The sequence below is a fragment of the Rhinopithecus bieti genome, unplaced genomic scaffold, assembly GCF_001698545.2.
Source record: "Rhinopithecus bieti isolate Rb0 unplaced genomic scaffold, ASM169854v2 scaffold_9981, whole genome shotgun sequence".
NCBI classification, from domain to species: domain Eukaryota; kingdom Metazoa; phylum Chordata; class Mammalia; order Primates; family Cercopithecidae; genus Rhinopithecus; species Rhinopithecus bieti.
The window spans coordinates 2,559,259-2,621,979 of NW_016806838.1; the positions used below are offsets into that span (position 1 = coordinate 2,559,259).

At 43.1% G+C, this 62,721-nt stretch overlaps 2 protein-coding genes across 4 annotated transcripts in view; both read right to left on the reverse strand.

The window, feature by feature from the left end:
* CDC5L (cell division cycle 5 like) overlaps nucleotides 1–8,948 on the reverse strand; it is a 60,529-nt gene extending 51,581 nt beyond the window's left edge. Inside the window, 5 exon segments of the mRNA XM_017878288.1 lie at nucleotides 271–370; nucleotides 3,162–3,289; nucleotides 3,906–4,067; nucleotides 6,113–6,216; nucleotides 8,600–8,948. Of these exon segments, the coding sequence (XP_017733777.1) occupies nucleotides 271–370; nucleotides 3,162–3,289; nucleotides 3,906–4,067; nucleotides 6,113–6,216; nucleotides 8,600–8,644 (539 nt within the window). The 5' untranslated portion in view covers nucleotides 8,645–8,948.
* A 10,556-nt stretch (nucleotides 8,949–19,504) lies between these two features.
* On the reverse strand, nucleotides 19,505–51,966 carry SPATS1 (spermatogenesis associated serine rich 1). Of its 3 annotated transcripts, none has more exons than XM_017878101.1 (9): nucleotides 51,865–51,966; nucleotides 51,398–51,536; nucleotides 41,809–41,956; nucleotides 36,234–36,358; nucleotides 34,802–34,963; nucleotides 28,506–28,626; nucleotides 26,918–26,980; nucleotides 20,199–20,314; nucleotides 19,505–19,633 (listed from the first exon to the last, which is right to left on the reverse strand). In XM_017878101.1, exons 2-9 carry the CDS (start codon nucleotides 51,534–51,536, stop codon nucleotides 19,605–19,607), a joined length of 903 nt encoding a protein of 300 aa, XP_017733590.1. In that variant the 5' UTR covers nucleotides 51,865–51,966; the 3' UTR covers nucleotides 19,505–19,604. The 3 variants fall into 3 exon arrangements, with proteins under 3 accessions (XP_017733590.1, XP_017733589.1, XP_017733591.1); XM_017878100.1 differs by having other exon boundaries at nucleotides 51,857–51,966; XM_017878102.1 differs by lacking the exon at nucleotides 34,802–34,963 and having other exon boundaries at nucleotides 51,857–51,966.
* Nucleotides 51,967–62,721: the final 10,755 nt, after the last annotated feature.

Genomic DNA, 62,721 nt, shown 5'->3' on the forward strand with positions numbered 1-62,721 from the left:
AAAAAAAAAAAAAAAAAAAAAAAAAAAAAAAAAAAAACTGGGGTTCAGTCTTGTGGGACTAAGTCCTCAACCTGTAAGATATGGAGCTATCTCCAGGAAGACAGTATTAGAATTAACTGAATTAGAGGACACTCAGCTATCCACTACAGAATTGATTGCCTGCTTGCTGGTGGGGCGAGAAAAAAAACACACATATTTGGTCACAGAAGTATTCTGTGTTGATCGTTACGTGAGAAAACACTTTGCTTTTATTCCTATATACACACATACCTTGCTTCTTCCAACTGTTTCTCTCTTGCTTTCCTCTTGGCCTTCTTTCCCTGAGTATTAGCCAAGCGGGCTCTGGCTTCAGAAAGCATCTCAAGTTCATCTGCCAAAATTAAAAGAAGAAAAACTAAGTATTTTCTTAGTTCTTACATACTTTAGAAGCAAGGTATGTAAGAGACACTCTATTGCTCAAAATGAGAAAAAAAAAAAAAAAAAACACTGATTTTATGGTGTAGCATAATGGAAACAGCTTGAGTTTTAAAGTCAAAGAACCTAGGTTAAAAATCAGGCCCACCACTTGGTAGCTATGTGACCTTAGTCACTTACCCTCCCTAAGCATGTTTCCCTATAAAATTGGAATAACAATTCCTATTTCACAAGGATTTTCAGAAGAGCTAAGTAAAATGAAATATGTAAAGCATCCAGCAAGTATTCATTAAACAGCAGCTACAATTATTGTATCCTTCATTATCATCAACTAACTGGCACAGCACAAATTGTGAAATAGGGTAAAAACTATTTAATTATGAGAGAATTGCTATCATTAGATACTTTTTTTTCCCCTCAGAACAATTTCTCTCCTCCAATACATTTTTCATGGCTCTACAGAACAGAATAATACATGCCACTATTGATGCCTTAGAACAATTCCTATGCAAGGCTGTCCAATTAAATCACATGGGAACTTGTAAAATACTCAGATTCCAAGATAACTGCTCTTCCCTTGCCTCCCACACCACCCCAGATGTACTGTCTCAGTATATACAGGAGAAGCCCTGATATTTCTATTTTTAAATGCTCTCCCTGTGACAATGATGCAGCCAGCCTAGCCACAGTCTGCCTTTGGTAACCACTACGTTCAAAGTTTACATTTCAGAAACTCAACAAATATTTACTGAGTGCTTCACAACAACCCTGCTAAGGTAAAGCAGGTATTAGGATTCCCCATCTAGCAAGAAAGGGAATTAAAGCTCAGAGAGATTTTATGACTTGTCTAAGGTCAAACAGCTAATAGGTGGCACACATGGGTTGAAAATCCAATTCCTGATTCTGTTAACTGATACATCATACTTTACACATTTATAGGGTACATGTGAGAGTTTGTTACATGCATAGAATGTGTAATGATCAAGTCAGGGTATCTGGGGTATCTATCACCTTGAGTATTTCAGACCTCTCTTCCAGCTACTATGAAATATGTAATACACCATGGCTAACTACAGTCACCCAATTATTCTGCTATCAAACATTAGAACTTGTTTCTTTCCATCTATGTTTGTACCTATTAACCAACCTCTCTTCTTCCCGCTCTCCCACCCACACACCATATCCAGTCTCTGGCATCTATCACTCTATTCTCTACCTCCATGAGATCAACGCTTTTAGCTCCCACATATGAGGGAAAACATGCAGTATTTGTCTCTCTATGCCTGGCTTATTTCACTTAACATAATGACTTCTAGTCCATCCATGTTACTGCAAATGACATGATTTCATTGCTTTTTACGACCAAATAATATTCGTGTGTGTGTGTGTGTGTGTATACCACCCTTTTTTTTTTTTTTTTTTTTTTTTTTTTTTTTTGAGACAGGGTCCTGCTCTGTTGCCCAGGCTGGAGTGCAGTAGCTTGATCTCGGCTCATAGCAAACTCAGCCTCCTGGGCTCAAGTGATTCTCCCACCTCAGCCTCCCCAGTAGCTGGATCTACAGGCATGAGCTACCACACCTGGCTAATTTTTGTATTTTTTATAGAGGCAGGGTTTCACCATGTTGGTCAGGCTGGTCTTGAACTCCTGGGCTCAAGTGATCTGCCCACCTCGGCCTCCCAAAGTGCTGGGATTGCAGGCGTGAGCCACTGTGCCCAGCCCACATTTTCTTTACCCATTCACCCATTAATGGACACTTAGGTTGATTCCATATACTTTCTATTGTGGAATCCCTGATTCAATGCCTCACAGAATCACTGTTAAGTCTCCATCACAGTCTCACAGTGTTGCCTTCTCACACAGAATAAATAACTTGCCTATAGTCAAATAAGTAATTAATAGGAGGACTGAGACTTGTTGTTTCTCTCTGTGGAATAGGAATGAGAAACAGAATCCTCAAGGGCTCACCTCTAGCCTCTGAAAAATCTACCCAATAGAATCACGCTATCAATTTTAAAGACAGGGTCTCATTATGTTTCCCAGGCTGGCCTCCAACTTCTATCTAGGCTCAAGAGGTTATGTTGCCCAGACTGGCCTTCAACTCCTGGGCTAAAGAGATCGACCCATCTCAACTTCCTTAGCAGTTAGCACTACAGGCACACACCACCACACCCAGTAACACTGCTTAATTAACTGAACTTAAACAGAAGATGAAGGGGCCCTGTTCAGAAAAAGCAACTACTCTATAACAGACAACACTGGACATATTTGGAAAGATGCTTAGAATAAGAACACTGCTGACAGAATTGGGGGCCAGGTATAGTGGCTCACACCTATAATCTCAACACTTTGGGAGGCAGAAAAGGGAGGATAGCTTAAGCCCAGGAGTTTGAGACCAGCCTCGGTAACACAGGGAGACCCCATCTCTACAGAAAAATTTAAAAATGAGCCAGGTATGGCGGCATAAATCTGTAGTCCCAACTACTCAGGAGGCTGCAGTGGGAGGACTGCTTAAGCCCAGGAAGTCAAAACTGCAGTGAACCATGACTGTGCCACTTTATTCTAGCCTGGGTAACAGAGCAAGACCTTGTCTCAGAAAAAAAAAAAAAAAAAAAGGAATTCTAAAGTAGAGGAGTTCAGAAAGGAACTAAAAGAGTTACAAAGAAAAAAAAAAAAGAGAGAGAGTTACAAAGAGGCCAGAGGAGTTTACAGTTACCAAAGAAATAAATTCCTCAAAGCATACACTTACCCTCATCCATATCAATTGGATCAGGCCGCGCTGGTTTTGTTTCTGGATTTGGATCTATTTCTCCAGGTTTAAGTTTTCGTGGATCATCTGTTGTTTCCTCTTCATTGTCTCTTTGGGCAGCTTTATCCCTAGAAAAAAGCCCACAGGAGTTACTCACACTATAATACCATTTAGTGTTAAAATTACCAGATTTCCAAGTTCTGACACTCTTTATCCCCCCCCAAAAAAAAACAATGGATGGGCTTTAACAACATAAAGCCTTTTTACTATCACTTCATCTGAAAGAAATGATATTAAAATTTGTTAATTTCAGTGACTGGTTTCAACCACTCTGAAATAGGACCCAAACAGATCCTAGTCACAAATGCAGTACAGCCATACAAATTAAAAAAAAAAAAAAAAAAAAAACTAGTAGTAAAGAACCAAAATGTTCCAGTAGTTATTTCTTAGCAGTGTGATTATGGGTGACTTTTATTTGCTCTTTTACTATTTTTTCCCCAGATTTTCTATGATGAACATGCATGACTTGTATAAATCTTTTAAATTATTATTTTAGGAAGTATATAATAGAAGGCATAATTTTGATCAACCATCTGAGATTTGGAAAATATTATCCAATGGCTTTAGCTTTGGCTTTACTCACATCCATAATTAAAAGTTTAAAGAGAAAAAATACTCAAAGTTTATTCAGCCTCTTTCAGAACATAAACATATATTCTATGCTCTTTCTGAAGATTCACTTACAGAAGAAATTCATAGTGTTCTAAGCACTGGGCTGCTGTTCTTCCGATGATTGGAGCAATGGTCCTCCACTGAGTTGGCATCAACTTGGCCAAGTGCAAGAGTTTTTCCTCTTCTTCTCTGGACCATTCTGTCTTCTTAATGCTTGGATCCAGCCATTCATACCTATTAAAAATAGATCATTTTATATATTCGTCAGTTACCTGGCATAAACATCAAATTTGCACAATGGATACATTGACTTCTAGTGTCTGTTTCAACAAATGCTCTCATCCTTCAATTACTAAAACTGTTCTTTTTGACAACAGAGTATTTGCTGTGTGGTCACACTTACCCCAGCCAATAGTCCCCATCTCATCACATTCTATTTTGTTTTAATTATGCAAGATTAGTAATGGTTAAAAAAGGTTACTTCACTGTATCATGATCATATGCTTTCTTTCTCAACTATCATTTGTTTTTATTTATTTTACACTTTACTAGAAATTTTGAAATATTTGGAAGACAACACAACCTTACTTTTTTTACGGTGTTTCCAGTTTTCATACTATTTTCTCATGCTTTAGTTCTCACACCAAGGCTTATTTCTTTAAGCATCTGACTTACACTCACTAAATTCACTGTATCCTTTCATTTGATATGTTTTAAAATTTAAGTAAAACTACTAAGACATCCCCTCCGTCTTTCCTAATTCCCCACTCAGCACACCTTTTCCATCCAGTCTACTTAGCTGGATGACAGGCAGGCAAACAGGACTTACGTCCTACCAAATATGAGAGCAGGAACTGGTACCGCTAAGACACACAGAAATCAGAACCATTTCTTCAGCCTAAAAATCATCTTCCTCTTTAACAGCCAATTTCTACATTCTTTTTTTTTCTGAGATGGAAAAAAGCCTCGTTCTGTCACCAAGGCTAGAGTGCAGTGGCACCATCTCAGCTCACTGCAACCTCCACCTCCTGGGTTCAACCGATCCTCCCACTTCAGCCTCCCAAGTAGCCACCACGCCTGGCTAATTTTTTGTATTTTTAGTAGAGATGGGGTTTTAACCATGTTGTCCAGGCTGGTCTCAAACTCCTGACCTCAGGTGATCCCAGCCTTGGCCTCCCAAAGTGCTAGGCTTACAGATGTGAGTCACCACACCTGGCCAATCTCTACATTCTGATCCTTTCCCCTACACAGGTGCCGAGGAAATTAGGTCATTCTTGTACAATCCAAAGTATTTTCCTAACGCCACATGAGTTGGGGGATGGTGCTAAATAACTCATGCTAAGAACACACTAAATAGCTTCACATGTCCACTATCCTATGATTTAAGAGGTGACACTAGCCGGGCGCAGAGGCTCACACTTGTAATCCCAGCACTTCGGGAGGCCGAGGCGGGTGAATCACGAGGTCAGGAGATTGAGACCATCCTGGCTAACACGGTGAAACTCCGTCTCTACTAAAAATACAAAAAATTAGCCAGGAATGGTGGCAGGAGCCTGTAGTCCCAGCTAATGGGGAGGCTGAGGCAGGAGAACGACGTGAACCCAGGAAGCGAAGCTTGCAGTGAGCCGAGATCATAGCACTGCACTCCAGACTGGGCAACAGAGTGAGACTCCGTCTCAAAAAATAAAAATAAAAAACAGGTGACACCACAGGCTCAGGGCTGGCTTATATTATGTTTTAACATATATAACATATTAAATATGCTTAATATTTAACATATTAACTATAAAATATATAATATTTCAACTGCATTATGGGGAAACTCAACTACCGTAGGCTCATTTGGAAAATCAGCCATTATCACTTATTTCTTTGAGAAAGTAAGTTCTACAACAGCTAACTTATGCACTTTTAGAACACAATTAATTTATAAGCTGGGGCTCATCTGCCCCTGAAAGTAGACTTTGTATGCTTCACAAAGCACTCTCAAATACATTAACCCATTTAGATGACACCTCACATCTCTATCAGTTAGGACCAAGTATTATTATCCTTAATTGGGAGAAAACAAGGGCAGGGGAGAGGGATAGAAAAATGGCTTGCCTAAGATTACACAGGAAGAAAGTGACAGCTAAGTCAAAAGTCGAAATTCCATCTCCCACTCCATGCCTTGTTATATCATGATGTCTGCTTTCTTTGGTAAGGCTCACAGAGCTGACATTTTCCATCATCACAATTAAGCTTCTTTTCTGTTTTCCACTTATTAAACTGGTACATACCATCTGGCTTTGCACTGCTTTGCTGATTTTCTATGCAGCAATGAGGCAATCCTAGACCACTGGTTTTTCCCATATTTCATTACCGCTGCTTTCAGAATTTCATCCTAAAAAAATTTGCCAAAGAGTACATTCAGTCACAAAACTCCAAGTGAGAAAAGACAAAATTTAAATTAACTCTGATAGGGCTTTTGGAGAGACAGACACATAACATGCACATTCACACCCCCTAGGTTAAAAGACTAAGAATGAAAACCACATTAACTATAATAATAAACAGCAACCAAGAATTAAGAAATTTTAAAAAATCCCTTAGAAAGATATCTACCCACCCTTACACCACACTCTTCAATAAATTGGGAGTGGGAACAGCCCAATCTGAGAAACCCTACTTTACAACAAAGATTAAGAAAAGTATTCTTCAATGTGTGGCTGTCCTTCTCTTCAAAAAGGATAACTAAAAAACACAACAACAACAAAAAGGTATAACTCATTCATTTATACAGTCACTCAAAAAACACTTCCTCAACATCTACCTTGAAACAGGTCTTCGGGAAAGGTCTTATCAAACAGGACGTATCCAGGCCTCAAGAAGCAAGTTGGGACTCTGGTGAATGTATTCTCCAATCCAAGCCTCCTGTTTCAAGTTTACACATGGCATTTCCCCGCCAGCCCCTTAACCCCACTTATGACCCAAGAATCCACATCTCAGGTCTAACCTAAGAATTAAATATTTCTACCCCAACCCCACCAGTCAGCTCTCCTTCCAGAGACCCCCCCGTCTCTGGATACCATTTCACCAGGGCACCCATCACAACGTGGAATGCACCAATCTCAAGGCAGCCTGGCAAGCTAAGTCACAGACAAGAAGGTTAATGGAGTCATAGATGCACGCACTTTGGCGATTTTACTTCTAGGCTTTTTTTCCCACATTGGATTTGAGGTACATGCCTCTTGAGATACCCCACTCCATCCTCTGCATCTCCCATAATCAAATATACTGTTTTAAAAAGACTGCAGAGCTTTGACCACTGCATAGGAATCTTACTGTTACTTGATTTTATATCTGTCTCTCCCTCAGAAATCATCTCTTCTCCAATTTAAACAGACTGGTTCCCTTGGAGCAAGCTGAGGCAGTTTTCATTGTCTTTATTTGTAACTCGGTTGCAGTACTACTACACTTAAACACATTTTCAACCAAACAGATACAGCAGATACCTACTCTACTTGATTCATTCTGCAAACACCTGTCAAGCAACCTACTTCATGTTGGTTACTGTCCTAGGTTCTAGGGATACCAAGACCTGGTCCTCTCGCAATGCCATCTGGTGAGGTGAAAGAGCAACCAGCACTTACTCAGAGGCTACTATGTGCCCTACTCTGTTCTAAATATTCCAAACGTATTAACTCATGTAATCCTCAAGTGAGGTATTATTATCCCAATTTAGAGAAATTAGAAAACTGAGGCTCTCAGAAGTTAAGAAACTCAACCAGTACCACACAGAGGATGTGATGCTTACAAAAAGACAAAGCAAGCTTTAACAAACGGAAGAAAAAGGTACCATGAGAATACCGGGGGTGCAACTAATTCTTACAAAGATTCCAAGAAGTGTTTCTGAACTAGGTTTGAAGGATGATCAGAAAGATGTCAAGTGCTAGGAAGGCAAAAGACGTAAAAAAAGAAGGCATAATACTTAACGAAAAAAAGGCACGGAGCATGAAAAGATATGATGTGCTCCAGAAACTGATAAATTCGGTACACTCTGAACACAAAATGCACTAAAATCTAATCTCTATTTCACTCCCACTCTACTGCCCTTTGGCTCACCAATGGCACTATCCACTACGTTTCTGGAAGCAGAGACTATCCTAAGCAGTTTTTCCTTTCTGGCTTCCATCTAGGCAAAGGCAGTGACAGAAACCAGACCTTGGGATCTGTAGGGATGGCAGACAGGTTATGCCGTGGTAACAGGTAACCAGAGAGATGCGGGTATAAACGGGCTGTCTGAACCCGGTACTCAAATTGCTTCCCCTCTGCAAGGATGTCAATGAAGAAACAAAGTTGTGGCCACGGCAACTTCTTTATTTCTGGGTATCGGACAGAGTCGTGGTGCCCGGACTAAGAGTGGATGGTGCCCCAGGGGACCAATTCTCGCTGAGTTGGAACTCTTGAGTTCCTCCAGGGGCGCGGGGGTGGGAGGGGGCGTATTAAAGTCAACAAAAGTTCACTAAGGGCCTAACAAGTGAGCTTGGAGCTGAGTAGCCAGGTGGTTACATCACGGTCCCTGTCCCACTGGCGCTCGCACAACACGGGGCCGGACACACGGAAAGGGCCCCGACACACGGAAAGAGCCCCGCGGATCCGCCCCCAGGCTGCCCTCCACGCAGATCCCACAGGGTCTCCTCCTCGCCTACCCAAGCTCCGCGCGCGTGCGCACAAGCTGCTAGAGGGGAGCGGAGGGCAGCGGACGGCGGGAAAAGGAGACTTACCTCGGTGTTCCTCCACACGCCCCCCTTGATCATAATTCGAGGCATCTTGGCGGCAGGGTGTCTCGGCAAGCAGCCGACAGGAGCTTCAGAGAAGTAGTAACGGTGCTTGGGCCACGGGACTCAAAGCCGCCACTTCCTCCAAGCGCGACCTTCTGCTTTGAAGACCTGCGCAGGCGCAAGGTGGGAGGGGGAGCAGAAAGCAAGTCTCGCGAGATCTGGGGTGGCTGAAAGGGAAAAAGTGTCTTGTGGAAACCCCGCTGTAGGAAGACTGACAAAAAACCATCAAACCACTCTGGCCAAAGCGCCTTACGCCCCGCGCATGTCCAAAACAGAATGGAAGAAACTACGGCTCTCGCGAGATAGCGGCGGTGGAGCTTGGCTGGGAACAAAGTGGTGGGATTGATCGTAACGTCACCGAGTGGCAGAGGGTGGGAACGCCACGCGTGTGGAATTTCAGCACAGTTGCTACGAAGAGGGCTTTGTTAATTTATTAATCTAGCTCTTTTAAGTATTTCAGTAATAGGAATTTATTCACAGAATACTCAGGAAAAGCCAGTAATTTATTTAAGGCTCAGTTTCCTAACGTGTAAAATAGAGAGCATAGTAATGCCAACCTCACAGGATTGTCGTAAGGACTAAATGAGATCATAGACCCAGCACAGTATCTGATCCATAATAACTGCTCCAAAACAATGGCATCTATTATTGCAAGGAGGGCAACGCCAACTTCACCCCGTCCCAGGTGATCCATGCTTGTTCCAGAAACCCGCAGAAACGTCACGTCAGAGTTTTTAATTCATCGCTCAGTCTGGATTAATAATACCATTGATACGCACTGGTATTAGAAAACTCGAGTTGGGTTGAAATCTTGTGAAATCTTGACTTTCTCGTAAGTTTGGGTAATAACCTTACTGAATCTCAGTATCCTCATCTGAAAAGTGGAACTAACAATACCTGCCTCATAAATGAGGAGGCAGATTAACTGAAACATAACTAAAACCCAGTGAAGTAGGGATTGGCAAACTCTCTGCTATCCCACCCCAATTATTCATGCAGTCTCCTTCTTCACCATTCCAGAACATCTCTGGCTCCATCCCTCGAAAAGATCAAAATATTTAGTGGGTTGGGAAATGCCCTATTTATAGTATTTAGTATTTTTATAGTGCCTATCTCTTTATATTTCTTCATTTCTCCGTTTGCCTCTTCTGGAAGAGCTAAAGAATTTTCTTTCTTTTTCTTTTTAGCTTTTATTTACACACATTCTGTACAATTATGGTCGGCAAGAGGGCATTTTCCATGGCCACCCTAGTAGTATTTGCCACTCAAAGGTTTATGCTGGCGGGCAGCCCGCCCTTGAGCTATTTAGCTGTGTAGTGGATAGGAAACCATCGGACCTGTGGCCAGTAAAACTCAAACAAAGTGTTTTCGTTTGGACCTCTCCTGTAACGGGGCAGCTTTTTTAAATTTTTTATATTTAATTTTTGTGGGTACATAGTACATGTATTTATGGGGTACATGAGATATTTTAATACTGGCATACAATACATAATAATCACATCAGGGTAAATGGGGTATCCATCTCAACCATTTATCATTTGTTTTACAAACAATCCAATTATAATATTTTGGTTAATTTAAATGTACAATTAAATTATTTTTTACTATAGTCATCCTGTTGTGCTATCAAATACTAGGTCTTTGAGATTTTAACACTGGAGCATAGAGGAGGTCAGTCTCTGCTGACTGCTGAACATCCAACATGTGACACCCAGGAATTGTGTACCACCATGTTTTGGATTAAGGGAAAAAAGCAGGTAAAGAGAGAAATGTAAGTCCTGACCATGTCAGAGGACCTGGATCCAGCATGCTCCTGAGTCCCAGCTGCATTCCTGTTCTTGCATTCTGATTATTAGTTTCCTGTTGGTGTTAGCCAGTTGGAATTGGGTTTCTATTATTTGTAAGCAAGAGTCCTAACAATTCCAGAGATGGATCAATACTCTCTCAGAGGCCTTTCAGATCTCACATTCCAAGAATTGATGATGGCTTCTCCTTCCATTCAGGGCCACCTCTATACCATATATCACCTTTGTGAGAACTAGAAAAAGGTGCCCCTTCCTCAAGACACTTTATGCCACCTGCTGGAAAATTGTCACAAAATACTGGCGTTCTGAGAACAGGACACTCTATTACAAGAAAATTGGATCTACCATCTCCACTATGTGAATTCCACCTCTAGAGACATGCATTGTACAGCCTACTCATCCAAATAAAACAGTCCTGTCAGCTGTCCCTCATTTCACCTTTGAATCAGATTGTATATCCCCTTTCAGAATTCAGAAAATGCAACATCATGGAAGTCCCAGGATGTCTGAAACCAGAGCACTATAGCCACAAACATCAGAACACAAACACACTGTCCTCTGGGATGCCCTGCTTGGCCAGTCTCCCCCGTCATACTACTGCAGTCTCACCAGCCAGGTATGGGAACCCTTACAAAGAGGCCCCAGGGACTGCCAATTATCTCTTGAGGGACAGCCATAAGAAGCATCTACCATCAGGGAACCAGACTATATGGTCGGTCACTGCAAATCTTTGGTAAAGTGAGTGGCCACTGCCAAATAGTCTCCTCACTCACCCAAGGCATTTTTCCCCAAACATGTTCCTTAGAACACCAGTTATATAAAATATCTCTTTAAAAAAAAAAAATGGTTTTTATGTCCTCCCCTCTTGCAGAGTCACTGAAATTAAAACCTGTAAGAAGCTGTCAGATGAAAAAAAATCTGTTTCTGCCTGTTGAGAGTTGAATTGTATTCCCCCAAAATAGATATGTTCAAGTCCTAACCCCTGCTATACCTATAAATGTGACCTTATTTGGAAATAGAGTCTTTGCAGATGTAATCAAGTTAAAATGAGGTCATGCTGGAGTAGGTTGTCCCTAAATCCAATGACTAGTGTCCTTATAAGTGGAGAAGAAAAAAGATACAGACCCACAGGGGGAATATCATGGGAAGAAGGAGGCAGAGACTGTAGTGATGCAGCTCCAAGTCAAGGAATGCCAAGGATTCTGGCAGCCACCGACAGGAGAAGGCATGGAACACATTCTCCCTCTGAGCTCCAAGAAGGAGCCAGCCCTGCTGACACTTTGATTTTGGACTCCCAGCCTCCAGAACTGTAAGAGAATACATTTATCTTGTTTTAAGCCTCTTAGTTTATTGTACTTCGTTGTGGCAGCCCTAGGAAGCTAATACACTCCTTTGCTAATACAGCAAATCCTTGAATAACATCATTTTGTGCAAGATCGTTTCATGATAACATTGATGAGGCCAGGCATGGTGGCTCATGCCTGTAATTCCAACACTCTGGGAGGCCAAGGCAGGAGGATTGCTTGAGCCCAGGAGTTTGAGACCAGCCTGAGCAATATGGTGAGACTCTGTCCCTACAAAAATATTAAAAATTAGCTGGGTGTGGTGGTGCACACTTGTGATCCCAGCTACCCATGAGGCTGAGATGGGAGGATCACTTGAGCCTGGGTGGTCAAGGCTGCAGTGAGCCATGATCACACCACTGCACTCCACCCGGGGTGAGACCTCATCTCAAAAAAAAAAAAATCCACTTGAAGCCAGGGCCACTGTCTGTGTAGGTTTCTTCCAGATACCCTGGTTTCCTTCCACATCCCAAAGCTGTGCAGGTGAGGTTCATTTGCAAGCCTGCAGTCTGAGTGAATGTGGGTGTGTGTGAGTGTGCCCCGCAATGGGATGGTGTCCTGTGTCCTGTGCAGAGCTGATGCTGCTTTGTGCTGGGATAGGCTCTGGCCACCTATAACCCTGAACTGGAATAAGCGGGAATACTTACCTTGTTCTTATTAATCTTTCTTTTCTTTGAGACAGGGTCCTACTCTGTGCCCCAGGCTGGAGTGCAGTGCCACGATCTCGGGTCACTGCAGCCTTTACCCCCACCCCACAGGCTCAAGCAATCTTCCAACCTCAGTCTCCCGAGTAGCTGGGACTACAGGCATGCACCACCATGCCTGGCTAAGTTTTGTATTTTTTTTGTAGAGATGGGGTTTCACCATGTTGCCCAGGCTGGTCTCAAACTCCTGAGCTCAAGTGATCTGCCCTCCTTGACCTCCCAAGGTGCTGGAATTACAGGTGTGAGCCACCGTGCCCCAGCCTAATCTTTCTTAAATGTATGCATAGCTTACACTTATTTCACTGTTTAATATTAGAAGTGTTTTTGTCTTTATTTAGAAGTTTGGTGATGTTTTGTGACCAGAAATATGCCATAGAAACTTAACTCTTGTTTGTATCAATTAGCCTATGGTAAAATTGATGACATTATACATCCTTTTGCTTAAAGTTGCAGTTTCCAAAATCTTATCAATGATAAAAGTGAGGACTTACTATATAGCATTTCCCAACTAATTTGACCCTAAAAACCTTTTTTCTTATATATCTATTGACACTCAGGAAACACAATTTGAGAAACTCTGGCTCAGGAAAAAGAGGTTAGAAGTCCATCTGACTTACAAAGGGCAACCAGAGATGTTAGCAGGAGGATTTTTAGGTTGCATTGTCCCCATTTCCCTATCCCTCACCCCTCTCTGGGGAGCTGGTTCTGAATGGATTGACACTTACTTAGCAGAGAAAGCAATCAAAATTCTAGTTTCCCTTTCATCCAGTTTTTTCACCACCAAGAAACTATGCAGGAAAGGGCTAAAATTAGGGGTAAAAGCCTATGGCAACAGCAAGGCATAGTTTAGAGGGAGGGTTAATGACTCTCACAATCTTCACCATCTCCCCAAATAAACATGCATAATAATTTACATAAAAATATTATACTGCTTTGCAAATGCAGTCATGTGTCACTTAATGACAGGGATACATTCTGAGAAATGCATCGTTAGGCGATTTCACTGTTGTGAGGACGTCGTAGAATGTACTCACGCCAAACCTAGATGCAGTAGTCTATTACACACCTAGGCCACATGGTATATATAACCCCTTGCTCCTAGGCTACAAACCTATACAGCATGTTACTGTACTGAATACCATAGGCAGCTGTAACACAATGGCATTTGTGTATCTAAATATAGAAAAGGTACAGTAAAAACATTTATCAGTAAAATGTCTCCTAATAATTGTTTAAAAAAGATATCTGCAAAACAATAAATAAAGAAAAGATACAGTAAAAATATGGTATTATAATCTTATGGGACCACCATCATATATGCAGTTTAGAGTTTATCAGAATGTCATTATGCATTGCATGATGATACCATTTCAAGACAGGTCCTCTAGCCCCACCCCATCTACCAGATTGTCATCCATAAGCCCCTCCTTCCCATTTAGAAATTCCTCAACCAGCACTGGGAAAAGCTAATGGAGTTTCATCCGTTGACAATTCCTTTGGTGGATCCCATTGTGGTTTTATAGTTCTTTCTCAGGGGTTCACCTTTGTTGGTGTTCTCTAGGGAGTCCCCTGTGCCCTGAAGTGAAGTGATCCCAAGGAGAATTTGCTTTTGCTCAGGCCCTGAGGTTTAAAGGTCTTTTTGAGCTTATTGCTCAGTTTGGAATGGATATTCCAATTGTGTAATTTACATCTAGCCCCTACATCTACATGTCACAGGCTTAGAATACACATTTCTCACAGGAGCTTTATTTTTCACATGCATATATCCAGACCCCAGATTTATATGCCCAGCTACACCCTAGACAGTTCTGCCAGTGTCACAGGTTCCTCAATGTCAAATTGCCGAAAATTGACCTCCTCCCAAAAAATCTGTACTTCCCCAGCATGCCTCATTTCAGTGAATAGCACAAGACTGCTGCGTACAGTCGTGTAAGAAGTTCACTGCACAAGGACATGGGGGTTTAAATCCAGCTTGCACACAGCTCACCAAGCTGTTCTTCCACAGGGTTGTGTCCACCAAGAGGGCATCATTCTCTAGTTGTACAAAGATGATACATGAGGTCCAGATGGCCCTGGCAACAACACCATCATCCATCCACTTGCCATTTCTCCTTCTCCTATATTTTTACCCCACCCATTCCAAAGTTATCCCAGAGTCTCACCACCTTGACCTCCTACTTAGACCTCAAATCTATCTCCTTTGTGCCACGTACACTGTAAGTTGCCAGTTCTGACAAATAAAAATGCAGAGCTCAACCGGGTGCGGTGGCTCATGCCTGTAATCCCAGCACTTTGGGAGGCTGAGGCAGGTGGATCACAAGGTCAGGAGATCGAGACCATCCTGGCTAACATGGTGAAACCCCGTCTCTACTAAAAAAAAATACAAAAAATTAGCCAGGCATGGTGGCGGGTGCCTGTAGTCCCAGCTACTCAGGAGGCTGAGGCAGGAGAATGGCGTGAACTCAGGCTCTGGGAGGCGGAGCTTGCAGTAAGCCGAGATGGCACCACTGCACTCCAGCCTGGATGACAGGGTGAGACTTCTTCTCAAAAAAAAAAAAAAGCAGAGGTCCCAGTTAAATGAATTTTAAATAAAGAACAAACAATATTTAGTATAACTATGCTCCTAACTCCATTCTGTCTAACAGAAACCCAACTTTTACTCCAGCCCCAACTGTGCCCAGACAAAAGAACACATTTCTAGCCAGATGAGCATACACTTGCTCACTGCTTCACCACTGGAAGCTGGATCTGTCTGCTGCCCCCACACCACATTTGGGGGAGGCAGACACATTTCCTCAGAAAATAAGACATTGGGATATTTTGGCTGCTTATGTGATACAAGGCTAGGACCCTTCATACACACCACGAAATGTTTACTTTTCATGTAAGTGTTATAGCCTGGATTTAGGAGGCTCAGTGTTGGGTCCCAGGTCAGCCAGTAGTGGCCTCCCTATTCCTGAGGGTGGGATCAGGCCACAGTCCCTCTTGGGGCCCCCCAGCATGGGAAGGACACCGGTCATCTCAAATGTGCTCCCACATCCTCTCCCAGAGTGTGCCGGAAACTTGGCCCGTAGACCCCATAAAAAGGTGTACCATCCCACATCAGGCATGTGGCTCAGTTCTGGGTAGAGGTAATTATATACCCGAGTACTCTCTCCTGATTTCCCAGCCGGGAAAGAAAAGCCTCTTTAGGACAGGGACATGATCTTGAAGGGCTCCAACTCTAAAATCCTTCACCAAGTCAAGTCCTGTAAACAATGTGCTTACCTGCCTAGATTTTGAGACCCAAATGCCTAAGAACAAAACAAAACTAACCTGTGAGTGTCTCGTATTAGAAATGTGGACAATTAGTGGACTCCTACAGTATATTCCTAAATTCCTTGTGGAAGTTTAGAAGTTCGATATCCTACTATCTTAACATTTTGGTAACTTGGAGTTCAGAGATCACTGATTTGAACGTTGGTGCCACTAGTTGAATAATACAATGTTTCCTCATGTCCACAGAGGCCATTTTTCGTTTATCCCAGGATCCAAAATTAGAATACCTCTGTGCAATGTAAAATTGCACACCAAGAAATTTACTTGTAAAGTGTCACATATGGTTTATTTCTATTGAACTTCAGTTATTGAAAGTAAGAAATGAACACACACGCACCTCTGCACACACACGTGTTTTTATTTACCAAAGACCCTACAGTGAGGTGAAGGGGATCTTTACATCTAACAGGTTCAACCTCTTTGTAGCAGAAAGAAGCTAAAGCTGAAACAGCTGGAAAGAAGCAAAAGAAAAGCTGGAACAGCTGGAAAGAAGCAAAAGCTGGAACAGCTGTGATATGCACATGTTTTTCCCAAGTGGCCTTTTCTATGCCTTTGTCTCCCAAACACACACAGACATACTGATGCTGTCCGAAGTTGGCAGTGGAACTCTCCCTGCCAGCTGTTGAGGTGCCGTGGAATAAGGCCTGGCCATCGAGATGTACCCACAGAGAACACCAGATCCAGTGAAAACTTCCCTGATTTTCAGGGGATGAAATGTAGTCCTGTAACTCCAGAAGTTCAATCATCTAACAGTTGTGTGGGGTTTTTTTGTTTTTGTTTTTTTTTTACTCATGGTTTCTGCGTCCTAGATTAAAAGAAAAAGGAATCAAATCATATCTACTTAGAGCAGCATCTAGGAATGATATAGACCTCTTTGAAACCTAGAGACTACTCCAAACCTTCTAAAGCTATATTTTGGTTGTTCTTTTTTTTTTTTTTTGAGACGGAGTCTCACTCTGTCACCCAGGCTGGAGTGCAGCGGCACAATCTCGGCTCACTGCAAGCTCCTCCTCCCGGGTTCACACCATTCTCCTGCCTCAGCCTCCCGAGTAGCTGGGACCAAAGGCATCTGCCACCATGCCTGGCTAATTTTTTGTATGTTTTTAGTAGAGACGGAGTTTCACCGTGTTAGCCAGGATGGTCTCGATCTCCTGACCTCGTGATCTGCCTGCCTCGGCCTCCCAAAGTGCTGGGATTACAGGCATGAGCCACCTTGTCCAGCCAGTTGTTTTTCTTAATATATTTATGGTGTAGGACACCCGCCTTCCAAAACACCAGGGAACATTCTGAGAGCAGTTTCCTGTGCCACCTAGATAATCCCATCAGGAAATCTCTGCAGAATCTTTTCTTTGTTCTATATTGTGTCCTCCATTACTAACCCACATGGTGGTTGCAGTTGACTTTTTTTTTTAGGGGTGGGGCGTTGTTGTTGACTGGAGGGAAGGAAGACTTTTTTTTTTTTTTTTTTTTTTTTTGACGGAGTCTTGCTCTGTCGCCCCAGCTGGAGTGCAGTGGCCGGATCTCAGCTCACTGCAAGCTCCACCTCCCGGGTTTACGCCATTCTCCTGCCTCAGCCTCCCGAGTAGCTGGGACTACAGGCGCCCGCCACCTCGCCCGGCTAGCTTTTTGTATTTTTTTTAGTAGAGTCGGGGTTTCACCGTGGTAGCCAGGATGGTCTCGATCTCCTGACCTCGTTATCCGCCCGTCTCGGCCTCCCAAAGTGCTGGGATTACAGGCTTGAGCCACCGTGCCCGGCCGACTTTTTTATATTTAAGTAATAGAGGCACAAAAAATTATTATTTTTTCAGAAGTTAATGTGTTCTGGAAAATCTCTTGGCAGCCTCTGTCTTTTAAAATTATTTGGTTTTCTTTTTAATTATTATATTAGGAGCAGGGGTGGGCCTGTGACCCAGGGGCCAGAGGAGTAGCACAGATGTATCCTGATGTTAACCCAAGGAGTGGTCAGGCACAGCACTGGCGGTAGGCACCATGCTCTCTGCCAGTTAGTCTAGAGGCACATATGAAGGTGCCATGAATGCATTTTGGTTTTTGTTTGTTTCTTTGTTTTTGAGACGGAGTTTCGCTCTTGTCGACCAGGCTGGAGTGCAATGGCATGGTCTTGGCTCACTGCAACCTCCACCTCCTGGGTTCAAGCAATTCTCCTGGCTCAGCCTCCCAAGTACCTGGGATTACAGGCACCCACCATCATGCCTGGCTAATTTTTGTAATTTTAGTAGAGACAGGGTTTCGCTGTGTTGACCAGGCTGGTCTGGAACTCCTGACCTCAAGTGATTCGCCTGCCTCGGTCTCCAAAAGTGCTGGGATTCCAGTCATGAGCCACCACACCTGGCTATATGTATTATGTTCTAAACCTGCTTCATTCACTTTGGCTGTGACTGGAAACAACAGACATTTTGGGAAATAAATCATGCTCATGTCATAGACACGTTAAGTCTCAGCATGGGCCACAATCTCTTTCCACTTTAAGGTTTTGGGGAGACTAGATCTGCAGCCCTCATTAGTCAGTCAGTGGGGTCCCCTAGTGGAGAAAGAGATTGGCTATAAAAATGCCGAGAGTCATTAGTTTGACTGTGTCAGAGCCTGTGAGGCAGCTTTTGTTTTCACCTTTTCCTCCAAATGTTTGCTTCTTGTCTGATTGACAGGAGGCCCTAAAACTCATGACTGGTGGTCACTGAGCTCTCACCCTGCTTGGCTATTGTAGATAGGCAATACTGAAGTGGGGAATGCAGCTACAGAGCAACAGTATTACTTACCTGGTATAGATCCAGCCTTCATGTTTTTCTGACATGTACCAAGTTAACATTAGAGAAACATTCCGAAAGGTATTAATAAAATGAAAACGGTTTTACCAAAAGCAATGAAAGTTCACTGCTATGGTCTAAATGTTTGTCCTCCCCACCCCAAAATGCATATGTTGAAACCTAATCCCCGAGGTGATAGTATTAGGAGATAAGGTCATTGGGAGGCGATTAGGTCAAGAGATCAGAGCCCTCATGAATGAGACTAGTGCCCTTGTAAAAGAGACCCCAGAGGACTAGCTCACCCCTTCTATCATATGAGGACACAGCAAGAAGGTACTGTCTATGAGCCGGAAGGCTGGCCCTCAGCAGACACTGAACTTGCTGGCACCCTGAGCTTGGACTTCCCAGCCTCCAGAACTGTGAGAAATAAATTCCTATTGTTTATAAGCCATTCTGTTTATGGTATTTTGTTATAGCAGCCTGAACAGGCTAAGACACTCACATAATGTCTGTATTTATGATTGATTTGAGGGCATCCTTAGAAAACTAAATATAATTTACTAAAACTGAATGTGGACTAAATATTAATAATATTTTATCAGTGTTAAATTCCGTGAGTTTGATATTTATGTTGTGGTTGTTAGACAACATCCTTGACCTTAGGAGATACATGCTGAGATATGTTGGTATACAGGTGTAAAGCATTACAATATCTGCCACTCACTCTCAAAGAGTTCAGCAAAATGGTAATTGTAATATTGTGAGAGAGAGAAAGTTTGAACAAATGTTAACATTGATAGAATCTATGTGAAGGATATGCAGGTGTTTGTTGTACAATTCTTGCAACTTTTCTGTAAATGTGAAAGTTTTCAAAATATAAAGTTTTAAAAAAGCAAAGCACAACACTTCCTCATAAGGTCAAACATTGAATTTAGAACAGTCACATGAGAAAAACCATCAACTGGAAAAGGCTCGCCAGAGTGCAGTCAGTACATGTTTTGTGGGCCTGTTTATGCTCAGGATTGTCTTGGAAAGTCCAAAGCACCTGTGGATAGAGGCATGGAGTTAAAGGTTTTCTTCCATTACAAAACTGACAATTCTCAACCAATACACTCAACCCTCATTGCTTGGCTATGACATCTGCCCATGAGACCACCTCAGGACAGAAGACACATCCACTCCGGGAGATACTTTGCCTGCCCTCCTTTCCATTGTGAAGCCTCTCAAAAGCCTGTTCTTCTGGACTCCCCCAGTTTTGTTTTTTGTTTGTTTGTTTGTTTGTTTTTGAGGCAAAGTCTCGCTCTGTTGCCCAGGCTGGAGTGCAGTGGCACAATCTCAGCTCACTGCAACCTCCACCTCCTGGGTTCAAGCGATTCTCCTGCCTCAGCCTCCTGAGTAGCTGGGATTACAGGCGTGCGCCACCACGCCTGGCTAATTTTGTATTTTAGTAGAGACGGGGTTTCACCATGTTGGTCAGGCTTGTCTTGAACTCCTGACCTTGTGATCTGCCCGCCTCAGCCTCCCAAAGTGCTGGGATTACAGGAGTGAGCCACCATGCCCGGTGGACTCCTCCAGTTTTTACACTATTCTTTGAAGGTTCTTTAACCCACCAGGAAGGAGCAGAATGTGCATTAAGGGCACTGCTGGCTGCCAGTTGTTGAGCTCCTCAACCTCTTGTATCTCATTCTTCAAACTGTTAGCCTTCTCCTTCACCCAGAAAGGCAAGCTGTGGTAAGAAGACAACACCCTGAGTTTCAGTTTGATGCAAAATTTACAAACACCAACAGCGGATAAGGCATTATATGCTCCAAAAGTAAAAAGACCTCCAATTTAGGAGACCAGCTTCAAAATAAAATATGTTAGTTGTTCACCATTTGCCCCTGCCTTAAACCCAGCTCTTGTTCAGCCCTTCTCTGCCAAGAGGCTGACCTTACAGCTAGTATCACCTGGGCTCCTCCGTGCCTCCACATTTTTTTTTTGAAACTCAGTCTCACTCCATTGCCCAGGTTGGAATGCAGTGGCGCAATCTCGGCTCACTGCAACCTCCACCTCCCAGATTCAAGCAATTCTCCTGCCTCAGCCTCCTGAGTAGCTGGGACTACAGGCACACGCCTGCACACCCAGCTAATTTTTGTATTTTTAGTAGAGACGGGGTTTCACCTTGTTGGTCAAGCTGGTCTCGAACTTCTGACCTCAGGTAATTCACCTGCCTTGGCCTCCCAAAGTGCTGGGATTACAGGTGTGAGCCACTACATCCAGTCCACATTTCTTTTTGTTTTGTTTTTTTGAGACAGAGTCTTGCTCTGTCACCTAGGCTGGAGTGCAGTGGTGCAATCTCTGCTCACTGCAACCTCTGCCTCCCGGGTTCAATGACTCTCCTGCTTCAGCCTCCCAAGTAGCTGGGACTACAGGCACATGCCATCATGCCCAGCTAATTTTTGTATTTTTAGTAAAGACTGGCCGTTACCATGTTGGTCAGGCTGGTCTTGAACTCCTGACTCCAGGTGATCCTACCACCTTTGGCCTCCCAAAGTGCTGGGATTACAGGCATGAACCACCATCCCCACCCGTGCTTCCACCTTTGAGCTGGGTTTGGCTGATGGCACCAACAGGAGATCAGAAGGTGGACAGAAATTAGGGCATTTCTTACCTAGCTCCTCCCCTGATGTCCTATCTCCCAAGGCACCCCAATTCTGGCAGTGCCACAGCTCCTGTTGGGCAGCCCTTCTCCCAGAGTTCCAGTGCTTACTGTTCTGCAAACCGTGATCCCTCTTCTTGCTGCTCAGACCCAGGAGTAGTAACGCTTCCCACTGTCACGAGCCTCTGGGTGCTTCACCCTCCCATGTGGGTTCCCCCAACCCTGACCACACATCCATAAGTAGTCCCTCTCCTTAAGCTGTCTTCAGAATCCCAGCTGAGTGTGCTTTCTGTTTTCTGCTGGGACCTTGGCTAATGCAGACACCCAGAGTCTTCCCAGAGCCACTGAGACTTGAAAGGGCATTTCTGGGCTGCGTGTGGTCCAATAGGTAGTAGGAAGTGTGGCTCTGGGATGAGTTAGAGCAGGGAGATGCAGAATGTTTTCATCTTTTGGAAGCTAGAATTCTTGTGCTTTAGAGGAGAAATATACCACAACTGGCAAAATGCCCTTATAAAACTGCTGGGGGTAGGGAAGTCCCTGCAAGAAAGAAGAGGATGGTTACCAAATAGGTAATTGGTGAAAGTCAAAGTTATGACTTAAAGCCAACAAGCCAAGTAGTAGAAGCCCAAATAAGAAAAGCAGGACTGCCGGGCGTGGTGGCTCACGCCTGTAATCCCAGCACTTTGGGAGGCCGAGGCAGGTGGATCACAAGGTCAGGAGTTCGAGACCAGCCTGACCAACATGGTGAAACCGTGTCTCTACTAAAAATACAAAAATTAGCCAGGCGTTGTGGCACGTGCCTGTAATCCCAGCTACTCAGGAGGTTGAGGCAGGAGAATCGCTTAAACTCAGGAGGTGGAAGTTACAGTGAGCCGAGATCACGCCACTGCACTCCAGCCTGGGTGACAGAGTGAGACTCCATCTCAAAAAAAGAAAAGAAAAGCAGGACTAAGGGCAATGTATAAAGATACTAGCATAAAGAACTACTAGAATAAGAACACAAGCATTTCTAAATATCAAAAGAAAGCATTTTTCAACCTTTGTTGAAGCAATCAAAGAAAACACTGAAAGACTCGCAGTAAATATAATACAGTACACATAATAAATGTAACAAATAATGTAACAGAACTGAAATCAAATATATCAGTCTAATCAATAAATGCAAGTGGCCTAATTCACCTGACTTACAGAAAATATTTTCAAGCTGGCTCACACAGCAAAATCCAATTCTACACTAAAAAGCAAAGTGCTTCAAAAGCAAAAGAATGAGCAAAAAGAATGGGCAAAGGTCAGATGCAAATAAAGTAAAGTAAGAATTAGAATCTTGCCGGGCGCGGGCGGGTGGCTCAAGCCTGTAATCCCAGCACTTTGAGAGGCCGAGACGGGCGGATCACAAGGTCAGGAGATCGAGACCATCCTGGCTAACACGGTGAAACCCCGTCTCTACTAAAAAATACAAAAAACTAGTTGGGCGAGGTGGCGGGCGCCTGTAGTCCCAGCTACTCGGGAGGCTGAGGCAGGAGAATGGCGTGAACCCGGGAGGCGGAGCTTGCAGTGAGCTGAGATCTGGCCACTTCACTCCAGCCTGGGCGACAGAGCGAGACTCCGTCTCAAAAAAAAAAAAAAAAAGAATTAGAATCTTAATAACTGGCTAGGTATACTTTAGGACAGAAAGTATTAAATGAGAAAAATAAAGATACTTTTATAATGCTAAAAGACACAATTAACAACAAAAATAGTCTAAACGCTAATATTCAGACACCCTAACTCTCACACTAACTCTCAATCCAAACTAGGCCAAGTGAACAAAAAAAAGGAAGTATAGGGGCTAAACAACAGAACCAATAAAGTCAGTCTTCTGAGTATGTATCTAATTTTCCATCCTGATTAAATGGAATACACTTTCTTTTCAAGCACACGTGGAAATGTAAAAATAAATATTAAGTGACCTAATATAGATGCATCCCACAATACTTTGTCCTTGGAAGATACATTAATTGCAATGCCTCATCTAGGAGCCAGATCAAATACCACCCCCTCTGCAACACGTCCCCAACTTCCCCACATGTCTTTCCTCTAGGTACACATTGTATCATATTTGCTTTCAATTGTTTTATGATTACTCATCTAGTGGTCTCTCCCCACAACAGACAATGAGCCTTGAAACAAATATCATATCTTATTCATCTTTGTGATCCCTGCCTCCATTACCTCACCACCTTCCCATTTCTCCTGTAGATCAAGTGCATAAATGGTACTCAAAAGATATCTGCTGAGTTGACTAATCCCTGTAAATGTACTGCACATTATAGGGACCTTTTCAATAAGTAATCTTACCTCCCTAATTTTTATTCTAATTCTGGCTCTCTCTGTCACTAGCTAACTAGAGAAGACTTGGCAACTTTATCTGGTTCTGGTTATCAGGTTTTGTTCTTATTTTAAAGGTGGATTGTTGCATTTGCAGAGTTAACATTCTTAAATTTCCAAGCACAATTACTACACTATTTAAAGATATGAATAACTTTGATGAGAGTGATGGAATAGTACAAAACTGATTCATCAAATAACTTGGGGAAAAAACTACAATTTTTATTAATAGATGATGGATAATAACATTTTTATTCATAGATAATAATTCCAGCCATAATGAAGTAGCAGGGATCAGATTTACTCTCCTGACTTAAACAAGTAGAAAACTGGACAAAATGTATGAAATAACAGTTTTCAGAATGAGACAACAGGCAGCGCAGGATTGTGATCCTAAAGAAAAGGAAAGCAAATGAAAAGAGCCCTGGAATCACCCAGCTTTTGCCTGGCGGCGGATTCAAGACCACAGCGTAGGATGAGCAACCCTACACAGAGCATGGCATTCTCTATGAGTCTGAGGAGCCGAAGATCTGAGTTCACAGAGTCTTGGAGGGCTGGAAGCTGCAGGGCAGAGTTCTGGGGAAGAAGGAACTATACAAAAAAATGAAATTAAGAAATTCACATGGCACTTCCTTCGAGTCTTTGCTGAATATTAAGACACACATGTGCAGGGTGGAACTCCACAAGATCAGACAATAGAGTGACTGGGAACTGAATGGGCTCACAAAGGGCTAAAAATCATTTTAGTTCCCACCAACCAAAGTGAAGACTCCTCATTGGTCACTCAAGGCATTCAGTAGAGACTCTAAAAGGGCCACATCTTACTTAGTAATGGAATTAAACTATCCCTAAAGACTACTTTAGACATGCCCTAACAAAGCTTGAAAACAAGCCTTAAAAGAATCAAACCAAACGGGAAGTGACTTAACTGCCTGCTACAGCAAAGCCCAGCACTCTTTAAAAAAAGACAAGGCCGGGCGCAGTGGCTCACACCTGTAATCCCAGCACTTTGGGAGCCCAAGGCAGGTGGATCACGAAGTCAGGAAATTGAAACCATCCTGGCCAACATGATGAAACCCCATCTCTACTAAAAATACAAAAATTAGCTGGGCGTGGCGGCACGTGCCTGTAATCTCAGCCACTCCGGGGGCTGAGGCAGGAGAATCCCTTGAACCTGGGAGATGGAGGTTGCAGTGAGCCCAGATTGCGCCACTGCACTCCAACTTGGCGACAGAGTGAGACTCCGTCTAAAAAATAATAATAATATTAAAATAAAAAATAAAAGAAGACAACAAAATCCAAATACTCAACAATATAAGATTATAATGTCCAGTATCCAAATAAAAATTACTAGACATACCAGGAAGCAGGAAAATGTGACCCATAATCAGGAAAAAAATCAGTCAGCAGAAACACACCCAGAAATGACACAAATAATAGAATTAGCAAACAAAAATCATTTTTTTTTTTTTGAGATGGGGTCTCACTCTGTTGCCAGGCTGGGAGGGCAGTGGGGGGATCTCAGCTCACTGCAACCTCCGCCTCCCGGGTTCAAGTGATTCTCCTGCCTCAGCCTCCCAAGTAGCTCGGACCACATGCACCCGCCACCACGCCCAGCTAATTTTTTGTGTTTTTAGTAGAGACGGGGTTTCACCGTGTTAGCCAGGATGGTCTTGATCTCCTGACCTCGTGATCCGCCTGCCTCGGCCTCCCAAAGTGCTGGGACTACAGGCGTGAGCCACCGCGCCCGGCCGGCAAACAAAAATCTTTGAACAGTTATTACTATGTCCAAGTACTTAAGGAAAACATGAAAATAGGAAAGAACAATAGATATAAATAGATATAAAAAAGAATCAAACAGAATTTCTAAAGATCAAAATACATAATCACTGGATGGGACTAACAGCAAATTAGACACTACAGAACAAAACAGAGAACTAGGAAACAATAAATGCTAAATCCAGCAACAGAAGCCTTTGTCGCTTCTGCCATGACTAACTGGTTAGTAGACTTTTTCATTAGGGTGACTGTCCCTGAGGAAAGGGTCCATGTCTCCCAATTGTCTTATTGACCATAGCACAGAGGAATATGCTGATCGAATTCTCTCTTTTTTTTTTTTTAATTTGAGACAGCGTTTTGCTCTGTCACCTAGGCTGGAGTGCATAGCACAATCATAGCTCACTGCAGCCTCGAACTCATAGACTCAAGAAACCCTCCTGCCTCAGCCTCCCAAGTACCTAGGACTACAGTTGCATACCACTATGCCTGGCTAATTTTTTTAAAAAATTTTTTTGTAGAGATAGGGTCTCACTATGTTGCCCATGCCGGTCTCAATCTCTTGGCTTCAAGCAGTCCCCCTGCCTTGGCCTCCCAAAGTGCTGGGATTACAGGTGTGAGCCACTGCACCCAGTCACTTTGTACTTCTTCAAAAAAAAAAAAAAAAATTAACCTTTCTTTTTAGGAAAACCCGACTAATTGGTATTCTGGGGTTTATACATGTAAAAACATATTTGCATATGAACAGTAATGTACAAAAGCTAAAATAGTTGAGTAGGATGGTGATGAAATTTAGGCAATTGCTATTATTTGGAATATTCTAGAATAGTGTTTATTAAAAATGTAAAGTACAGACATGAGAAGTCCTAATCGTGTGCCATAAGTAACAATGCAACATAATAAAGACATTAAAAATCTCAAGTTTGGAATAAAAAGCTTTTATTCCCACTGAATTCCAGAGTGGGTCAGACCCTGAGACACATGCCCACTCATATGAGACTGCTTTGTATTAGAAAGTTAAAAAAAGAAAGAAAGAAAAGAAAATATATCTTTATCGGTCAGAAACCAGCTTAGGTAAATGCATGAGGTTCAGAATGGAGTGAAGCAAAAGTATGAAATTAAAGGAACGATATTTCCCTCAAACACAGAAGTGCTCTGTTAGCTTTATTTCTGCCTCTTGAAACTCTAACCATTCTCCCCAGTTGCAATCATTTAAGTATGTGTCTTTCTTTCCCAAAATACTCATGTTCTAGGAATCAGGAACCCTGTCTTTTTGTTCCGTGTGAACTCTCCTATTGTGCATGGCTAGCACAACACATGGCATCTGGTAGTTTGTCAGTTATGTCTGTTGAATATGTGACCATCCCAATTGCAGACTCTACAGAGTGTCTATCCAAACGCCTTCCTTACAAACTGCCCCACCCTCCTGCTGGGATTCAAAAGGGCCCTGTGTCCTGGTTATCTACCTGCTCCTCTGCAGGAGGAAATAATAAAATAATTGATATTTCATGAAGATGGGATAGCACAAAACATGGTAAGAGAACTCACTTGGGAATTTGTGGAAGAGGCTCAAGCGGAATAAATGTATCAAATTTCTTTTCATAAGGTACTCTGAAAAACAGAAAAGGCAATCATAAAACTGGTATGCCATCCACAGCAAAGAGATCAATACATCATTGCATTCAATAGAATGTCCTGTTTTCCGATTTTAATTTTCAAGTATGGACTTCAAAACTGTAAGAACCGCAAATTTTATTTTATTTTATTTATGTTTTGAGACAGGGTCTCACTCTGTCCCCAAGGCTAGAGTGCAATGGCACAATCTCAGCTCACTGCAGCCTCAACCTTTCAGGCTCAGGTGATCCTCCCACCTCAGCCTCCCAAATAGCTGGGATTATAGGCATGCACCACCATGCCCAGCTAATTTTTTGTATTTTTGTAGAGAAGGGGTTTTTTCATGTTGCCCAGGTAGGTCTGGAACGCCTGGGCTAAAGCAACCCTCTAGCCTCAGCCTCTCAAAGTGCTAGGATTACAGGCATGAGCCACTGTGCCTGGCCCACAGATTTTATTTTATTTTATTTTGTTTATTTTGAGATGGAGTCTCACTCGTTCTGTCGCCCGGGCTAGAGTGTGGTGCTGCAATCTCAGCTCACTGCAACCTCCATCTCCCAGGTTCAAATAATTCTCCTGCCTCAGCCTCCTGAGTAGCTGAGATTACAGGCATCTGCCACCGTGCCCAGCTAATTTTTGTATTTTTAGTAGACACAGGGTTTTACCATGTTGGCCAGGCTGGTCTGGAACTCCTGACCTCAGGTGATCCGCCCCCACTTGGCCTCTTAAAGGGCTGGGGTTATAGGTGTGAGCCACCGCCCCTGGCCCACAGATTTTAGTTGTGATCATTTTTAGTCAGCATCATTATATTTCACATGGTTAATTTTTTAAAACAATGTTTTAAATGTTAATACACCAACTACCCAGCACTTTGGGAGGCCAAGGCAGGTGTGTCACAAGGTCAGGAGATCGAGACCATCCTGGCTAACATGGTGAAACCCCGTCTCTACTAAAAATACAAAAAATTACCCGGGCATGGTGGCAGGCACCTGTAGTCCCAGCTACTTGGGAGACTGAGGCAGGAGAATGGCGTGAACCCGGGAGGCGGAGCTTGCAGTGAGCCGAGATCACACCACTGCACTCCAGCCAGGGTGACGGAGCAAGACTCCTTCTCAAAAAAAAAAAAAGTAATACACCAACTATTTTTCTTTTAATGTAATGATCCTCCCATTTTTCTCCATCACTTTGGTCTAAGTTTATTTCCAAGTTTAAGTCCACCCACATAGTAGTCACTACGGCCAACAATCTGATTCAGTATGAAAATTTAAAAGCTTTCAAATCTGTGATAATAGAGATAGGAACAAAATTAACAACCACTTTTTTGTAGTCCAAGTCCTGTGTGCAATTTTAATTATACACATGCATGTGTGCAGACACTAATTAACTAAAGATGAGCTTTTCAAGGAATTTTCATCCAATCACATCTTGTTGACATCTATCCCTTTTAAAATATAATTTCTGTGTAGTAGAGAGACACAATTCCTTTAAAGTTAACTATATAATGCTAGTATTAACATACACTTACGTTGAAAAATTCACTGGTGGGAGCGTTGATCCTGCCTTGTGGAAGCCTTTACTCTGTTCTGGGTACATATATGGATTATCCCCTGGAGTTGACTTTGGGATTCCATTCCTGGGATCAATATCTGTGGAGAAGGTTTGAAAACAAAATCATACAAGGGCTGAAGATGATCCACAGATTTGCTGTAAGTATTGGCATGACAATGGAAATAGGATATTTTAGTAATTTATTATAAATTACATAGAAGTTTCTCAAAGTTCTGTTTGTGATTATCTTGTCTTAAGGAGATGAGCCTATGTTTGGGACATTTTCCAAAAAGTGTTGTTATAACTACCTCACCCTGGAAAAGAATTGTTAGACTCAGATGGAGTGCTTTGGTTTAAAATATAAGGTGAATCAGAGGTCTCTTTGCAATGATCCAAAATCTCTGACCTAAAATCTCTTGATTCCTGAGCATTAGTGCACTTTGAATCCCTGAGTCTTAGGAAGCCCAAGAAACAAATGTCCCTGGGGCTCTGCCTCTCTGACTGAGTCTGGGAAGGAAACCAACTAAGGATGTCTTGCTCCTTCTGCCTCAAGGACTAGGGCCATGCAGCAGTGGGAGGTGGCTTCCCAGAGAAGAGCAAGATTACTCGGCAGAAGCTTGTACACCCAGCTCAGCCCCTGCTAAAGCCCCAGGAACAAGAAACTAATTACGGGAGTGGAAGGCATCTGCCTAATGCAGGGTGATCATTTAAACCCACATACTTAAAGTCCTTAAAATGGCCTATTAAAAACTTAAAATTAAAAATAAAATAAATAAATCAACCCACACACTTGACACCAGATGCATCTCATAAGAGAACAAGCCTGGACTAGGAGACTCACCACCCTTGGGCTCGGAAGCAGGGACACAAGGCTGGAAGCATGACCTCCATCTTTGCCACGCACCCAGATTCTTCTAGCTAACTCCGAAAAGCCATCAGCGTGACAGGTGGGAGTTCTTGGGTTAGCGTAGTATTTAATTTTTTATCTTTCTCTTTCAAAAACCTTTTCAATAACTGACTGTATTACACTTTTGATTAGCTCTTCTGTGTAGTGAAATACACCCATGCAGCTACACTCATGCATCGAGTGCCTGCTGGGTATGAGATGCTGAGGATTCAAAGCAGAGAGAGTGGAGGTTTAAAATATACACTGAATCCCCTTGAGGCCAGGAGTTCTAGACCAGCCTGACCAACACAGTGAAACCCTATCTCTACTAAAAATACAAAAATTAGCTAGGTGTGGTGGCACATGCCTGTAATCCCAGTTACTCGGGAGGCTGAGGCAGGAGAATCACTTAAACCTGGGAAACGGAGGTTGCAGTAAGCCAAGATCATGCCACACGCCTCCAGCCTGGGAAACAGAATAAGACTCAGTCTCAAATTTTTAATTAATTAATTAATTAAATATATAGTAAATCCAAAACCTTTTGAATGCCAAACCAGGGCACTGACAAGTAAGAGTCGGGTGTTAACAAGAGGTGGTGGGAAGGATTTGGATTTTGGAGTCAGTCGCACCTGAGTTCATACTCACTCCTGCAATTTCTGGTTCTGTGCCCTTGACCTATTTATTTAACCTTCCTAAGCCTTTGTAACCTCATGTATAAACTGTTTATTTCAAATGGTTACTTTGCAGAGTTATCATGAATACTAAATAATAATGATAGCACATAACAAGCACTCAAGAAATAGTAGCAATTATTATTATTTGAAATCAGAACTGGACTAATACCCCTCATCCCAATTATTTTTTAATCTGGAAGTTATGATTGCTATATAGCTAAGGTATAAACTTCTCCCCAGGGAATCTTATCTAGATGGGGAGACATTTGTAAAGACAAACGTAACACTACAAGGCAGTAAATGCCATCTACTATAGAAGAGTGGTTCCAAAATTTTAGCACAACTGAAAATCACTTGGAAACTTGTTTAAAATGCAACCTTTAACCCAAGAAATTCTGTTTCAGAAGATCTCTAGTAGCTCCCAGAACCAGCATTTTTAATAAACTCACAAGTTGAATATGATATAGGTGGTCTAAGGAGAACACCTAGAAATAGACTATGGTGGCCAGGCGCAGTGGCTCACGCTTGTAATCCCAGCACTTTGGGTGGGCCGAGGCAGGTGGATCACTTGACGTCAGGAGTTTGAGACCAGCCTGATCAACATGGTAAAACCCCATCTCCACTAAAAATACAAAATTAACTGGGCATGGTGGCGCATGCCTGTAATCGTAGCCACTCAGGAGGCTGAGGCAGGAGAATCACTTGAACCTGGGAGGCGGAGGTTGCAGTGAGCCGAGATTGCACCATTGCCCTCCAGCCTGGACAACAAGAGTGAAACTCTGTCTCCAAAAAAAAAAAAAGACTATCGTAAAAGATATCACAAGATAACATCAGGAGGAAGAAAAAGAGCCAATGGTGTGGTATCCGCATAAGGTGTTACTTTTAGGGGAAAAATCTCCCAAGCAACACTTCTAAGATAACACATTTGTTTAAGCCATTAGGTACCATATGGGGCCTTGGTATAATTTCTGGATAGCTCACCAAAACAGGTGTCAGCCCAAAGTGCTGGCCACTATGCATCAATAGCTGATGGACCCATAACACCGCATGATCAGTTCTAATGCTTGTTTGTTTTTATACAGACCATCCAATTTCCTGGATGTAAAGACATTCAGGAGGTAGAAAATGGGACACATACATTTAGAGACAAATAACCATATGAGGGAGTGAACTGTTCACCAAATAACTTAGTCTGCCCCACATTTCAGTGCCCCAATGCACTTAGGTAGAGCCATGTTCTGACTGATAGACTGTGAGCAGAGATGATATGTACCACCTTTAAAAAGAAGCATTTAAGGAGCTGAAGTGAAAAACCTTCCAGCATTTTCTCTTTCCCCTTCTATGGCAATCTTAGAAGCCACAGGTTGAGACGGAAAGGTCACAGATAAAAGCAGACAGGATTCTTGGAAAGGAACTGCCCTGGAGAGCTGCTGGATCCACAGTGGACTTTATAAGAGAAAGGAGCAAACTTTAGTGCTTAAGCTGCTGAAATTTCAGGGATTGTTACTGTGGCAGAATCTATCCTATTCTGACTAATACAATATGCGGTACTGTAGGAAGAGCTACACGATAGAAAATTATATTTTCAGACCCATTTCCCTACCACCTACAATCATAGATGGCATTTTGTTCTGTGGCAACAACTAGGCCTTTAGGGAACTCCACCAATATCCTGGTTATGGTTGATGGATCACATTCAACCATTATTTAAAGATATTTTGATTGATTTTTTTTATACAATAATGTGTTGCATTCCAGTTTAAAATGGCAGCTGGTTGGCAGTCCCTAAGCCTGCCTCTTCATCTCATCCAAGAAACAATGAGTGGCAGCCGGGAGTGGTGGCTCATACCTGTAATCCTAGCACTTTGGGAGGCCAAGGCAGGTGTTTGAGGTCAGGAGTTTGAGACCAGCCTGGCCAACATGGTGAAACCCCGTCTCTACTGAAATACAAAAATTAGCTGGCTATGGTTGCACATGCCTGCAATCGCAGCTACTCCAGGAGGCTGAGACATGAGAATTGCTTGAACCCGGGGGGCAGAGGTTGCAGTGAGCCAGGGTCACGCTACTGCACTCTAGCCTGGGTGACACAGTGAGACTCTGTGTCAAAAAAGAGAAAGAAAGAGAGAAAGCAAGAAAGAAAGCAAGAAAGCAAAGCAAAGCAAAGCAAGAAAGAAAGAAAAAGAAAGAAAGAAAGAAAGAAAGAAAGAAAGAAAGAAAGAAAGAAAGAAAGAAAGAAAAAAGAAAAGAAAAGAAAAGAAAAGAAAAGAAAAGAAAAGAAAAGAAAAGAAAAGAGGGAAGGAGGGAAGGGAGAAAGGAAGGAGGAAGGAAGGAAGGAAGGAAGGAAGGAAGGAAGGAAGGAAGGAAGGAAGGAAGGAAGGAAGGAAGGGAAAGAAAGAGTGGGGAGAGAATTTCACAAAGGAAGAAGTGTCCAGTGTCAAGCTTGACAGTATAGAGTGCTGCAGTGAGATCAAGGAAGAGAAGAAATGGAAAAAGACCATTGCATTTGATGTTTAAAGAAGTCACTGTACATCACCTAAGAAGTAACCATACTAAAATGAATCAAGCCTGTAGATCCAACTACCGCTTCACAGGAAGTACACAGGAAAGAGGAACCTGTTAAATGATACCAAGTGATGTAATCAGCAAAGTCCTGATTGTGGTCAATACTACAGGACAAGGCCTAGTTTCTTCACCAAACATATTGCAAGAAAAAAGGAGGGAGGACCTATATATTGAAAAAAAATTAAGAAACGTACCAACCAATTTCAATCTGTGGACCTTACTTGGATCCTGATCCAAACAAACTAAATATTTTAAATTATGGCATTTATGAAATAATAGGATATTTGGACACTGAATATATTAAGGAATTACTGTTGATTTTTTAAAATATGATATTAGGACATGGAATTGTGGTTATGTTAATAAAATAATCCTTATTTTTCAGAGACACATATGATATATTTAGAGATGAAATAATATGATGTCTGAAATTTGCTTTAAAATAATCCCTGGGAGGAGGGGTAATGATGAAACAAGTTAGCCAGGTATTGATCATTATTGAAGCTAAATGGATGAGTACATTGGGTTTCATTATGCTATTGTTTGAAAATTTACCTGATAAGTTTTTCTTTAAAAAAATATGGATTACCACTGGAGTTGGGGGAGGAAAGATGGAATATTCAGGGAAGAGGATATTGGAGGCTTCACATATAAAGTTAATATTTTATGTCTTAAATGGAGTAAAAGAACACAAGTATAATATAAGTATATCTTATATTTCATTCTATATAGTCAACAAATGTTTCATAAATATATCATTGCATTTACTCAGTATTTATAAAACCCTAAAGGAAGAAGGGAAAGAAGAAATGAAGGGATGGAGAGAGGCAGGGAGGAAAGGAAAAAGGAAGGAAGGAAAGTAGGTAGGTCAGGATAAGGTGGCTTACTTTTGAGCCAGGAGGGTAGTGATAAGTGAAGATTAAGATTTGGGTCATTATGATAATCCCGTTTACTTTTGATAGGCACTTGCAGCTCAAGAGTGCAGGGTAGGCTGGCTGCAGTGGCTCACACCTGTAATACCAGCACTTTGAGAGGCCAAGGCCGGCTGATCGCTTGAGCCCAGGAGTTTGAGACTGGCCTGGGCAGCATGGAGAAACCCTGTCTCTACTAAAAATAGAAAAATCAGCCAGGCATGGTGGCACATGCCTGTAGTCCCAGCAACTTAGAGGCTGAGGTTGGAGGATTACTTGAGCCTGGGGCTAGGGAGCTGGCGTTCAGAGCCGCAGTGAGCCAAGATGGTGGCACTGCACTCCAGGCTGAGCCACAAAACAAGACCTTGTCTTAAAAAAAAAAAAAAGTGCAAGGTGCAGGACTCCTTACAGATTCCCGTATCAATGACCACTCTTCCAGCTCATTTAGTATGGCTTTCCATGTATTTTTCTACCCAAATAAATAAAAGCCTCAATTCTCAAAACTATTTGTCTCTGCTGTGAGTTTAAAAGTCTATTTTAAAACTCAAAACTGAGAACAGTCTACTTCTTTCTCTTTGTATTCCTGCTACAGCAATCCTATTTATTTCTGGAGCAACAGTTGCCTCCTACACAGGGATTTATATAGAAAAATGTGTCATAAATGGTCCGTTGGTACTCAGCAACTTTTGAGGGTCTTTCGGTAAGTCTATTATGAGTAGGTGGGGGCAAAGAACTCACTGAGCTACAAACCAAGGAGATATAGATACACAGGTAGATATATATTCATTTCAATAGCTTTTAATTAAATCAGCAATAAAATAAAAACATGCACTTCAGCCTGAAGGTTATGGGATGTTTTCCTTGTGGAGAATATAAAGTACAATTTAAATGTGTATGCCAGGCAGCATCTAACTAGAACATAAATTCTTTTCTTCAGACTTCAATGGAGGTTTCTATTAATAAGGATCTGAGAGAACTTATCTGATGACTTAAATGTCACATTTGCATTTTATGAAATTCAGAGAAAAAAGAAAATGTGGATCAGCATCTGTTGTGAGTTCTTTGCCAAAACATGCAGCCTGCCAACTGTCCCCTTCACTTTTCTGTCTTCCTGGCTGCACTAGGGGAACACGGTGACTCTACAGGGCTGCCCCCAGCTACAGAATGCAGGGCCTATAGAATCACTAAACTTGAGAGTTTTTCGGGGACTGCACAGTCAAGACCCAGAAAGAAACATCACCGTATTTCTTTCTCCCAAAGCACTTGTCCACCGTCCTCTCTGATAGAGACCTCTTGTTGCCGAGGAAGACACCATTAAAGAAGCACTGCTTTCCGACATGGTAAGTGTGGATGTTGCTGCTAAACCTCGGGTAAAACGTCCACTCAGGACGATGCCCATCTTCTGCAAGACACCAGAAAGCCTTCCATTAGTGCTGCTCCCAGCCTCATAATGCAACTGGATGACAAAAAGCGGTGAAAACTCCCCAGGCACTATCTGGCTATACAACTTTAATTAATGTGTATAATCCCTTGGTTCTACATCAGAGACAGCGTGAAACTCTGTGGGACTAGACACAAAAGGAAGTGAAGTCGGGGGAGAGCTACCTAAGAGGCCTTCTTTGTTTTTGTTTGCTTGTTTGCCCTCTTCATCCTCTCCTTCAAAAATAAAGCCAACTTTACGTTCGGCAGTTAAGTATTGGTTGGGAAGCTCAGATACAGTCTTCCAAGTACCTATGATACAATCTTCCCTCTGATAACTGTGTAGGAAAAATAGAATGCCATCAACCAGCAAATGGTTAGGCCAGCGCCATCCACATGGCACCTCAAGTGGATGAAACATGGTATTGTCTGTAACAATAGCACGCACATGCGCTACAGTGACACTGGGAAATGTACCCATGATAATTTCACATGAGAAAAGCTTCCGTGAGACCTCAGGCTAGTTTCTGGACCTCGCAGTGCCTTTGTTTCATCATCTGATACTTTTCCTGTAAGATTGCTAACAGTGACTTTAAACAATAAAAGATCCCCTAGCAGTTCTAGGGATGCTTGAGAAATGTGGGCTCTGGGATAGCCAAGAAGAGCACAGGATTTGAGGCAAGCAAGTTTGGGTTCTGATCCCATCGCTCTACTTCCTGGCCATGTGGCTTTATGGATGACTGAATGTCTCAAAGCCTCAGTTTCCTCCTCTGTAAAATGGGTATGTCTATATTAGCCACATAGATCTGTATGTATTGGCACAGAAAGAGGTCCATCATCTATTTATACCATTTGTATACTAACCCATTTATTTTACATCTATATATGCACACGTGTGTATATATACACACACACATATACATTTCAAAATACAGGAAAAATATATATTAACTCTTCACGGCTATGAGGCAGAATAGGGATATTGTTGGAAAACATTGGGGAAGGGTTTTTATACTCTATATACTTCTATATTATTTTAATGTCTTTCTGCAGTATTTTAATGGGTTTTATATAAAGGCATTGTATTTTTGAAAAACATATAATAGCTTCCTGGCAGAGGTGTTGTGAATTTTGAGATAAAGTATGTCAAATGCTTGACAGTTGTGGGCCTTCAGTGATGGTGGTCAACAGTATGGTAGACTTCTGAAAAGACCTGTGGCACAGAGGCATGTGGAGGAGGGTCTGTGACTTACTTGTCTGCAACTTAAGCAGGCTGAATTCCTCAGGATACTTATCCTTTTGGACTTGAGGCAATGACATTTCCAAGGAGTGACCAGAATGTGAGGAGGAGGGTTTCTGATCCAAGTCAGCAGTGGTGCTGGAAAGAAAGCAGAAGGATTCTTTCACGTGCTTAAACTGGTAGTTAGAGCCTGATCTCACATAGTTTACCCTAAAATTGCCCTCGCTTATGAGAACTGGGACTACTCTGTAAAAAGTCCTTGAGCATATCATTTATGTATTCACAATTTAAGGGGACTGAAACTTATTGAAAAGATGGGCAGTCAGAACCTGTAGTTCTAGCTACTTGGGAGGCTGAGGTGGGAGGATCACTTGAGCCCAGGAAGTGGAGGCTGCAATGAGCAGTGACTATGCCACTTCACTCCAGCCTGGGCTACAGAATGAAATCTCATCTCTTTAAAAAAAAGTTTTTTTAATGGATAAAATGGCAACTATCGTGCCATATATATTTTACCACAATTTTTAGAAAGGAATGATATATATTACAACATGTATGCACCTTGAAAGCATTATGCTAAGTGAAAGAAGCCAGACACCAAAGACCACATATTGATAATTCCATTAATATTACATGTCCAAAACAGGCAAATCTACAGAGACAAAAAGTAAATTAATGGTTGTCTTAGACTAGAGGGATAGAAAGATGGGGGTGTGGGGCAATGATTGCTAAAGGGTATGGATTTCTTTTTGTGGTGATGAGAATTTCTAAAATTGATTGTGGTGATAGTTGCACAATTTTATAAATACACTAAAAACCATCAAGTTGTGTACACACCTTAAGTGGGTGACTTTTATGGTATGTGAATTATGTTTAAATAAATCTGTTACCAAAAAGGCATGTTTAATAAAACCATTAAATGCAAATAAAAAGTCAATAAGTATATAGAGAAGATGAATAAATAATCAAAAACAAACCTAGACTGAAATGATTACAATAGTAGAGCATTATGTTTAGTGCTGAACTTCCTAGCAGTTTATAAAGGCCCATGACAAACTTTTATAGGTGTCAGCAGAAAATGCAAACACTTCTGGTTTAAATGGCTTTGCGTCTGAGACCTGGCCTTGGACAGTGTTTTCAGGTACAATGATTTGTTATCAAGTCAAAGGATCTTTTTTCATAACAATGCATCACTCATATTTAAATGGCATCAAAGCAAATTCATATTGCTCGTCTTGTCTGCTCCCTGCTAACAATCCTGTGATGTAGGTAGGACCAATAACTCAGTGCCCCCACCCCTGATTCAGAATATAAGCAATTTTGGAGGTGTGTTAGTTTCCATCACAAGAGTACAGCTGAGGACAACTGGAATTGGGGTTCAATGTCTCAGAACTGTCACTCTCTTCTGCTTATCCTGACATCTTGGCTTCATTTTTGCCAATTGCAGATGAGCTTCTTCACAAGAGCAAAAAGGCCACTGACAGCCCAGATTCAAATTCTCATGTCTTCCAACCAATTTTTACCCCTATCTCCAATGTGAAAAATTTCAGGGAAGGACTCACTGGCTCAGCTTAGATCACACGTTCTCCCTTAAATCAATCACAATCAGGAATTGGAGACAAGTAAGATGATGGTAGCCCCTATTCAGAATACTCATTAAAACTGGGTAGGCAGGAGTTCGAGACGAGCCGGGGAAACATAACAAGACCTTGTGTTAAAATGTTTAAAAACTGGGTAGGGAAGGGCTGGGCACGGTGGCTGACACCTGTAATCCCAACACTTCGGGAGGCCGAGGTGGGTGGATCACCTGAGGTCAGGGGTTTGAGACCAGCCTGGCCAACATAGTGAAACCCTGTCTCTACTGAAAATACAAAATTAGCCAGGTGTGGTGGCATGCACCTGTAATCCCAGCTATTTAGGAGGTTGAGGAGGGAGAATCACTTGAACCCAGGAGGCCAAGGTTCCAGTGAGCTGAGATGGTGCCATTGTACTCTGACCAGGACAACAGGAGAGCGAAATTCCATCTAAATAAAAAAAAAACTTGGTAAGGAAGGAGTGAAAATCAATTTCCCAGAAAAAGGAGAATAGCATAGATGACGCCACTGGAAAGTCAGTGGAAGCCGAGCAGCTTCTACAGTATGTGCACACAGCAAGGCATTGGAGAAAGCCACTTCAAGCAAAGGAGGCAATGTGAGCAAAGGCATAGCAGGAAGAAATATCAGGGAAATGAAGACATTTGATGTGGTTGTGGCAGGAGTATTGGAGATAAAACTGGAGAAGAGAAGGAGACAGATCTGGAGAACTTGCAGTTCATATGAGGGGGGATTCTTTTTTATCAGGCTTTAATGGGATATCATTAAATAATGGTAAGCAAGAACATGACATGGTCACATATGGTTAGAAAACTCTAGAAGCTGTGAAAGGAATGAACTTTGAGAATATAAAACGTAAGTCAGGGAGTCCATTTAGGAGAGTGTAGCAGGCAGTCTCTGATATGGCTGCCAACGATCCCTGCCTCTTGGCATTTATTCCCTCCTGTAATCTTCTCCCTTTGAGTATAGGCTAGACCTACTGACTCACTTTCAACAAAGAGAAAACAGCAAATGTTATGGGATGTAACTTCCCAGGTTAGGTTACAAAGGGACTGTGGCTTTGTCTTGTGTGCACTCCTGCTTGCTTGTGAGGAGAGACAGCTGTTATGTTGTGAGTTGCCCTCTGTAGAGACAAGGAACTGAGGGAAGCCTGTGGGCAACAGCCAGTGGAGAACTGAACTATCAGCCCCAGCAGCCTGTGAGGAAGTGAATCCTGCCACCAACTATATGAGTGAGCTTGGAAGTGGATCCCCGCCCCCCACAGTTGAGCCTTCAGATGAGCCCACAGCTCTGGCCAACACCTTGATTGCAATCTTGTGAGAGAGACCTTGAGCCAGAGGCACCCACCTAGGTTATACTCAGATTCCTGACCTGTAGAAAATGTGAGATAATAAATGTTTGTTGTTTTGAGTCACTAAGTTAGCGTGACTTGCTGTGCACCAATAAATAACTAATCTAGAAGGTATTACAGTGGTCCAGATGAGAGATGATCAGGGCCTTGAGTGGGACCATGGTAATATAGATGTAGTAGAAGAGATGGACTTATACGGTGTTTCAGGGCTTGATCCCCAGTTGGATGAGCAGGAGGAGACAAGTATAACCTGTCAATCTATACCTTTGGGGCTGTATGAATACCGTGATTACTAACTGAGACAAGGAACACAGAAGGATTTGGTTTGTGAGGATGAGTGATGAGAAGTTCAGTCAAGGCATGTTGAGTTTGGAGGCCTGTGGGATATCAGGTGGAGATATCTAGAAAGCAGTTCAATATATCAATCTAAAGCCTGAGGCTATGTCTAGACTGGAGCTTTAGATTTGGCTACACACGCTTTGACTGAGTTAGGTCCTCCATAACCCAGGCATCATGAGCGATAAAGGGGACTTATTTAGGTGGGAATTAGGAATGCAGAACTGGCAGCAATCACCCAGTTCCCCATCCCACAGGATGTGAACTTCACAGTCTGGGCTTTCTTTCCCTCTCAATACATGGACCCACTGCTGCTGCTAGTGGTATACATCTTGTGTAGAGGACCTAAAGAGGCAGAGCTTAAGGATTATGCCAGTCTCTTCCATGTCTAGTGCTGGGGGCAGCAAGTCCACTTGGAGCAAATTTTATTATATAAAGAATCACTTGAGCAACTTCCCTTAACTTTGACTGAATAAATCCACTTCTAGGAATTTACTTTTATAATATAACCGGAGATGGGCAAAAGCTGAATGTAGAGGGATATGCATTACAGCACTATTTACAATAGCAACTCTTTAAAACTATAGGTCACTGGTTAGATTGTGGTCTATTCATCTGACACTCCAGCACTGTAGTCATTGAAAACCGTGTTCTTGAAAAACACTCACAGGTATGAGAAAATTCTCTCCACATATTGCTCAATGAAAAAGCTGCCTTTATAATATGTCCTTCAGTAAGTGAATGAAAAAATTAACTATGGTACATCCAGACAATGGAATATTATTCAGCATTGAAAAAATGAGCTATTAAGGGGTGAAATGACATGAAGGAAACTTAAATGCATATTATTGAGAGAAACCAATCTGAAAAGGGTATATACTATACGATTCCAACTATATGTCATTCTGGAAAAGAAAAAACTATGGAGACAGTAAAAATATCTGTGGTTGCCAGGGGGTGGGAGGGGTGGGAAGGGATGAATAGATGGAACACACAGGATTTTTGAGGACAGTGAAACTACTCTGTATGAAACTATAATAGTTTTTTCTTTCTCTACAGAAAAAAAAATAATAAAAATTAGCTGGGCATAGTTTACAGGTGTGAGCCACCATGCCCGGCCATGTGACTTTTTTTTTCTTTTTTTTTTTTTGAGACAGAGTCTCACTCTGTTGCCCAGGCTGGAGTGCAGTGGCACGATCTCGGCTCACTGCAAGCTCCACCTCCCAGGTTCACACCATTCTCCTGCCTCAGCTTCCCGAGTAGCTGGGACTACAGGTACCCGCCACCACGTCCGGCTAATTTTCGTATTTTAGTAGAGACAGGGTTTCACCATGTTAGCCAGGATGGTCTCGATGTCCTGACCTCGTGATCCACCCGCCTTGGCCTCCCAAAGTGCTGGGATTACAGGTGCGAGCCACCGTGCCTGGCCGTGACTTTTATTTTTAGTACTGTCTTCATCTGTTCAAATTTTCTACAATAAGCTTAAATTACTTTCATTGTAACAAAAATTATTAGAAAAGCATTTTCAAAACTTTTTAGTGGAAAAGAAATATAAACAGAGAAAGTACATAAAGCATAAAGACAGTTTTACAACTAAATACAAAGCCAACATCCTGGTCAAGAAACAAAACGTTAGCCTGGCACAGTGACTCACACCTGCAATCCTAGCACTTTGAGAGGCCAAGAAGGGAAGATCGCTTGAGCCCAGGAGTTTGAGGTTAAAGTAAGCCAAGATAACACCACTCTACTCCAGCCTGGGTGGCAGAGCGAGACCCCTGTCTCCATCCAAACAAAAGAAACAAAACATTGCCAGTCCTTCTCTTCCCCACTCCCCAGAAACCATCTGTGTGTGTCCCTTTCTGGGAAAAGTAACCACTATCCTAATTGTGACTCTTACAATAATCATTTATTTGCTTTTCTTTAAGTTTTACCACCCATGTATGTATGTACATATCCCAAAAATACATAGTTTCACTTATTTTTGAACTTCATAATACCAAGCACTTACACAGAACTTGCTGTGTGCCAGGAAGTCTTCTAAGCTCTTTCCAGGTATTAACTCAACTAATCCTCACAGCAATCCTATAAACTATCATCAGCATTTTACAGATAAGAACACTGAAGCCCAGGGAGGTGAAGTAATTTGCTCAGATTCACACAGATACTAAGTGACAGAACCGGGATTTGAACCCACACAGTCTAGCTCCAGAATCCATGCTCTTGCCAAGCATACCGTGCTACCTCTCAGACTGTTGGCTTCTTGGTCAGAATCTCCCCCAACAGTGACAGCTCTACACCAGACCCTTACTTACTCTAGGTAAGCAGACACTCTGGGGAGGCCTGGAGGCTCACTGACACTTGGGCCTGTTTCCACAGAAGATGAGGAACTGACACTTTTGCCAGAGGATGTTGTGTTGGCAAAACATCCCTTAGATTCCAGAAAATCACTGCAGTTAGCACCTGCAACACAGAGATATCACCATCTAATTACATTATTGAAAATACATTCTGCCCTATTTTGTTTCCTAGATTATAAATAAATTTGTAAAACAGCTAACATTTACTGAGCATTTACCTTGCACTGAGGATTATGTCAACACCTTATACATGTTATCCCATTTAATCCCTATAACAATCAACAGGCATAGGTATTCCTTATTATCCCCATTTTATGGTTGAGAAAACTGAGGCTGAGAAGGTTAAACTTGCCTATGGTCACATAAAAAGTAAACATCTAGGCCAGGCACGGTGGCTCACGCCTGTAATCTCAGCACTTTGGGAGGCCAAAGTGGGTGGATCACTTGAGGTCAAGAGTTCGGGACCAGCCTGGTCAAAATGGTGAAACTCGTCTCTACAAAAATACAAACACTAGTTGGGCATGGTGGTGCACTCTTGTAATCCCAGCTACTTGGGAAGCTGAGGTGGGAAGATTGCTTGAACCCAGGAAGCAGAGGTTGTAGTCAGCCAAGATCACATCACTGCATTCCAGCCTGGGCAACAGAGACTCTGTCTCAGAAAAAAGAAAACATCTAGGCTCATATTTGATTACAGCTCTGTGACACTAAAGCCTGAGATCCTAACCCCTGTACTAGACTGCTTGCCCCTACCCACAGTTCACATTCTGTGAACTAAGTGGAAGACCTAGGATCTGAAGTGAGCTGTATAGCACTGTACATTGTATTAAGCATCTCAATATAATTTTCCAAAGGATTTGTTCATAGAAAAACTGATGAATATAATGGTGATCACAACCCAAAGAACGCCCTCAGAAATTTCCCCTCACAGTTCTTATTCATCTCGGTAGCATCCATAACAGTGCCTGGCACAAAGCAGGTGCTCAATAAATGTTTGAGTGAATAAATGAAAAAGAATTATAACTTCCCAGCCACCCACAGTTACAAGTAAGGGAGTCCTGAAAACCAGTGAGTGTCAGACAGAGACGAGTACCCATTATCTTTACTCTGCCTATACTAATAATACTTCATAAAAGTCAATTTGTTCTGTTATCATTTCCTACAGTTATGTACCTCATCCAGCCACAAAAATAAAAAGTCTGATGAAAAGGTTATGCATATTTCTTTATGCATCATTTCATAGAGCACTGAAGCTCAATAGATGGCAATGTAACCTCTAGTAATGAGAAAATTGTAAGAAATAAGAGTCAAACTTCTCTGATTCTTGAGGACATTTTTAGACTGACTACTATTCCACCTACACAGTATCATGCTTCACACATATAGAGTCATCTTTTGGTATTGACAGGGGATTGGTTCCAGGACCCCCGCAATACAAAAATGCGAAGATGCTCAAATCCTTTATCTGAAACAGTGTAGTATTTGAATATAACATATGCACATCCTCCTGTATGTTGTACTATAAATCATCTCTAGATTACTTGTAATACCTAATACAATGCAAATGCTATGTAAATAGTTGTTATATATTTATTTGTATTATTTTTGTTGTTATACTGATGTTTTCTTTTCTTTTCTCTTTTTTTTTTTTTTTTTTTTTTTGAGACTGAGTCTCACTCTGTCACCCAGGCTGGAGTGCAGTGGTACGATCTCAGCTCACTGCAACCTCCACCTCCAGATTCAAGTGATTCTCATGCCTCAGCCTCACAAGTAGCTGGTATTACAGGCACCTGCCACCACGCCTGGCTAATTTTTGTATTTTTAGTAGAGACAAGGTTTCACCATATTGGCCAGGTGGGTCTCGAACTCCTGGCCTCAAGCAATCCGCCCGCCTCAGCCTCCCAAAGTGTTGAGATTACAGGTGTGAGCCACGACACCCAGCCTTGTTGTTTCCTTTGTGAATATTTACTATGGGCAGTTGGTTGAATCTGCTGATGCAGAACCTGTTGATATGACTGTATACTATAAACGATGCAAATTCCCACCATCTAGCAGCAGGACTACTGCTCAGTTTTTTTATCCATTTCCTCTCAAATTTCATATCACAAGCGAATAATATCTTTCCCACTCTTATCAAGTCCTAATCTATCACCAAACTTTTCACTCCTAAGAGGACTTTGCCTGTGACTTTACAAAGCTTAAAGTTCAGCTGAGCTATTTCCTCCCTTCAAAATCCTCTCACTCTGGGACTTCTCAGGACATGGTACAAGGCCTATCTGCATCAGAATTACCTAGCAAGCCTGTTTAAAATACAGATTCCCAAATTCCATCGCAGACCTATTGAATTAGAATCTCTCCAAGTGAAGCCTGGGAACCTGCATTTTGAATAAGCCCCTACCCTCACCCCTGCTCTTCATTTAGGCTCACATTTGGCAGTGATCTCCTTCTTTAAGTCTAGTTCCATCACTATATTTTATCCCGTTCCACTTCCAGATTACCAACTGCACAGAACTTCCTGAATTTGCCCAGTCATGAGAATCCCCTTGGGCTACTTGTTCAATATGCAGACTCCAGGGCTCTAACTCAGACCTACAGTCTGGGAGCCCGGATATTTAAGAAGCACCTCAGGTGATTCTTAGGGTCAGCCAAGTGTGGGAAGTGCTGCTCTGGAATATGCCCCAGAGCCTAGAGCAGCCCCCAGCACAGTGAGGGCCAACTGGTTGCTTAAGGTGTAACTGGGATGGAGCCAAGCCCAGGGGAGGTGGCAGGAAAGCAGCAGAGCTGTGAGGATGAGAGGACAGGTCCCCAGTAATCAAAGGAAGAACCACCCATATACAAAGCCACAGAAGAAGCATCAACAATACGTAGACCACACTCTCTGACCACAATGCAATACAATTAGAAATCAATAACAAAAAGACAGCCAAAAAGTATCCATAAGCTTGGAAACTCAAAACCACACTTCTAAATAATTCACATACAAGAAGAAATTGTAATGGAAATCATGAGGTGCTTAATGATCAACGAACATTAAGTACTGTATATCAAAACTTGTGGGATTCAACTAAAGCAGTAATTAGAAATCTGAAACCTTAAATGCACATGCTGTATTTCACTGAATATAAGGCACCATCAATTGTAATGGCATTGTTATTTTATGTATCACAAAGAACAAAGGCTGCCAGTTAAACTATGACATATGCTTTCATCACTTAGAATTTTTAGTTTATACTTATTGAGGCATTCTTTTAGATTTACTTATAGATTTTCATCACATATCACTCATGCACTATATAAAGAAGGAAATTATAAGCAAAATAGACTGGTTAAGGCATTCTTAAATCTTACGCACATTCAGAAGTCTGACTACTAAATCACTTTCAATTCAGTCACTAATGTCCACACTTTCCACCTAATACTGACCTAAGATTTCAATTAAAATGTGAGTTGAGTGATGCAGCATTTCTTTCTTTTCTTTTCTTTTCTTTTTTTTTTTTTTTGAGCCGAGTTGCCCAGTCTAGAGTGCAATGGAGCGATCTCAGCTCACTGCAATCTCCACCTCCAGGGTTCAAGCAATTCTCCTGCCTCAGCCTCCCGAGTAGCTGGGATTACGGGTGTATGCCACCACGTCCTGCTTGCTTATTTATTTATTTATTTATTTATTTATTTATTTATTTATTTACTGGAGACAGAGTCTCACTCTGTTCCCCAGGCTGGAGTGCAGTAGTGCGATCTCAGCTCACTGCAACCTGTGCCTCCTGGGTTCAAGCGATTCTCCTGCCTCAGCCTCCTGAGTGACTGGAATTACAGCTGCCCACCATCATGCCTGGCTAATTTTTGTATTTTTAGTAGAGACGGGGTTTCACCATGTTGGCCAAGCTGGTCTCAAACTCCTGACCTCATGTGATCCGCCTGTCTCAGCCTCCCAAAGTGCTGGGATTACAGGCACGGTGGCGCTGAGACCAATTTTTGTATTTTTAGTAGAGGTGGGATTTCACCATCTTGGCCAGGCTGGTCTCTTAGCCAGGCTGGTCTCGAACTCCTGACCTCATGATCTGCCTGCCTCGGCCTCCCAAAGTGCTGGTATTACAGGTATCAGACACCGCGCAAAAGTGTTTCTCTATTGTCTCTGGAGTTTTCTTCCAAGCTGTGAACACACATTCTACATGCTTCAGTGCTCATACAGCAAAAATTATTACAACCACATCCTGCCTGCTGCTCGGCTCACAGACCTGGTAACATCCAGTCCCTACTTCAAAGATGCAAACTGTCTATCCAAGAATTGATGGATTATAGTGTTCAAAATATAAAATTCCAAAATGAATGAGATAAATCATCAATTTAAGAAATAAGAAAAAAAAAAAGAGTAACCCTTCCCCCCCAAAAAAAAATTTTAAGGAATAAAATCATAAAAGATTGAAATAAAGATTATCAGAACTTTGGCTTCATGCAAAAGCTAATAATGTGATAAACAAGGTTCAAGAAAAAATTTTAAATACAAATAATATTAGGGCCTGGCCTGTAATCCTAGCATTTTGGGAGGCCGAGGCGGAAGGATCACCTGAGGTCAGGAGTTTGAGACTGCCTGGCCAACATGGTGAAACCCTGCCTCTACCAAAAATACAAAACTTAGCCGGGCATGGTGGTGTATGCCTGTAATCCCCGTTACTCAGGAGGCTGAGGTAAGAGAATCGCTTGATCCCAGGAAGCGGGGGTTGCAGTGAGCTGAGATCATGCCACACTGCACTACAGCCTGGGCAACAGAGTGAGACTCCATCCCCAAAAAATAATAATAATAACAATAGAAATGAAAAGAAGGCCATAATTATAAATAAAATGAGATAAATTTACAGATAAAGAAATTAAGCTCCAGAAATGTCAAATAACTTGTTCAGGGTTACATAGCTATGGAGTATAATTTATAGAACATAGTTTAACATTCAAATAATCGAGATAGTACTGACAAAAACCCTAACAGACAAATCAATAGAACAAAATGGTAAACATAAATAGAATAAAATTTTATATGAAAACAAGTGGCATTTTATCTTGGTGAAGAAAGGATGGGTTATTCAAAAAATATTGCTGGAACAACTAACCATTTGGAATAAAAATAAAACTAAACCTTTCTTATCCCAAACTGGAATAATCCAGATGACTTACAGATTTGAATGTAAAAATTGAAATTAAAGATGTACCTGAAAAAAATAAGTGAAAGTTTATATAATCTTAGAGCGAAGAAGTTATTGCCAAGAAAGATATCAAATATAGGCAAAATAAAGGAAAAGAGGCATAGATTTGAATATGCCTCTTTAAATATAAACTCAAAACTTTCATAGCAAACTATAAACTGGGGAAAAATCTGTAACATACATAATAGAAAGAAAAAAGAGTTAGTAGTCATGACAAATTATGAGCTTTTTTTTGTACTTTAAGTTCTGAGGTACGTGTGTAAAATGTGCAGGTTTGTTACATAGGTATACACATGTCATGGTAGTTTGCTGCACGCATCAACCCGTCGTCTACATTAGGTATTTCTCCTAATGCTGTCCCTCCCCTAGTCCCCCACCCTCTGACAGGCCCTAGTGTGTGATGTTCCCCTCCCTGTGTCCATGTGTTCTCATTGTTCAACTCCACTTATGAGTGAGAACATGCGGTGTTTGGTTTTCCGTTCTTGTGTTAGTTTGCTGACAATGATGGTTTCCAGCTTCATCTATGTCCCTACAAAGGACAGGAACTCATCCTTTTTTATGGCTGCATAGTATTCCATGGTATATATGCTGCCATGTTTCTCTTTAATCAGGTCTATCATTGATGGACATTTGGGTTGGTTCCAAGTGCTTTGCTATTGTGAACAGTGCCGCAGTAAACATACGTGTGCATGTGTCTTTATAGTAGAATGATTTATAATTCTTTGGGTATATCCCCAGTAATGGGATTGCTGGGTCAAATGGTATTTCTAGTTCTAGATCCTTGAGGAATCGCCACATTGTCTTCCACAATGGTTGAACTAATTTACACTCCTTGAGCTTTTATAAATTTATAAGATGAAAATAAACATCCAAAAAGAAAAAAAAAGGGCAAAAGACATGATCGGGTAGCTTATTTTTAAAAACGGGCTGGACAAGGTAGCTTATGCCTGTAATCCCGGCACTTTGTGAGGCTGCAGCAGGTAGACTGCTTGAGGCTAGGAGTTCAAGACCAGCCTAGGCAACATATGGAGACCTGGTCTCTACAAAAAACTAAAAAGTTAGCTGGGCTAACTTTTGCACACCTGTGGTCCCAGCTACTTGGGAAGCTGAGATGAGGACTGCTTGAGCTGGAGAAGTTGAGTCTGCAGTGAGCCCTGATCGTACCACTGCACGCCAGCCTAGGTGACAGAGTGAGACCCCATCTCAAAATAAGATAAATAACACATACAAACAGCCAATATATATTTGGGGAAAATTTCATCCATCCTAATAATTGGGTTTGGGGGAGTGGGTGGTGGTTGATTTTATGGGGTTTTCTTTTTTTTTTTTTTTTGAGACAGGGTCTTGCTCTGTCACCCAGGCTGGAGTGACCTCAGTTCACTGCAACCTTTGTCCCTAGGGTTCAAGTAATGCTCCCACCCCAGCCTCCCAACTAGCTGGGACCATAGGCACGCACCAGCATGACCAGCTTTTTTTTTTTTTTTTTGTATTTTTTGTAGAGATGGGGTCTCACCATGTTGCCCAGGCTGGTCTCAAACTCCTGAGCTCAAATGATCCACCCACCTCAAAGTGCTGGGATTACAGGCATGAGCCACTGTACCTGGCCCCGTCCGAATAATTGAAGAACTGAACTTAAAACGAGATACCATTATTTGTTATCAGTTTGCAAACACCCAGGGTTGGCATAGCTTGGAGGAATGGAATTCCTATCAAGAGCAATTTGGCCATATGTGACTTCCGAAGCCTATGAGAAGTGCATATCATCTGACTCAATAGTTCTACTTCTAGAAATGTATCTATGAAAAAGGCATGAAATGCATGTCTGGAGATGTAGAATGGATTCACCTATGTGGAGAAGAAATGAAATCAAGGCCAAAGATGTCCTCTATGTCAATACTTGCATGTGAGTTCTGAGGTATTTATGGTAAGATTTACTTATGGTAATTTTTGCCCATAGGTTTTAACAGTGGCTGCCTTTCATAACATGTAAACATTTTAATTGCATATTGCCACTATAGGACTTGAGAATTTACCCAAGCAAGAATTGGTTGGCCCTATGGATGGTATCAGAGAGGGCCCTTTCCCAAGTTTTTTGTTTGTGTTAGGAGCAAAATTTAAATGTACTGCATGTCCCTGAGCAGTGAGCAGTGAAATTACACCTAAAACTTTAGCACACTTCCTTGCTTGCTTGAAAAGTTTTGTGGCAGCAGTACTCTAGAAAGTGGCCTGTGGCCACTATAATGGGGAACGCTTGTCTGATGGACAAGGACGGGAAGAGCAATCTCTTGCTAAACTGGCCAACAGCACACTCGCTAGATCAAGCTGACTACAGGATCTTCCTAAGAGTAACTCAACCTCAAACTTGAGCTGGAGACACTTAAACATGTCCTCAAGATGCCTCCCCGCCCTTCCCCTGGTAAAAGAAGATTAGCTGGAAGAGAAGCCGGAATTGCAAGCCTGAATACTTATTAATACTGATGCTAATACTGATACTGATGCTCCCACTGCATAGAGTACCATCCAGCTACTCCAAGCAAGTCAATTACTTCTCCACCCCCAGGTCCTAATGACTGCCCTCTCCCCCATCTAGCTCAGAAGGCTGTGGGTAGAAACAAACACCCTAAGGAGATACACTCTGCTTGAAAGGTTCACCATTTATCATGAAAATTGTTATTCAAGTACAATAAATGTCAAGTAAGCCAGAAGCCAGAAAATTCTGACAAGTTTCTAAAACACTACAAAATAAGAAGAAATGATGTAATTAAAGGCCAAGAGAAGGTTCTTGTAACCAGAAAGGAATTCAAGGGAAAAAAGAATTTGGAAGAAAGTCTGTTTCTTTATTGCCATCTGTGGAATTCAGGATAATTATTTCCATTTTTTTTAAGCAGGAATAACACCTTACATAACCAAAGCACTTTCATATGTTTGTCATCTTAGCTGATTGTCACAATAGCACTGTCTGGCAGGGAGAAAAATAATACATCAAGCCATGTTTGTTTAACATGGATATTCATTTAACCAAACACTATTTCCCACCCCTGCTTATCTGCTTCATAATGGGCCTAAGGATCAAGGACAGAAATTTTTAACCCATTTTTTTATTATATCCCCTCCCCCATAAGCAGTAATGAAAGCAATCGGTTCTCTGATGGAAAAATGCACACACACACACACACACACACACACACACACGTATCTTCAATTGGTTTGCGGAGCCCCTTCCTTCCTGAAATCCATACATTCTATGTTAAGCTAAACTCAGATGTGTTTTCCTGAATAGACTCTCCTACACAGCAGGAAAGGACAGCATGGGGCTTTCATTAATGTGGTCTGGGACCTGGTGCCCTTCTGGTATTCCTAACTCTAAAACATGGATCCTCCCTAGGACATCCTTAAAACAGCAGCTTCTTCCTTTACCCCAAACCAAACTGGAAACTGCAGGAAGGTCTGGAGCTTAACGTTAGTATCCCAGAACCCTTTTCTCCTTGCTGTTCCAGACACACTTGGACAATTAATAGTTCTAACTCCTCCAGCTCCTCCTTCTCTGCGGTCCCAGGTTATATTAATAGCTGGGTGAATGAGTTGTACCTCCCTCCTTTCTCCCCACTGTGAAGGAGAATGAGATCACAGAACCAGAATACAGAAGACCAGGGAGAAGGCTAAGATCTGATCCAGCAAAGTCTGGACATTTCACAACCCCTTTTTGCAGCACTCAGGCCACTCACTCATAACAGGTAAATGACAACTTGAGCGCAGGCGCACTCTGAGCTTTTCTGGGCCACTGTGGCTGTTCAGGCGCCATGACACTGTTCTCTAAAGGCAAACGTGCCCCTGAATTCCTCCTTGGCCTTAACCAATTACGGAGCTACCAGCCATTATTTAATTTTTAAAGTGTTCATAATTCCCACCTAAACTGTCCCATCCAATAAACAGTGACACAAACCTACTAAAAGCTGAGCAAAGATGAAAGGACACAGGCTCGGGAGTATGGCAGACTCACGTCAAATCTCAGGCTCATGTCAAATCCCAGACTCACCATTTATTAACCCAAGCACAGGGAAGGTCAAATCTCTGGCTCCCTTTACTCATAAGTAATATACTTCTCCACTGTTGTGAGATCCAGTGAGGTAATTTATGAGACTCTCTGCTTCGGTGGTGCTCTCTGCCTAATCAAATCTTGGATTAGCACAGACATAAGCTACTATTCAAGCAGCTCTTCTTACATGCCCCCAAACTAGCTTCCTTTTAAATTTCAAATGGTGCCCTCCACCTGCCCCCACCCCCGGGTGTAGTATACTTGGATGTGGCCACCAACTCCACACCCAGTGAGTGCTCTGGATTTCTCAGAACTCAACTGTAGGTCCTCTCCACCTCGGTCATGCCAGAGTCCCTTTTTTCTGGAACCTTCTCCAGCTCTCTGCCACGGGTCGCGCTTGAGATGGAGGGGAGACGGCAGCCCCGTGGACCGTTTCCAGTGATCATGGATGGACTCATCTGTGCACATGTTGATTTTAAATATTAGAAGCAACCCAGAGACAAAGTAAAGAACCTCCTAAGAAAGGTATCAGTCAAAACAAACAAATTCCACAAGCCACCGAAAGTCAGGCCGGCAGGACTGGCCTCTAAACCGGAGCCTCCCTCCCTCCACCCGTGCGATGCGTGGTTTAGAAGCCCTCGGAGCTCCAGCAAGTCCGCCCCCATCCCGAGCCAGGCTCGCTGCACCCCCGCATCCAGCTCCTTCTTTTCCGCCTCAGAGTCTTCCCACCCCCTTCCCCAGGGGAGGCCCAGGTCTGTGCTCAGAGGCCTCCACGGACCAACGAACCAACTGGCAGCCGAACTGCCTGCCGAACGCACGCCGAGGCCGAGGAACCGAGAGCCGAGGGCAAAAGGGACGCTGCGGCCGCCTGCTTCTCCCACGGAGGCGCGTTCCGGGGTTGCCGGGACACCGGCTCCAGCAATGCGGCGCGCAGTGTCCTCCCTGGCTCGGCTGCCGGCCCCACTGTCTGTCACCCCCGGACTCTCTTGCCATTGATACGGGATAGAGGCTCCTGGGAGATGAGGAGCTAGGGGCTCCAGCCATGGCCCGGCGTCACAGGCAAGGACCGCTGCAAAAGCCACTTTGTGGTTTTGGATTTTTTTTTTTTTAAGAGTTGTGGTTCTTTTCCAGGCAATTTTCATTATTAGAACTGTAGGCTCTGGTAGCAGTGAAAGATGCGCCCTCCACAAAGCTTGCAGATGCCTGGTTATAATTGGCATTGATTAGACAGGATCCACCTACCACTTACAGAGCGTCTTTTCTGGGCCAGGCGCCCTGGTGGATGTTATCTTCCTTAAGCAGCCAGCTGCATTTTTCAAAATAGAAAACCAAATTTTAGCAAAGGCTTGCTCAAGGTCACCCAGAAAACAGATTCATTTCTAAGTTTCCTCATTCCAAATCCACCACTCTTTCCATCATATTGACTTAAATTTATCTTCCTCATCCTTTCCAGTATCTAATAAATCTTGCATAGAAAGCTTTTCTCCAAGTCTAGTTTAAGTCCCTAAATTCGTGTTTAGACCAAATTTTCCCTTTTTTTTATTACTGATTATAAGAGAAATAAATGGTCATTATAGAAATATTGGAAAATATGGAAAAGTATTGTTAATATCCATGATCTCACAACATAGAAGTTAAATACGTTTTCTGGATAGCTATTGCTGTGTAACAAATCACCCCCAAACTCTGTTGTTTTAAACAACAACATTCATTTTTAATTTCTGATTCGGGTGGTTGGCTAGGCTAAGCTAGACTGCTCAGGCTTGGGGTCTCTCACAGGGTCTCAGTCAGAGGTCACAGAGGAGCTTCCTCACTCATGTGTCTGGTGATTGATGCTGGTTGTCAGCTGAGGTCAGCAGGGTTAGCGCCAGTTCACCCATGTGTGGCCTTTCCATGTGCTTTCTAACACCAGTGTCTGAGTTTCCAATGTGAGCATCCCAGGAGGACCAGGCAGAAGTTGTATTGCCTCCACAGTCACAAATGCATGGAGAGGGAACTTAGATCACAGCGCTCCATCATGGTCATACTGTATGAAGAGCATAGGGGACAGGGGAGCTTGTGGCCCTCCTAGAAAACACAATCTCCCCTACTGATATTTAGGAGTTTTTCCTCCTTGCCCTTTTTCTATGCACATGTATGTCATATACTGCTGGTGATTTACACCCCTGCTGATATTTAGGGGCTGCTTCTTCTCTGCCCTTTTTCTGTGCACAAATATGTTAACATTATAAATATATATATATCTCTTGTATTGGGCTTTTAAAATTTAAGATTACAGTTGATGGCCAGGGGCTGTGGCTCACGCCTATAATCCCATAATCCCAGCACTTTGGGAGGCCGAGGTGGGTGGATCACTTGACATCAGGAGTTCAAGACCAGCCTGGCCATCATGATGAAACATGTCTCTACTAAAAACATACACACACACAAAAAAAAATTAGCCAGGTGTGGTGGCAGGCACCTGTAATTCCAGCTACTTGGAGTGCTGAAGAAGAACTGCTTGAACCCAGGAGGCAGAGGTGGCAGTGAGCTGAGATCATGCCACTCCACATTCCATCCTGGGCAAGAGAGTGAGACTCCATTTCAAAAAAAAAAAGTTAGCCCTCCATATCTGAGGGTTTTGGATCCACAGATATGACCAACTACAGATTGGAAATATTCAAAAAAATCTAAAAATTTAAAATAATACAGATAAAAACAACAAAGAATAGCAACAATTTACATAGCATTTACATTGTTTTTGGTATTATAAATAATCTAGGGATGATTTGAAGTACTGTACAGGAGGATGTGCATAGGTTATATGCAAATACTATGTCATTTTGCAAAAGGGACTTGAACATCCTTGATATGCTCAAGATTTTAGTCTGGGAGGGGAGTCCTAGAACCAATCCCCCAGGGATACAGAGGGATGGCTGCATATCCTGAGCACTTCCCCTTATCAAAGTTTAAAAAACATGTTATCTCTTTATCCCATGATAGAAGAGGTAATAGTTCTGTAATAGAAATGTTAGCTGGGCAACAGCATAGTTAGGTGAGTATTAATGGCTTGACTCAAGATGCTGCCTCACCAGGAAAGCAGAGATTTTTGTCTGTTTTATCCACTGCTACTAGCACAGTGCCTGGCACATATAGATGCTCAATAACCATTTGTTTAATGAATGAATAAACGAGTGAGTGGGTGGGTGGATGGATGGATGATTATAATGGTCTGAGCTGAGCCTCTCCCTCTCTTGTTTGCATCCTCCTAGGAGGAAAAAGACCAGGTTTCTAACCTGAACCACCAGGTTCCAAGATATCAAGATCTATCTGTTGGTCAGGTGATTTTGCTAGGCAGGCAAGTGAGTCACAGAAGGGAAACTTTCTCATCCTTGGTGAGTCCTGTGAACTGTGACTCATAAACCTTCCCTTACTCTGCAGCTTAAAACCTCCCAGGCCACCTTGCCCTCACTCCTTGGGCAAGTTTTAGATGCCTGCTGCACCAGGCCTGCCCTGGCAGCTGTACCCAAGGTTTGGCAAGGCACTGGAGCCAGCTAAGGGGTTCTCAGGGCCTCGGAGCTGCCTCTGATCAGCTTGGCCCCCCCACACACACAGCCGGTATGTTCCCAGGATTTGCACCTGAAGCTTCCTGTGCACAGCAGTCCCACAACCAGAGTTCAGCAGCAGAGGTGAGGGGAGGATGCTGGGTGTTCCCAGAAGGCTGAGGATCCTGAAGGTCCCAGAAAATCCTGCCTGCATAGCTGGGAGGGTGAGCACAGTTAGGCAAGAAGAGGGCTTCTTTAGTGTTCCCTTGCCGGCCCCTGGCTGAGCACCCCAAACCAAGCCCAGTCTGGAGGTTACCGCAGAACCTGCGCAGGAACATGGAGGCTTGATGTGGGAAGGGGCGGTGGTCCCAGGTCCTTAAGGTCAACTCAACCATTTCTCCAGCTTTAGGGCCCTCCTTTCAGCTCTACAGTCCAGGATCCTGATGTTCCACAAGCCTGGTCCTCATGGGTCTCAATGAGCTCAGGAAACCTGGGACTCCAGGCCACTATAAACACACACAGGGCTTACATGTGGAGTATTTCACTGAACTATGTAAAATTTCTGGTTATGTAGGTGAAACATAGTTGCATATCAGCAAATTTATGTTATTCGACTTAATCATGAAAGACAAATACTTCTAGCAGGTTTCACGGCGAGGCCAGAGGAGGGTGGGCTGAACTTTAACCCCTCCTCTTCCCCTTTGCTCCTTCTCCTTGAAGGACCCCACTTCGCTTTCAGTAACTGGGAGCTTGGCTCCGGGAAGGAATGGTAGACAGTGAGGCGGGGGTGGAAGCAGGGGGCCGGGCACTGGATAGGAATGGTTGGTTCTGGTTCTCCCCTGGCTCTCGCAACCCCAGACCACTGAGAGCAGCTGGGACAGCCATAAGAATTAAGAGCCCAGAGATTAGAGGAAACCAGACAGTGGAGGGAGAAAGATAAACTCAAATAAACTCTACCCCGTTCCTCTTGAGTCTTGGCAGGACAAAAACTACCTGCTGGAGAAAGAAACTTGAGCCTAGAAGGATGGTATTATTTAATGGCCTAGGGTCAGACATTGGTAAAAATCCTCTGAGTTTGGTAAGCCTCAAGAGCTGCAAGCTAAACTGGGCGAGGAGGGCGTCTTAAACACCACTTCTCCTCGAAAGAGCACTGCAGACGGTCCCTATAGGGGAGCCTGTCTTCCCCAATGTCAAGGAAAGGTCATCCAGCAGAAGCCCTCATGTAATGTGCTTGTCCCATAAGTATGCACCAGAGGGCAGTATAAACCCAGGTATGGAAAATGGCATGCGCTGATAGATTCTCTACTGTTGACTTCAAGTAAGGGGCATCACAGAGACTTGTATAAAGACAGCGCTGAGGAAATAGGTGTTGAGTGGATTACTGACGCACGGCCACCTTCAGAAACCTTCAATGGTAGGTAGAGGAAGCCTGGCAAAGATGGAGGAGAGAGAGAATTTGCTACCTCATAATTGACTAACATGGCCAGCTCCCAAATAGCCAGAGGGCCTCCCCATCAGTTCAGGCCAGGAAACAATGACCAAACCCCTTTATGTTCCAGGCACTGTGCTAGGTACAGGAATTTAAAGGTGAATAAAACACAGTCCCTTCCCTGACTGAGTTCCCCTGATAGCTATGCCCATCTCTTTACATTTATCATCTCATTTAATCCCAACCACAGTAAAGTGCTAGTAAATCATCCTCCGTTTACAAATGAGGAAAGCCAGACTCAGAAGGCAGAAGTAACTTGTCCCACCAGTAACTGGCAAAGCTGGAGTTTCAATCCAGTCTCTTTAGATTCAGAGCCTAAGCTCTCACCGCTGTGCCAGAGCCTTCGTATATGTGCCCTCAGCAATGAGCAGGTCTGTTTGTCATCTCAGTACTGGCCAGGCTGTCAGGGCTACATCCTAGGCTGCCAGACTGTGCGGGAGAGGCCCGAGAGGACGCTTGTCCCTAGAAACACAAAAGTCCCTTTGGACTTGGATTTCTGAGTAACGTAAATCAATGACTAAGATTTTAAAATGTATGTAACCTATGTAACATATAAAACAGACATGCAGAGTAAGGATACTAGCTTCTGTGAGTGGAATGCCTATTCTCTACAGAACAGGAAAGGAAAAGGCTGAATTAGGTGAGGTTGAAGTGAAATTCCTTCAATATCAGGTTTAACCCAATATGGACTAAGAAGTCATTGCAGATCTCTCATCAGAGGGATGGTGAGGCAAAAGTGGCATATGCTGCCCATCCTTGTATCTCTCCCAGGTCCACTCCCACTGTCCCCACCTTGTTCTGTGCCTGGGAGGTTGGCCTATGTGGACTTCACCCCCCAAATCCCATGGCAGCACTGGAGGAAGGCAGGGAGGAAAGTGAAGTCAGGGTATTTACCCCTCAGTCCCCAACTTCTGTCCTGTTGGCCTCAGTTGTCTATGTCCCTCCACTTGGGGCCATGGCCCCTGTCAGGGGTGGGCTCCACACAGCTCTCTTTGGGGACTACTCACTGCTTCCTTCCCTGGACCTTGCAGGCCTAGGAATAGCAGTGACTCCCAGCTGTTACAGCCCTGAGGCATTGCCCCATTCCCTGCTGCTTTTCCTAAACTCACCTGCACCTCTGTGAATAGTGCCTTTATTATACCCTGCAGTTACCCATCTGGAGGGTGCCATTTCTTTCTTAGTAGAACCCTAGAGCTCTAGGGAGACTAGTCTGATGAGGTGGGAAGGCTGCTTTCTGAGGAAGAGGGCCAGCCAGAAGGAACTTAATGGATATGAGAAGCCAACCAAACAGAGGAGACAAAGACAACCCCAAGACTTATGGCCTGAGGACACCAAGTCTTGGAAAAATAGATCTAATTTTACACGAGTCTCCGTGTGAGCTGGAGAGGAAAGAGGGGTAGCAAAAGAAATGGTTAGGTTGGTTTCGGCCAGGCTGAGAGTGAGAGATGCTGGCATGCTAACAGGAAGTTGAATGAACTTTTTCTGGTGCCTGGAATGTGTACCTGGGGCTCCAAGTTGGAGACAAAGAGGCATTAAATAATCCATATTCTAAAGAGAACATTCACCCATGGAAGGCCAGATTATTCCTGGAGCCTATTAAGAGGCTGCCAAATCGCTGAACATTGCTGAATATTTGTTACTTTTGCAGAAAAAATAAGCAAATAAATGTTACTGTGGTCTTCAACCCAGCCAATACTGTAAAAATAAGCATTATGACGTCAGAAGTACAAGTGCAGTCTTCAGAACCAAACTTCCGCAGCGCAAATCTTGCCATTCCTGTTTACCAGCTGTCCACTCTAGGTAAGTTACTCAGTCCCTGTGAGCCTCAGTTTCCTCATCTGTAAAGGGAGATCATAATAGTACTTCCCTCATAAGGTTGAGAGGATTCATGAATAAATACATGTCAGTCACTTAGAATGACATGCACATGGTAGGAAGTCAATAACTGTGTGCTTTTGTTATGAAGAGCAATTTCTTCTATGACTGATTTCTATAACAAAGAAGTACAAACACTCAAATCTGATGCAAGAGGAACTGTACAGCAGTTGGCCTGTTCTCTTGGGGAAGGGTGGAGGAAAGAAACCAATAGAAGCAATTTCAGTCTAGCAAGTCGTTAAAGAGCTGAAGGTCCTTGGGGAAGAAGTTAGACCATCTCCATACCCTGCTCATCATGAACTCTGAGAGGAGGGTGGCTACATCCTCCTGCATCTTCACTCAGGTTTGAACCAGGACCAGGGACAGACTAAAACCCTCCAGAAGGGCCAGCTTTTAGAAGACAATGGGGAAGACTGCCTCCTGAGACAGACGGACAGACAAACTCTAAGAAAAATGCAAAAATGGCTAGGTAGTGAGCTCATTGGCCTTGGAAACTCTCCCCTGAAAAAGCAGAGTGCAAGAAAGAACTAGGGCAAGATTCTATGGTAGGTTAGGAAAAGAAATGCAAGTTAGCATGACAGGATCTTCCTGGTTTAAAAAGCCCCAGCTGCTGTTGTGATGAAGGTCATATGATCCATTTCACAAACCTCAGGTGCAGCAGAGGGGTCACCTAGCTTATGGTGGAAGTGCCAACTATCAAATAGCATTTCCACAGCCCAAGCTGGTGGCAAGAGATAGCATCCTGCTGAGCTCTGCCATCTGCTCTTTCAGGTCCACCTCCACCTTTTTTCCCCCCTGCAAGCATAAGAATAGACAGATTTCCTGAGAAACAGAGAAAGGGGAAAGAAAACAAAAGCCAGCAGACTGGCTGATGTGGGCTGAGGAACAAATGGTAGAAGTCAGATTTCTGCTCAGGGTATTCCCAAGGAGAGTTCAAACTTAGTGCGACAGTCTATTTGGTGGGGATTTTGACTTTTTTTTTTTTTTTTTTTTTTTTGAGACAGAACCTCACTCTGTCGCCAGGCTGGAGTGCAATGGCGCAATCTCAGCTCACTGCAACCTCCACTTCCTGGGTTCAAGCGATTCTCGTGCCTCAGCCTCCCGAGTAGCCGGGATTACAGGCACACACGACCACATCCAGCTAATTTTTTTGTATTTTTAGTAGAGACGGGGTTTCACCATGTTGGCCAGGATGGTCTTGATCTCCTGACCTCAAGTGATCCGCCCGCCTCGGCCTCCCAAAGTGCTGGGATTACAGGCATGAGCCACTGCACTCGGCCTTCTACTTTTAAGAAATATCTAGGCTCAGGAAAACAAGACATACTCATTTCTTACTGAACACCAGATATCAGTCTCATTACAAAATGGCAGCATAAGTTGTGCATGGTAGCACGTATCTGTAGGCTCAGCTACTCAGGAGGCTGAGGCAGGAAGATCACTTGAGCCCAAGAGCTCAAAGCCAGCTTGGGCAACATAGCAAGACCCCAACTCAAAAAAAAAAAGAAGAGAAATGGCGACATGGCTATTTATGCTAATTCATGGTGGGCTTCACTCTGTGCCAGGCATTGTGTCAGAGACTCCCCGCATTGACTCTTTGTAACAATCCTGTGGGGATAGGTACTGTTATTATCCCCATTACCTCCTCGCCTGAGTTTGGAGAGATTAAGTAGCTTCCTCAAGTTCACAGGACCTTACAGAGCCTGCTCACACCAACATGACCCAGAAGTTCTGCTTTGGAGGGCTGGTTCCCTGTACTAATGACTGTGTAGAGTTAGGGAGCTCGCAGCTAGTGATGCCAATACCCATTCAGCAGCGTTCTCCTTAGATCTCACGTGCCCCACCTTTCCATTGTTGTTCCATTGACATAGCATTACCATGAGCCCATATAGACCCCATAACTGGAAATCTTGACCCTGTTAGGAGTCAAACTTCTACTCTCTGGAAGCCTCCTGGATATTGACAACACTGAACAAAGATGCCAGAAAGGCCCAGTACTCAGTAGAGGCACAGAGGAGGGGTGTGTGGGGCGGGGGGCTGCCCCTCCATCCATCCAGCCTCTGGTGGAGCTGCAGTGCAGTATTCCTTTCCTCCATCCTCTCCGCCTTGTTCCTGCAGGCCCTTCCCCACATGCTGTCTGCTCAGATCCCACCATCGCTTCCGTATTGACTCACACATCAGCCACCTACTTCAGTTGCCCTTTTACTCTTGGCTTCTGTATTTTGGCCTTTGTATTACTCAGCTAATGCCAAAATAGCGTTGTATAACAAACTACCTCAAACTCAGTGGCCTACAACAACGAACAGCTATTTTGCTCACTCACGAGTCTGGAGGTCGGCTAACATCAATCTACTTCAGGCTAGACCTAGTCAGCTGAGCCTGGCTTCAGACTGCAGCTCAGATCCAGCTTCGCTCCCTGGGGTTGCTCTCATTCCCTAGGGATCAGCAGCAGCTCCCCAAGGCCTGTTCTTCTCATGTCAAACGGCATAGTACACGAGGGGTGAGTGAAAACGCATCATGTCTCTTGAGGCCTGTGTCTGAAATTGTTGCACTATCACTTTCGCTCATATTCTCTTGGCCAAAGCAGGTCACATGGGAAAACCCAAAATCAGTGAGGTGAACACACAGACTCCATCTGCACACGTGGGAGATAATGCAAAGTCACATGGCACAGAGAGTGGCTGTGTTGTTCTAACACAGGGAGGCTGTGATGAGTGGAGAACGATTATTGAGTCCTGTGAATTTCATCCATCCTCAACATTCCTCCAAGACATCCATGAGGTCAGAAGGCCATTGGTTCTTGTTACTTTGCAAGTGGAGGGAAAACACCTTCCCCTTCAGTCTTCTGCAACTCCAGAGAGGAACTTGTGGTCCACGTTTATGACGACTGGACTGCTCGCTGGTTCATGGTGGAGCTTTGGAGGGAGACAGGCCCAGCTGCAGGACTGGCCATTTCCTCCAAACCAAATGTTGTCATGATTTTCAGGTTCTGGAGTGAGAAGTGGACAAGTTCTCCTACCACACTTTAATCTTGTGAAATTTCCATTCTGCTCTTTCATTTTCCAGAAATACTCTAATACAGATGTGCCTTTCTCTCACATGAAAAAGGCCTTTAAAAGCCCCAGATGTTCCTTATTCAGCTAAACAGGATTTAGGAGATTATTCAGCTAAAACAGATTTAGGAGAAGGGGTAATGGCAGGAAAGAAGCAGAACTGCATACTTAACACTTTTTTTTTTTCCAAACTGACGCTGTTTTGGGTACAAAACCTACCAATTTAGGAAGAAATCTTTCAGAGGAGATGAAGAAGAAAAATTCAGAAATCATCACTGGTAGAAGCAGCATCCTCCAAACATAGCGTCCATTTGTTCTGAGAGATCGTGTTCACAGCACCACTGGGCTCTTAACCGAATCCACTTAAGTGGAAGGAATCCACTTATTACTGTGACGGGCAAGAGGAGTTAACTGTGAAGCTGGCAGCTCCTCCTGCTCACACTGGAGACTGCGGTCTGACATGGAAACATTAGCTGCATCACAGTTTCTCAGAGTGATGACAGGAAATGAGAAAAATCCCTGTGCACAGTCTTCAAGGCACCGTAGCTGGCTGGGGACCATCATCACACGGCTTAACATACACTTATGCCAAATAAAGAGAAACAGGAGGCACATGATGTCAGGTGCTCAGGGTCACAGCCAGTGACTCGTGACCACATATAACGTATCTGGAATAGTCAGACTGATGGAGGCAGAAAGTAGAATGGTGGGTGCCAGGAGCCATGGGGAGGGGAATGGGGACTTCATGTTTAATGGGTACAGAGCTTCAGTCGAGGTGATGAAAAAGTTCTGGAGATGGATAGCAGTGATGGCTGGCTACACAACAATGTGAGTGTACTCAATGCCACTGAATTGTACACTTAAAATGGTTAAAATGGGGCCGGGCGTGGTGGCTCATGCCTGTAATCCCAGCTACTCGGGAGGCTTAGGCAGGGAGAAGTGCTTGAACCCAGGAGGCAGAGGTTGTAGTGAGCCGAGATCGCGCCACTGCACTCCAGCCTGGGTGACAGAGCGAGACTGTCTCAAAAACAAAAACAACAACAACAAAAAATCGTCAAAATGGCAAATACTGTGTTATGTATATTTTACAACTACATGAACAAATAACATTTTTGAAAGTCCATGACCCCCAGAAAATGCATCCAGCAGTTCACCTGTGCACTTTTCTGCACATATGTTATTCTTCAATGACAAGTTTTAATATGATAGAGAAATGAATATAAAAATGAGAGCTAGAAATAAGTGCTATGAGACCAGGCACAGGGGCTCATGCCTGTAATCCCAACACTTTGGGAGGCCGAGGCAGGCAGATCCCTTGAGGCCTGGAGTTCAAGACCAGGCTGGACAACATGGCAAAACCCCATCTCTACTAAAAATACAAAAATTAGCCAGGTGTGGTGGTAGGCGCCTGTAATCCCACTTGCTCAGGAGGCTGAGGTACAAGAATCGCTTGAACCCAGGAGGCGGAGGCTACAGTGAGCCAAGATCACACCACTGCACTCCAGCCTGGGTGACAGACTAAGAACCTGTCTCAAAAAAAAGAGAAGAAAAAGAAAAAGAGGCCGGGCGCGGTGGCTCAAGCCTGTAATCCCAGCACTTTGGGAGGCCAAGACGGGCGGATCACGAGGTCAGGAGATCGAGACCATCCTGGCTAACACGGTGAACCCCCGTCTCTACTAAAAATACAAAAAAAACTAGCCGGGCG

What these genes read in the sequence shown, in the direction of transcription:
- SPATS1 (XM_017878101.1), bottom strand. Translation starts at nt 51,536, where the DNA reads ATGAGTCCATCCATGATCACTGGAAACGGTCCACGGGGCTGCCGTCTC. An exon ending in CGAGGTGGAGAGGACCTACA is followed by an intron (nt 41,957 to 51,397) that starts GTTGAGTTCTGA and finishes TCTGTGTTGCAG; the next exon opens with GTGCTAACTGCAGTGATTTT. An exon ending in CCTCTTCCACAAATTCCCAA is followed by an intron (nt 20,315 to 26,917) that starts GTGAGTTCTCTT and finishes TTCTTACCACAG; the next exon opens with CTTGCCTTTCTGGGTGAAGG.